Here is a 72,089-nt window from a genome sequence, read left to right as displayed (position 1 = left end):
AAAATACAATTAACATAGTTTTGTAGAGCAGAAAGAGTTCTATCGAATGAATACTTACCCTTTGCCAAACAGCAAATAAAACGTTGCGAAATATAGGAAAATATAAAAACGCTATGAACTTATTCCCCAACCCAATAATACGGCTATAGACTGTTAAATTTAAAAATATTGTATAACTTTTTTTTTTCTTTATATACAGAAATTTAATTTAGTAACAAACTTAAAATTTTAAATAAAATTCATGGAGCTTATTACTAACAAAAAGTTTTAATAAAATAATTAAACAAACTTTGCAGCTATAATTGATACTAATATGTATTAATTTCAATAATTATACGATTGAAATAGGTTTAATTTTTGAGTTGGCTAATTCTGCGAAATATAGCACCAAATCCGACACTTTTGTTGTGCATTTGTTTTCTGGAACATTCAAATACATTCTGTATTGATTTTAGAAAAAAATTGGACACGAAGCAGTTAAGTAAAACCAAATGTCGGGTTTAAAGTGAATTTGTTTGATATTCACTCGGAAGTAAATTACAAAACCTGCATTTATATCTTTCTCCTACATTAGTTTGAAGCTTACGCAAGCAATGTCGAACAATTTGATAGCATCCTTGAACATCGCTTTGTTCACCAGTTCTCCGGTAGTCTTAATTGGCCTTCGTTTGTTGTGGCCTATTTATTTTATCTTCACGCTGCACATAGAAGAAATATTGTTTGAATGAGAATAGAAGTGAGTCTTTTCGTAAATTGCTGTTGACGATGGTTGACATGAACGGATTGTATCTGCAAGATATGAATGCCACATAAAATGTACTTCTTATCCCAAGTCCGCAAAAATTTCATTTTACCTAATCTTCATTTGCATTTGACAGCAATGAACAAAAAGCGCAGCTAGCGCTGAATCCATGCATGCATAGAGTGAAATTCATTAACTAATTCCATTAGTTGAATAACGAATTGATGCAACTAAACTGCCAGGAATACATAGTATTACAATGCACAATTAATTATATAAAATCAAAAACGCCATTATCAACAATCGTGGGTGCTTCTTGCTTATAAGCCAGGCGCTCTTATCAAAATTAAGGTCACTGATTTGCGAAAAGATGTTCTTGGGCATATTTTGTATTTCAAAAAGAACGGTCGTTAACGCTTACCGCTAATAAAGTTTAGGGATTTGTGAAACTATTAGCGAATGTTGTACCACTATTAGCTATTTAATAAACATATCAAAGATGTAATCACCTTTTTATATTTATTTCAAAGTTTTAATTCTTTAAGATTTTTTATTTTAGAATAATTCAACATAAGATCCTTAACTAATCAAGTAGCATGAAAAATAGTAAATTAAAAGAAATTTAGTGTATTTCCATTTATATTTCAGATCTTTTGTATTTTTATCACTACCGCATACTCAAGTCTGTAAATATATATTTATTTATATGTATGTAAAAGTGTGACTCCTTGCCTATAACTTTAATATATATTACATATTTTATTTTTTATATGGTAGATAAATCTAATAAGCAACAGTGGTATTTATAAACTTTATATTATACATATGCCCGTTGCTATTTTTACTTTAAATTTGATTTTAATTTAAATGTTCTTCCCATTTTGGTTTTAAATTAATGCTCTAGTAGTTTGTTAACGCGCATCATAGCGAAGCGTATACGTTTTTGCAATCTTCCAAATACAAAAGCCCTGTAATGATCAGTGATATTTCATTACAATATTTTTAACGCTGCGCTACGATATGCGCCACCGAAACAGATGAGTAAAGGTGTTGCAATGTAAGTATGTTAGTTGTAACCATAAATCAGGCAATTAATTTATCAAGTGCCAAATTTTACTTATTTTGGTTAGGATGTGTTTGCGTCACATACTTAACTAAAATATACACTAAAGCAATAGCGAACTATGGTCTTCGCATTGTTTCGCGATCAGCGTCGCCACGAGCGATCCTCAGATTCCTCATCCTCCTCTTCATCTTCCAGCCGGAGTTCGGGCAATGTTTCTCCAGTGATCTCCAAATCGCTACTTTGTTTGTCACTAGTATTGAGAGTTGTGGCCAATTTGGTAGTATCCGGAGCATTCGACTTTCCATCTTTCTTAGACGACTTATCAGTCATCAAGCCACCAGAAGTTGCTGATGTTGTGTATACAATCGGAGCCCAGGATATCTGTTTAATGAATATAATTTGTTCAAATTAGTTCGCTTAGATCGTAGTCATGTATATTTTTCTAAAATAGATGTTTCTATTGAAGAAACATTAGTTTCAGTAAACATAGTTATAAAAAAATATTTATACATTATATAATATTACAAGTTTTGAACTCAAATCACACACATATCACGGTCTTAAATTTATGAACGATGATGTTTCCCAAATGTCTCCCAATTTTACATATATCGATTATTTCAGTGGGATTTCCTATGACATTCAGGCATGTGTGATTCCGGTTATATCTCGACAATTTCGAGCCGAATTTTTCATTGTATGGTATGTTATATATTGGCATACCATAAACAACCAAACGATTTTGTTAACATATCTCGAAATTGTAATCCGTTCGAAGGTAAGCGCTTTTCCAGGTGCCAAATGACACCGCTAGATCACCAGGCCGAGGCGAACGTAAAGTATTTTTATCTTGCACCGAGCCAGTCAACGAAAATTTTTGAATTAACTTTTTTATTCAGGGCTCGGTTGGATGATTTAAGAGCCAAAAATACCCACAATGTTTTTTAATCGTTTTGACAGGCTTGCAGAAAGTTTGTTTTCCATCCCAGAAATAAGGGTGCAAAATATCATTTGCCTCATCGTGTGTTAAGTCCATAGTAAAGCCCATTAAATTTCGTTCATTTATCAAATACACAGTTTTTACTGATGGCCAATAAAAATAAGTAAATCTCATCTCACTAAAATAATGCTTGAATAACTTCCGCGTCTACTGTGGCTGTGTGGGAATTCTAATTTGGTTAAAGGATCTTTCAAAAGACGCGCCTAAATGCTGTTTTAAAACAAAACATATAAGAATTTAGATTCTTCCATGTTGCACTATTTTTATTCATCATGCGGCTCTTAATAATTGTCGAAAAATTACATAATTTAAATGAGCGATGTTGAAAGTTGTTCAGCAACACTTTGCGCTACAGCAGCAATATTCTCAATAGAACGTCCAGCTTTTGTTTTACCAATTCAGTTTCTTAAAATTGTTTCACCAGCCTTTGAATTCTCGACTCATTCGGACGATTATTTTCCTAAAAAAAAAATCACGAATTTTGCGATATATTGGTCTTAAAGATCGACCATTTTCATAATAAGTTCGAATAATTTTAAAGCGTTGTTCTATCGTTTAAAATTGTACATTTGGCCATTTGACAAATGTCAAAGATGACATTAAAAAAGGTACCCTCTGGGATTTATTTACTACCGACATCTAGGCGTCATTTTTGAAAGACCCTTTACTTTTATATAAATGTGCCTATGTATATATATATATATGTATATGCATGTATAAAATGCATGAAAATATGTATTTAAACACTTGCTTACTTGTAAACGTTTATCTTTAAAAACTTTTCCTCGCAATACGGCTTGCTCTGCATTTATCCGAGTAGCATAAGACAATATGAGTTGGGGTATTTCTTTGTCCATATCGTGTTTGATTATCTCTCCGAAATTCTAAAAAACAAATAGTATATTATTATATAAAAATATAAGCATCCATTCGATAATTATTCTCACAAAATTGTATGATTAAAAATATACACAGTTACTTCCCTTTTGCATATTCTTATGCAAAAATTTAATTAGTCGGCAAATTAGAGGGATTTCTGCGATAAGATAACTCCTGGTGCCATCAATTCATTATCTATGCTCAGCTCACTGTTCCTGCTGGGGTGCTACCGAACGAACAACAATAGGCACTTGCTGGAGACTAAGTTGTATCCTATGCTCGTCAGAAGGTTAACTTTCTGACGAGATCCAGACATACGTATACATACATAAAAACCACTGGATCCCATAGTACGTTCTAGATATTGGGACAGGTTACACTGCTAATTATCTAGAATTGGGCCAACATACTTAAGAAATGCTCGGCATTTAAAGACATCCCGCATGGCATTAAGCAAGTCTTCACTTGTCCACTTAACTCCACTTCCCCTCTGGTCCCACCCTGTCAAAACATCATGATTCCTGGACTTACACAAAATTCAACGAGAGTCATTCGCCAGCTTTTTGAACTATTGCAACCCGAACAATTTTATTGGTGTACAACAGAGAACTGCACCGGCTCAGTGTAAAACATTCATACGCTTCGCTTGAACAAAAAAACAGGCCTTTTCGTTCAAATGATCGAACTTGTTCAAATAAGTTATTGTCATTGTTTATTTCAGCTCAATCAAATCATGTGCTGCGTTTTAGCTCTCCGATGTTATCACCAATCGTCTTCATACAGCCGTTTCGGGTATTTGCTCGTTCGGCTATACATTCATTTTTTGAGCAAGAATAAAAGGGCTATAGAGCCAAATGAGCCGGTTTGAACACGTATGATCCCGCATGAGTTTTTGCTTGTAACTAACGATAGCAAAGTAAAAGCAAAATTTTAAAGCAAAAACACTATATTTTCATATTTGTTTTTTTTTCTTAAAACTTTTAATAAAACACGAAAGAAAATAATGTAAATAAGGAAACATTGCTGAAACCAACTAATCCTTTCAAATATGAAACGCAATTTACAGCGTACATTGTACGCCAACGCTCGTTTGCTCGAACATGTGCTATTTACAATAATGACAATTACTTCTTTGAGCAAGTTTGATCGTTTGAACGCAAAGGCCGATGCTAATTTCATTCAATGCTGCTTTTTGTTCAATGATTAGATTTGAGCCGAAGACATTAGATCATACGTGTTGACTGAGCTGAACTACGCGTTCGCCTGCATGAGCTGACTGCACTTGACCAAATATTTTGGTTCAATTGACTGAATGTGAGCAAGAAATTTAGCGTATGAACAACTCAAGAAAACAGTGAGCCATGCAGGTCTCTGGTGTACAATCACTACCAATAGTAGACGAAGAGCTTCAGTTGCCTCGGGGACCTGCGTTACCCTGGCCCCTTTCCGCTCTGCAATGATTCGGTTCAACTTCTTCATAGCCAGATTTGACCCAGACATACTCCAACATATGCACGACATTTGAAAGTGCCCTGCATGGCACTAACCCAACTTTTGCAAGCCCTCTTAAACCCACCCATCTAAAAGCCCTCTCATTTTGACTCCACCTATTCGAAGTAGCCTACCATTAGATACGACAGACTGCAACAACAACAACGGCAACCAAACGCCGTGCTGCCAAGAACACGCTAAGCACCATTGCCATATCGCCCTATATCTTTGTTTCCCCAGTGACTCTTAAAGCATTACCACTGTTGTTATTGTTCTAACAGCATAAAATTTCTCCTAACATATACGGGAAATGCTACTCAAGTGGCAGTCCTTGGCTGGATATAAATTTGGTTCGTTTCGGTAACGTACTCGTAGAACCGACTGCCGTGGGAACATTACCACTCGCGCCGATTTCTTGGGAAAACCGTTAGATGAGATACTCGACCACTATTGAGGACTTCACCCTACTCAGTTGGGACCTGTTACAACAACAACAGTGTAAGAACAATAACTGCCAAGAACTAGGTGTAATAATAAAATGCCAAAATGGTAAATTGATTAATTGATTAATGAATTTGATCGGCATAACAAAAAAATACTGGAACATAAACATGCCGAAATATAGATGATGACGCGAACACATTAAACACTTAGGGAAATAGCATGGCAGCTACGGAACTAAAAAAAATAATCAATCTAAAAAGACACACCAATGCTAACGCCCTGAGTGACTTAAATAACAGCAAAAAATAAGGGCAAGCAGGAGGTATAGATACAATGTGGTAAAGTACCATACTAATTAAAGATGAAATAAATGTAGATATAAAATGTAACGAAATGTTTAAAACCAAGAAAGCAATTGGATGTGATCAAATTTCCGCCATTCCGCCGACAGTCAGTTCTACGTTATTGGAACTATTTGGGATTAAGGCCGAAAATTTAGGGGAATTGTTTATGCTGTTACAACAATCACAAGCAAATTTTAGTAAAAATCTTGAGACTGCTTGATATCAGTGCTAATGAGGATATTCAACCACAACTTCCGAAGTTAACGCTGAAATTATTAATGTAAATTAATGCAAGCAGTAGTATGCATGATGTATTTACAGCCGGCGACAAACTACAAACATTTTGACCAATCTTAATTTTTTTGTCTATTATTTTTGTGTAAATCTTCAACTCATTGTATAACAAAAACCACATATACAAAGCCAATACAAAAATTTAAAAAATCCCTCTATCCACTTTTCAAGTTAGTTTCACGGGTTTTAACTATCGTTTTTAGAAAGATTTTTTAGGTCGCAGTTTTATATCTCATTATATTTCAGAATAGTGATATGAAGGTTGAGGTTATGATATAATGTGCCAAGTGGGCAACTTTTAATAAACAGAACTGACGCTGTGGGATGAACCAAACTTAATGTTACAGTGCCTAAGGTATGCGCAAAATACACTTACGCAAAAGTAATGATTAAACAAAATTGTTATAAATGGTCAAAATGTTGATGTGCTATTATTGCGCCGCATGGGTGTGTATACGTATGTATATACGACTACGAAAAAGCGTTTGACAAAGTGAAAATTTATTTATATCAAAATATGATATTAAGTGCATGCTAAGGTACTGACATCAAAACTTATGGGTATCAAAAAATTACATATGACATGCAGATAATACAACTTTGACAAATAATCTACGATATCTCCAAAATATAGTACTCAAAGTAAAAACACATCGCAATAGCAGACTTAACATGAACATTGTTGAAAAAAAGTTATGAGACTGGAAGACTATGCGATTCTCACCATTAATAATGTAGCTGTTGAAAGAATAAAACAAATATTAACTATCTAGGGATATCACGGAATGGCGAATGAAATCATGGCCATAATCTACTATTGGCAAATAATCTATTACTAAATGGACTGAAAACTGGAGATTCTGCAAACAAGTTCAGCGAAGGATTCTGATCATAAACTGGACAGAAAAAATAACTTAAAGAATGCGAAATCTGCGAGATACTCAAAGAAACATAGTTCCATTTTGTGTCACATAATTCGAGGCGACAAGTTTCGAAGCACTGCATTCCCGATGTTCTTGGGCTAATTCTGCGCTAGTCTAGAAATTAAGTTTTCCTGCAAGTGAAGGAGTGGAATAAAAGTAAACTTACCTTAAAATGACCTAGCACAAGGTCAGACTCTTCACTTGTAAACCCTGTAACCACTATAGCTTTTGGTCGGCGATCAACACGTGTGGATACTTCAGGAAATGATGGGCGAGTTCGGGGATTTGTTCGGCTAGGCGGAAAGTGCGGCACTTTACCACCGACTGGTTGTGGATGAGCAGGTAATGCACCAACTGCTCCACTTCCAGGAACTATTCCAAGACTACGCTGCAGTTCTTCAAGGCGTTTCTGAATGACTGTTGTGTCATTTCCCTCTTGTTGTTGAGCAATCAACTCCAATTCAATGTCAAGCAATTCTTTCTTTTGCTGCTCTTTAGTCTTCTTTGTTGGAGGTGGATGTTGATTTTGTATTTGTGCTTGCATTTGTTCTTGTTCAGCGGCAATCTCTTTCCGTAATTTATCGATAGTCTCTTGCAATACTTTAATTGTTTCAAGAGTCTTAGTACGTTGAGGATCATTTTGTTCGCAGCGTTCCACCAACTCCAACGCCGATTTCATTTGTTTTACGTAACTCTGCAACAGTTCTTGTTTTCTTTTGCGAAGACCGTTGGCAAGTTGAACAACAGCTTTGGCTTGCTCTTCTTGCTTTTTACGTATAATGGCATTTGAAGCACCCGTAGAGTGACCACGTGTCACATTATTTTTTAACCGCAAAGATGTTGGTGGTACATGTGCAGCTGCTATTGGCGTGTTAACGCTTGTTAAGTTTGCTGTATCACTAACAGGTGAAGGATTCACTCCGTTTCCAGACGAACTTGTACCCTGATTTGAAACATTATCATTCGCAGTTTTAGCTGAATCAGCTGTCGGTGTCGGAACAGCCGGTACATTATTTAAATGGTATTGACTATTTTTTCGGGCATTGCCTAAGGATATAGGGGAGGCATCGTTAATTAATGCACCTACATCTTGACTGTGCCAAAATACTTTTATGAAGCGGTTATTAAGCACAGCCTCAGTACTGCGATAAGCAACGTTTGCTTCCGCATGTGTAGAAAATGTCACAATGGCTGCCTCCGGATCCCCATCATAAGATATCTGTATATTAACGATTTTTCCAAATTTTGCAAAATGATTATTAAGATGAGCGATTGTATTTAGACCTCGCGGTATCTTTCGCAGTTCCAAAGAACAGTTATTTTGAATACTAGGTAAACGCGGTCCAAGACGGCTGTTAAGCGGCAGTTTACGTTTCGTTGGTCCATCGGCTATTGCTACTGAGTCTTCCAAATCAAAACGACGCTTACCCTGTTGTATTTGACTTATATCACCACCTGGTGCGGTATTGCCTGCATCAACTACTGGTATTGGAATTAGTTCCCGCTGAAGTGGAGCTGTAACTGCAGATGTGTTGAAAGGAAAAGGGAGCATTGGCGTACCCACTCTGAAACCAGAGCCTGAATTAGAATTGCGGGTGTAGTCTGCGGTAATTTGTCCGGCGTTATTGCTTTGCTTATCTGCACCAGAGCCAACCTGCGGGAAACCCACCGTGGCAGAAACTCCAGGTACGGGCAATATTCCAGCTCCCCTCGCAACGCCGGTAAACGGATTTATGCCTGGGGCATTAACTCCACCTCCTACACCAGAACCACTTGTCATGAGTGATCCTGGCGAAACACCAACCATTGCTCCAGAGGTAGATCTCATCCATAAATCGGGTGCATCCGGATTGTATTCCGGAAGTGACATGCCTATTAACGCCGAATTATTGATATCTTCAAACACCACTGGATTAATACCGTGATCCCAAGGGCACGTCTCTCCTCTAACACAGTATCCTTTTTCATCGAAGTCACGACATCGTTGCCGCTTTTCGGGTTCATGTTGACCTTGTGAATGAAGATTATGGCGATCAGGGGATACCCGAAGACTTCGCGATATATTTGGAGATCCTTTAATTCTACTTCCACGTTCCAAAGATGGCGAGCGACTTCTGGAATTCGAACGATTTTGTCGATTTTTACGACCACCACCCTCTCCACCACTACCACCAAACCGAGGTGATCGGTCGTCTGTGCCCGTCATACTACCACTATTCCCAATTCGTCTGCGATCGTTACCACTTCCACCCCCACAACGACGTCTGTCATGGGATCCCACATGCCGTATATCAGTCGTAGGCGGAGATTTATTACGGAATTGACGTTGCATTTTTTCACGTTCATTTATTCGACGGTCACGAGAACGAGATCGCCGCGATATCCTTTCATTTGATCGTGATCGGGAACGTGACCGTGAACGAGACCGAAGCGAAGCACGACGTCTTCGACTCTCACGTGGTTGGTTCTCCTTATCAGCATTCGCTCTTAGTGGGGGACTTGCACTTCGAACATGATGACTGTTGGTGCCTGTGTATGAATGTTGTGTTTGCAAAGTGACTGAAGGAGTCTCACTCTTAATTGTCGCAGTATAATGGGCAAGGCGACCTGTAGCATCTGGTGTTTGATTATCGGGATCACAAGTGTTAACCACATCTTTGGTTTTATTCTGAATATTTTGGAAAAAATATATCACAAATGTTTAAAGTTTAATGATTTATATAACTTACGTCATCTATTGGTGGCGTTTGGACTTTTTCGGCAGCACAAATGGCATTCGGCAGGGTGTCTGAAGTTTTCACTGGCGGTTCATTACCATTTGATGTTTCTTGGGATAACCCTTTTGTTTCAAGCACTTCCGATACACCAAATTTTTCAACACAAGTGTCCTCAACCATTTTTGTGGTAGGAAGTAAAATGTTCGTAAAGTATTCCTCCGTGTTTATAGCATCAAATAGCCTCTCAACGAAAGGCTTTGTTTCCTCTCCTAAGAATACGTCAAGTTGCTCTATCATTAGTTTTTTAAGTTCCTTTTCGGGTTTATCCTTCTTCAACAATGCTAGAACGTAACGAGCTAGAGCCGAAGAGTCCGCATCGCATCTGTAAAATAGTTAAATATTATTTCATACTTGTATATTAAATACGCTCTAATACTAACAGAGGCTCCAGAACTACAACCAGCCAACTTTTAAGTGCCTCCTGGTTTTTTATTAGCATCTTTCTTGAATATCCACAATCCGTAATATTAATGAAATCCTTAGTTATCTGTAGCTTAAGGTATTTCGCCAATGAAGTACTTTTTTTAAATAAGTTCTTCCTTACTATTTTTGTAGATTAATTATTACAGTACTCCTTGTTAACGTTGGCTCCTGCAACTTGTGAACCCTTCTGGGTATTCAAAACTCGATATATATTCTGAAATTTAATATAATATAAATAACCACACTTGACAGATAATTTTTTTTAATAATATAAGTCTCAACACAAGATATCTCTGTGGGGTGTATGTTTCACTTCAACTGCCAGTCGCTGTATTCGTAGCTAGTACAAATTTTAGGCACGGAGATCAGCGAGTGAAAATTTTCTGGATTTTACTACTCGCTACTAAGTTATGGGAGAATACGGAAAACAGAATCAGAGCTCAGTCCGAAAGGAAACGGTATTTTGTTGAAAATAACTGGTTTTTTTAATAACTCTATAATCATGCATCTGATAACACAATTCAATTAGACTGCAGTTTATTATTAATAATTCTCCTACCAAATAGTAATCTCCTCGTTGTACACCGACTACACGAACGAATATAACAACGAATAGATATGAGTCGATACCAGCATGAAGAGCGAAATGCTCGATGCTTTTAACTTCGTTCAACATTATCGTCTCTTATAATATGTTTACATGTAAAAATTACTAAAGTCGATTACGTAGTGTCCACTTCGTGGGACGTGTACATGAGCATTAAATACACGTTAATGTCAGTTCATGGTCAAATTAGCGAAAAATTTAGTATAATGTAACCTGTTTTGAAAAAAGGTTTAAAGAGGCGGGTTAGAGGGGTGTATTCCCATCTTAAAACTGAAAACTGCACCCTCCGGAGGTTTATAAGTTGGCGTTGAAATAAAAACGAATTTCGTATGCAGAGATGTTGAGTGGAGGGTTGATTGTAAATCTGTATTATTTTTTGCTGTAATTTAAAATTGAGACACATTTCTGAAAATATAAACATACAAAAAAAAAGCGTTGAGGAGGAAATTTAAAATAAAAACAGTGCAATTGTCTGGATTATGTTATGCACGTATTTAACTCATCGAAGCTTAAAAACAATGCTATTAAAGGTATCGCAAAAGTAGTTAAAAACAAAGTAATTAAAAACCAAAAATTACGGTTTATAAGTATATTGTATTGCTTCGATCAGTTTTACAAACGGATCCTCATGCTTTTTATAAACAGATTTTCTCCACAAAAATTCGATTATCATGTCTGCAAAACAAATAGGGTAGTTGTAGTTGTCTTTATTAAGAAACTCGTTTCCTTTCAAAAACAAACTCCTCATCAGTCCAACTCCGGCTAGGCAATCCACATAATTTTTGCGTACAACTCCTTTCCGTGTTAAAACTATTTAACCCAAAATTAAAACGTCATATGTGTGTGTGTAGTAAGGAGGCACAATAACCCCCATCCCCATCATTAACCCTAAACTGGAATACTTCACTTTTGTTCATATTTTTGTTTTCATTAGCAGGCATCCGGCATTAATAATTCGAGTACAAGTATAAAAATAAGTAAAAAGTAGTAAGTAAGTATATTGTGTAATGTGCCAAACTATAGTGAAATTCCCGAGGGCACTTTGAAGGCAAAAAATTACGAAACTATTATTTCCCGAATAATTAAGAGTTACACAGATTGTTCCTTACAACCTCCCTAATATCTCCACCAAGTTTCATTAATTAAGACATTACAAGTTACATTATTGCTAATCCCAACCTCAAATTAGGATCTAAAACCAAATTTCGAAACCAACTTTTGACTTAAAGCTTACACAGACAGTTTTAGCTTTTTCATCAGCTTTAAAAACGATAAGCATGCTTAACCTCTCGCTCATTTACTCCAAGGCCTCGACGGAAGAGAAGGACTATGCTACCAAAGATTTATTTTATGATCGCATGGAACGTTCCTATGAGCGCTGGGTTTAACAACCGCGCTGTTAGTTCTGCCTTTCCGAAACTGGATAAAGAACCAAAGCGAATGGGTTTGGCGGTGAACGAAGACAAAGACAAGCACCTCCTGTCATCAAACAAACAATCGGCGCATTTAGGCGATTGAGTAATAAAGTCCTCTCTCGAGGAACAAAAGTAACACGCTATAAGGCTCGCATCATGCCCTTCCTAACGTTTGGCGCAGAAGCGGGGACGATGACAATATTCGATGAGGAGTGCCTTGGAGTATTTGAGAGAAAAATTCTGCGGAAGAGTTTTGAACCTTTGAACGCGACTGCTGATGGTAGCAGGGGAAAAGGAAGGCCTCCCCTACGTTGGAAAGATCAGGTGGAGAAGAACTTGACTTCACTTGGTGCGACCAACTGGCGCCGATTAACTCGACTGGCAAAGACAAAGAAACGACTGGTACTCTTTATTAAACTCGACCAAAATCGCGTAACTAATAATCGTGCCAATGAGTGAAAAATTCAAAATATCGTCAGGAGTAAAGCAAGGGTGCCTGCTTTCACCTTTGCTCTTTGCTCTTTACTTGAATGACCTGCACGACTGTTTGGAGTGGGGACTCTTTATAGATGAGTTAAATATCCGTTTGCTATTATATGCTGACGATATCGTCATATTGGCAGATGAGGTTTGTGCTCTTCAAAAAATGATAAGCAACTTAGAAAAATACTGCGAAAAGTGGAATATGCAAGTAAACTTATCTAAGTCAGCCATAATGATCTTTCGGAGAGGCGGTAGAATAGCAGAAAAAGAAAAGTGGTTTTTTCACGGCGAAGTTATACCAATAACGAAAGAATATAATTACTTGGGTGTAAAGCTAACATCAAAACTCAGTTTCAAGCAACATATAGAAAATAGAAATGTTCTAGCGAAAAATAGCATAAATGCAACTTGGTGCACATTCCTTAGTAAAAATAAAATTAAGTTGCAATCCAGAGTTATGCTGCTCAGGTATGGGGAAACTCGTTGTTTGAAGAAGTAGACAAAATTCAACTTTATTTTTTAAAAAGGGTACTTCATCTCCCGAGTAATACGCCATCTTATTGCATTCTCTTGGAGACAAATGTTCCAAGTTTTCATTTGTATACGCTGCAGCTTCACTTAAAATATATATTCAAAACGTTATTTGAATATGATGATAATAGATTGCCTCATATACTATCAAAAAAGATTTTAGAAAAACAGATATTTTGGGTTGAAGAAATTAGTAATCTAGCACAAAAGTTAAATATAACATGTAACTGGGGCACTTCAAATAAAAGAGAGTGCAATAGAAATATAATTTCAATAATAGAAAATCTTCATGATTCGAATATTCGAACTTTATGGGAAAGGGCACACCAAAGCACCCGATTATATAAGGAATTAGACCATAACAACGCCAGAAGCTATTTAAACGATAATACTGGAATCTATAAAATTATGTGGATTATGAAAGCCAGATGTGATTTAATATACTTGGGAAGCCAAAGGGATTTAAACTGCACTTTATGTAACTTAAATGAATTAGAAGACATCACACATTTTTTAGGAAAATGCCCGATACTTAAAAGAATTCGTCAAAGATTTTTTGGAAAATTTAGTTTAAACCGAGATGAAATCATAGACATTTTAAATGGTGTTGGCCCTTCTGGATATAATAATTTATTTAAGTTCATCACTGGTGCTATAGAATATAGAAAATTAATTTTAAGCGAATTCAATATATAGTACCATAGTAACATATGTAAAATGTAAGATTTTTTTTTTTTTCTTTTTTCTTCCGACAAACGACCTAGTGTCACTGTCGTACGTTCTAATGTTAATGATTAAAAATGAAATGTAAAAGTCGAACAATTAATAATAATAATAATAATAATAAATAATAATAATCGTGCCAATCAATAAGAAGAAGTACAAACAGAATAAGGTGACCGGCCGTCGAATTTGTACCGGTCAGCACTTCGCTCAATTACGCCTTGAAATTCGAGAGCCACTTTGGCATTCTAATGGCTGCAGTGATTAATCACTTTGCCAGATGGCTTGGGCTTTCCGTTCCCAGATAGCTCCATCCCGACTGTAGCTAATTAGAAGTTGGATATCAAGATTCAACATCCCACTCCACATCGCGTCAGGCTTGGATCCGGAATTCGAGAGTACACTATCAACATTTATCGCTAACCAGGTTGCATACGTTGCATGAGCTTGCATCCTTTTTTCATTGTAACTCATTTGCCTTAATTAAATAGAAAAATAAAGTCATACTCTAATACGAACTTCACGATTTTGATAGAAGCAAGTGCTTTACGTACTTATATACTCGTATACGACACAGTTTTGCGTTTGCGTTGTATACTGTAAAAGAAACGAATTCTGGTGAGGTCATTGTGGGAAGTCCAAGCTGTTACTGTTTCTAGCGGTTCTGGTTTGTCGTTACTTTTTGATAGAGAAGTCTCAAAGGGATTTTGAAGGGCATTCATTTAGCTCACATTTTTCACCAAAAGTTAACAGCAAGAGACTGAATTGCTTAAATTTAGCAGTTGAGTAGAATTCGTTTGTAGTAAGGAACAAAGAATGGTTTTGCTGTAGGCAAAAAGGTATTTCTTAATGTGATCATTAATAATATATTTAAATTTTTCTATTTACTTTTCATTTCATTTTAGTATAATTGAATTTATTCTATTTACCTTCCATTCATTTTTATATATTTGAGTTTTTTCTATTTACTTTCAATTTAATTTATACATCTTTCTTTTTTCATTTTTTTATGTATTCTTGTCCTACATGATAATCAAATTATTAGTAGAATTAAGCAAACGCAGCGCTAGCAGCAGAGGCTTTCAGCTTTTTTTTTTAATTATTTCACATAAAAGTATCATTGAAATCCAAGCCTTCTACATTCAAAAGTGGCTATTAGTATCGTTATTATCATTTCCTTGTGTAAACGTAAGGTTAGAGAGTGAATTACTTGACGTGGGAACATAGCTTAAAATTTGATTATGATATTGGAGTGCAAGACCTTCTATCGATAATAATGTGATAATTGTTCCAATAGTATCATAGACGGAAGCAGTTTGGAAATGTGCAGCTTAAATGATGAAAATTTTGGTGATGATGGGGATGCTGATTATATGACACCACAAACGGAAAAAGTTTTATCGGAACCGAAAGGCATTTGCCATAAATGTGGGCAAGATGGTGAAATTTATAAATTACATTTCAGAGAAGCGGAATGCAAAATCTGTTTCATCCAATACGTGAATCACAAGTTTCGAGCTACAGTGGGATCTTCTAAATTGCTACCTCGAAATGCGGTCATACTTCTAGTGTTCGATGGCAGTGCAGAGGCCATAGTCCTCTTGGATATGTTGCAGAAGGCACAAATAGAAACGAATTTTAAGAGACTGTGCTGTGAATTTAAAATACTATTTATTGATGATTACGAACTGACGAACAAAAACTTAAATGCGATTGATTATAGCAGCTATATAAAAACTGTGCAAGAATTTCTTTTCAAACAAGAGGGAGTCAAAAGTTATGTTATTAATTTAAGATGTGGTAAGGATCAGGAACCATTCGATATTGATAACATAGATTCGTACTTGGCACGGGAAACGGATAAGGAGAAAATATTTGCAAGCAATTTTTACAGAATCCAGACAACTACAAGTCGTAAAGAATTCCTAAGGATGCATCGAAATAAATTAATAGCTTCAGTGTCACAGTATCTAAATTGTAGATATGTTTTTATACCTTCAATTAACATAAATGTTGCAGCTGACCTGCTTTCAAGCATTGTACTTGGTCACGGGAATAACGCTGCTTTGGACGTTGCGTTCCTCGATGACCGTTTGGGTAATGGCATAAAATTAATGCGTCCGCTTAAGGATCTAAGTCAATCAGAGGTCATACTTTATGTACGCGCAAGAAATTTGAAAACATTAAAAACATCGCCTGATCTATTATCCGGTTGCGGAAACAGTTTGCAAGACATAACGGAATTATTTATACAAGATCTACAAAAAAACTATAAATCAACTGTTTCAACAATATTTCGTACAGGAAGTAAAATAGCACCAAATAATTACCCAAATCCAGAGGGAAAAGAGTGCATCATTCAAAATTCGGAAAATCAGAGTACTAGATATGGTCTTTGCACAATCTGTAATTCTCTATTTTTAGCAGAATCTAAAACTCTATTGGCAGTTGAGTACTCTCGTTATGTATCTAAAGAAGTCGTATCACCAATTGAGTCATTTCCCGATCACAAGGAATATTTGAATTGCAAGAGTAAACAAGGAAAAAGTCTTTGTCACCGCTGTGAAAATATGCAACGTGACTGCGAAGTTAATTTAATGTAGCAATGCTACAGAATTTACAAATATTTTATATATCTACGAACATGCACTATAGATTTGGATATAAATAATTATGTAAAACCGAAATGTTTGTATTTTGTTTTGTTTGATGTTCCATTATCCCAACTAGAAAGGTTATCGATTTACAACAACAGCGTGTCTCTTCCTTTTGATGGTTTTGCCTAATTCAAGTGACAACGTCAACCGGTTCTTAAAAATAAAGTACACTGTGACTTGGCAATTGTCCCGATTACGAAGAATCCGGGTGGAGTGACGTTGTCTGATGAATGCAGCTTGGTCATCCCAACTAGAAAGGTTATCGATTTACAACAACAGCGTGTCTCTTCCTTTTGATGGTTTTGCCTAATTCAAGTGACAACGTCAACCGGTTCTTAAAAATAAAGTACACTGTGACTTGGCAATCGTCCCGATTACGAAGAATCCGGGTGGAGTGACGTTGTCTGATGAATGCAGCTTGGTTTTTTGGACAGCAGCTATTAGGGTACTGTGTCGGCTCTTAAAGTCAACTATCTCGCCGACCTTATTCGTGAGTCCGTGGCATTTGTATTGTAGAAGCTTAAAGCTTCTAGATAAGGCTGTTGTAGCACGGGGGGTGAGGGACTTGTGTGGATGCCTACGTTGGACCTGCTGTGCATTCCGCTGTAGTTCTTGCGGCCTGATGGTGGTGGGCGGCCGCGCCACGGGGGACGCTTGCGGAGCTCTGCAGCAGGGGGCAACGTAGTCAGTTGTCCACTCGCTGCTGGTGCGCAGGCCGGAACATCTCCCAATTTGACTCCAGCCATTGCAAGAATTGCATTTGACTGATGCCAGGTTCCGAGGTATTCTGGTTTGACACACGGAGCAGACTGTGCAGGGGGCCAAGAGCTGCTGGTTTGTCTCCGCACTGGGGTTGGAGATGGAGGGAAGAGGATCGGGTGTATTGGGGGAGTTGTGATGCTCCGATAGGCTCCTTTCCATGGAGAAATTGGTTGTGGTGGCGGTCTTTGAGGGGGGTTGTAGCCGTTGAGGCAAGAGACGCCTGCTGGCGGGAGCAACACGTGGTCACATACCGTGTGGAACACTCCCTATGAGACTTAAGATCAGAACAGGCCTTTAGGTGGTTCCACTTGTTGCACCTAACCGAGGTGGAGTTCGGGTGGAGGCGTTTATGGCACGTAGAATACTTCTGGTCCAGGGCTGGATTCGATACCAGCCCTGAGGGGAAATATTTGGGAAGCTGCTTGCTACCGCGTGCCATCGAAGAAGCAGCTTGCATCTGTCAGGTATAATTTTCTTCAAGCGCGTTTTCAAAAGATGACCAGCTGAGCGCCGGAGGGCTTTATGTAGAGATCATCTCGAATTAGTCTTGACATGAATTTGGTAGATAAATTCATTTCCCTGGACGTAATTTTCTGCTTTCTGAGGGGATTTCTTTCTCGACCGGCTTTTAAGGCTGCACTGGTTCGAACCACGCGAGGGCGACCACTTATTTTTCTTTCTGTTTTTCTCTCCAGACGTTTGGGAAGAAACATTCTCGAAATATTAAATTTTTTCAGCAATTCGTAAATCTCGCTTGCACATTTACCATATTTATGTAATGCAAACACTGCAAAGCGATTGTCCTTTGCTTCCTACTCCATTGTTAACTAGCGAAATTTGCCACGAAATTTAGTATAATTTCTGAGTAGACAATGCATACGAGCAAAATAAAAAATAACGGAACTTTTTTCTGCGAATTTTGTCTCGCCTCATGCATTGTAAAATTTGTCACAGAATTTATGCCAAGACTAAGTACATGTGCTTAATTATTATCGTAACTTTTATATTTTGCAGCTCGTATCTTCTGGCGAGTTCTGTCTCGCCATCTGGCATCAAGGCAAATTCATGTTTCTTTTTTTTATATCTCATTCGCTTGCTATTGTTGCCAGTAGCTTCACGTACTTTCTCGCGACAATATGCTTAATAGTGCAAGACCGATAAATTTGAAATGATTTTCAAGCTTCAATAACAGCAGCTTGTCTTGCTGTTTTCATGGAAGTGTTTTTTCTGTTGTCCATATATATGGTAGGTGAAAATTGTACTCATTTGAGAAATAACAGTTCTTAACGGATTCAGTGAAAATAAAGGAGTGACGCTTTTTTAACATTATATTTTTGTTTTTGAGGTTATATATATTTGTAAAGTTATTCTATTATTTTCTTTTTCTAATTAAAAATCAGTTTTGTTCCAAAAATGCATAATTCATTTTTTTCGAATCTTTTATTTATTTTGTTCCAAAAACGTATAACAAACTTTTTTCTACTCCATCGTATCTGATTCAACATATAGTACATCACCAGACAGCCGAAAGCCTCTGCTGCTAGCGCTGCGTTTGCTTAGTTTACTTTTAATTTTATTATCATGTAAGCTTTAAAAAAAAAAAAAAAACTTTTTTCATTAATATTTTTATTTATAAACATGTTAGTATTAATTTTATAGTAATACTCAGTTTGCTATTGCGGGACCCAATGTCCTTGCTTTTGGATCATTCCCATCGCTTTTAGACGCTTGCAAACGGTTGATTTATCAACGCCCAATGATTCAGCAAGCTCTTCTTGGGTTTGGCACGAGTCCTCGTTTACCAATTCCCCCAATTCCGCGTCCTCGAACTTTTTGGGCTGGCCAAGACGCTCCTTGTCTTCGGTGTGAAAATCACCACTTTTGAATCGTCGAAACCAGTACTCACATGTTGAAATCGACGGAGTATGGTCTGGGTAGGCCTCCTGCAGCAATTCACGGGCTTGGGCTGTATTTTTTTTTAAATTGAAGCAGAAAAGCAAAGCTTCCCACAAATTGCGTTTCGACGGCACGAAAGTTGACATACTCGGAGCACGAAAACACTGCTTTGTTTATACTTCAGCGAAATGACAGATACTGATAAACAAAGCCTGGGGATGAGGCTTTGTCATGAATATATATTCAGTATTGCCAACGGGATAGTGATAAATAGCGCCATCTGTGTGTCACCTTTAAAACTAATTCAACCTCCCAATATATTCACCACAACGCGATAAACTTGATACCCACACCAATAAGTTAATTTTTTATAAAATATCTATATCTATATACTAAAGTTTATTTTTTGTAAAAAAACTTAAATGACCGTCTGTTGCGAAAATATTTTTTTGAACTATTCCGTTATATACGTCGAAAAGAACTAATCGATGGAGCTGTTTTGTCATATTTAATAGCTGTTTACTGCTACAATCAATTACTTTCATTGGTTTATTGGGATTGGTGGGGTACATTTCGTCACCTTAAAGTAAAAAAAAACAAGCAGATTGTACTAAGTAAAGAATTTAAATTTAAAATGTCTTACCAGGCAAAGCTAAAATCACAGCGTCCAAGCACTTGTAATAAACCGGTGTAAGTAGATTTGTACCTTGTTTACTTCTTACGCAAGCGAAATTTGTCAAGTTTTGTAAACTTTTAATATTTGAAAGTCGCAAAAGTTCATATACTTGAGGAGGGGGTAACCATATTTTGTGCTGTTTATAGAGTTCCAAGAATTCTGATGCCGTTTGCCACTACAAATAAAATAAAAAACGAATATAATTCAACCATAAATGTAATTGCCATATGAGGTTTTGAGACTTTGTTCACTTTGACATTGAAAACATCGTAAGAAACACCGTAGCGTAAGAAAAAAATCACCCATTCTACTGCTATCACCTTGTATAGGTAGATACGTCTTAGGTTTATTCGTGTATCCAACAGTTTGACGTTTACCTAGTAGTTCCCATACACAACCAATAATGATAGAAGACAAGACTGCACCTTCCTAATTCGCTGTGACGTCAACGACGAGAATATACAAAAAAAAAGGAATCGAAATCACTTGTTTGTGAAGGGGAAGAGTAAGCGAACGTAATTGAAACTGCCAAACACGGTTCCACGACAGTCGGTTCTACGTTACTACTGTCACTCCAGCAGCACTCCCTGTATGTAAATATAGGGCATGTTTATGCTACTACAACAACAACGAAACTGCCAAACACAAAAATTATACTCGCACACTTTCTTGTCACGGGATTATCGGAAAACAAAATTTCTTTTAAAAGTATTTTTATAGTTCGTGATTTCACCTTTACATATATATTACATATATAATTGGCGCTTACATCCTTTTTGGAGGTTCGGCCGAGCTCCTCCTATTTGTGGCGTGCTTTTTCCATAAATGGGAGAATCTGCAGTTTTAAGCCGACGCAGATATTTTTTATGAGGAGCTTTTTCATGACAGAAATACACTCGGCGGTATGCCAATGCCTGCCGAGAGGTGACCGCTATTAGAAAAACTTGTTCTTCATTTTCTTTTTTCACAGAGATTCAAACCTAAATGGCCAAAAGTGTAAACTCTACTGAGGTTTTTGTGCAGAACTGAGTGACTCAAGGATTTATTGAGTTGCATCCAGACCAAGGAAGAAACTTCGAATCGGCAGTATTTAAAGAGAAGCGTTGCTAGATGGGGATTTAAAAAACACGTACAACACCCTTGCACTCGAAATCGGATGGAATGGTCGAAAGATTAAATCGCACTCTGGAGGAGCACTTGCGAAAGGTAGTTGAAAAGTGCCAACGAAATTGGGACAAACAAAATCTCTTTACAAGTAATTTAAGACTTCTGAATGATTTATCGTTCGACAGAGGTGTCATTTCTGCAATGGACCAAGATACTCATTGGGAAACACTGTAGGGTGACATCAGGGCCGTAGAGAGCATATCCGGGCCCGGGGGAAAATCCCGGCCCTCGGGGGAAAATTGCAAATGCGGGCCCTTTCCAATAATGTCTAATTCATATAAATACGTATAATCTCGAGTCCGGGTCCCTCTGAGAACTCCGGGCCCGGGGGAAAAAGTACCCGATCCCCCCCTCCCCCCCTCTCGTCGGGCCTGGGTGACATATGTAGATGAATTGCACCATTTTGTGATGCAACATGCCAAATTAATTAATGAGGATAAATTTGTCGTGCAGTGACCTCCAAAGGATTAGGCGAAAGGCAACTTGGTATGTAATTTGATGTTCCATCTCCTATGCTGAAGGCTGTCACGATTGCAATCCTCAATTTTCACCTTGGAGTAACCTCTTTAAATCAAGTGTGGAAATTCACTTCATGATAAAGGGTAGCTGCCCTTTTTCGTGGTTGCTAAAATCTTTCTCTATAACCAACATAACTGGTGACCACTCGAAGACACAATTACTCCACTTCTCTGCATATGTTGGATTATCTGATTTGCTCCTTCGCCTTTGCATCTCATGTGACTCGATGTTTTACGATCGCATTTCTTCCAAACTTTCCACAATCAGCCTTAAGCATGAAACGATATTACTCCTGTTATCTCTCAGCTTTCGCCCTCTTACTTCATGGAACTAAGTTTCCTTCCATATTAGCCCATAGACTACTGTAGATTTTGGCGGGATCTGTTGGCGGTGATTTAGAGGTATCTCCATACTTTGCCGCGTCGGAGCCCTGTTTCACAAATCCGAAGTAAATCCGTACAGCGAAGTAAAATCCACACCAATTATTTATTTATTCATGATTTGAGCCAGTATAAATATGTGACAACTGACAAAGCTCCAAAAACAACCCCGTAAACTTCTTCCTAATTGGCGCGATAACCGCTTACGCGATTTTGTCCGAGTTTAACAAAGCGCGCCAGTCGTTTCTTTCTCGTGCTAACCGGCGCCAATCGGACACACCAAGTGAAGCCAAGTCCTTCTCCACCTGATCTTTCCAACGCAGAGGAGGCCGCCCTCTTCCTCTGCTACCACCAGCTGGTACCGCATCGTATACTTTCAAAGCCAGAGCGTTTGTATCCATTCGGACGACATGACCCAGCCTACGTAGCCACTGGATCTTTATTCGCTGCGCTATGTCTATGTCGTCGTAAAGCTCATACAGGTCATCGTTACATCACCTGCGATATTCGCCGTTGCCAATGTGCAAGGGTCCAAAAATCTTACGCAGAATCTTTCTCTCGAACACTCCAAGCGTTGCTTTATCGGATGTTGTCATCGTCCAAGCGCCATGGCATACGCCAGCAATTGTAAGCTCTTATAAAATATTGTGCCTGAGCGATTAAGTTCTGCGGCTCGTACGATGCTCTCCAACATCAGGTTAAAGAAGTCACAAGACAGCGAGTCACCCTGTCTGAAACCTCGTTTGGTATCAAACGGCTCGGAGAGGCCCTTTCCAATTCTGTCGGCGCTGCTGGTATTTAGCAACGTCATCTTACATAGCCGTATTAGTTTTGCGGGGATACCAAATTCAGACATCGCGGCATACAAGTAACTCCTTTCCGTACTGTCGAATGCAGTTTTGAAATCGACGAAAAGATGGTCTGTGTCGGTTCTCCTTTCATGGGTCTTTTCCAGGATTTGGCGTATTGTGTATATATATATCCAGGTCTAAAGCCACACTGATAAGGTCCAATCAGTTGGTTGACGGTGGGTTTCAGCCTTTCACACAATACGCTCGCTAGAACCTTATAGGCGATATTTAGAAGACTTATCCCGCGGTAATTGGCACAGATTGCAGGATCGCCCTTCTTATGGATTGGGCAGAGCACACTTAAATTCCAATCGGCAGGCATGCTTTCATTCGACCATATTTTGCATAGGAGCTGATGCATGCGCCTTACCAGCTCCTCGCCGCCATGTTTGAATAGCTCAGCCGGCAGTCCGTCGGCGCCCGCGGCTTTGTTGTTCTTTAGCCGCATTATCGTTATTCTCACCTCGTCATGGTCGGGTAGCGGAACGTCAATTCCGTCGTCGACGATTGGGGTATCGGGATCTTCACATTCTCTGTGACATGCGCAGCTACCACTGTTTAACAGGTTCGAGAAGTGTTCCCTCCATAATTTAAGATTGCTCTGGATTTCAGTCACCAGTTCGCCGTCTTTGTTCTTACAGGAACAAACTACCTTTCCTGAAATCGCCGCTCTCTCCCCTGTAGTTGTCTGAAGCTTGTAGCCAACCACTGGTTCCACATAACCATTTACCAAGTCTGACGAGATATTATGGGTCGGCATTTTGGTTATTTGCGAGACGGAGACCGTGGGGCATTCAGTTGTGGGAACTAGTTCTCGCCCTTTAAAACTAGTTCGTTTTAATGCATATTGCTTATGAATAAATTGGTGCCATGACATATATTTGGTTCTGTTTTATGTTACGTTTACCAGTCCACCTCAATTCTGTTTCCTTTGGAGTGGAATGGTCGACTGACGAAACTCGCGAGCCTATGATACGACAAGCTTTATTCCAATCTAAATTGATTGTAATTCTTTTGAATTAGCGGAGCAGTCCGGCAACAGCATTTTCTTGTCTTTACATATTCCTCGACACTAATTATGTATTTAATATCATTGAACAAGAAATAATAGCAAAATAATTACAAATTTTGATAGATACTGACCATAGCCACTTTGACTTCAGTGCGTTCCGGTAATAATTTTGGTCTCTGTGCAAGACTTGCGAAGTAAAATACGGTATCATATCTGCAAGTATAAAAGTAAGCATAAATGGAAGAACATACATACACATATAATTTTTGAATAATTAGATTTATTTTTCTGCGATCGTCTTGATTTCGATTATTATTGATTAGTAGTGGATATGCTATGGCCCAATGCTTGTTGTTGGAATGTAAAAGCTGAGTTAGTTATAATTAGGTAAAGTTCCACTGGAGCCGCGTGGATTTGTGCGTGACTATCGTTCGGTTGGTATGGGTTGGAAACTACTGCAACTTGAAACATCAAATTATAGAAATTTTTGTTTCTAAATGCTGTCAGCCATTTGTAGGACATTCTCCGATGCATTCATATCAACAAAAAGCTGCTTACAAAAACTATTTGCCATTAAAATACGGCATACAACTGCATTCGTATCCAGGCTTACGTGCTTCTTCTATTTACCTTAGAAACAATGCCTCTACAGACGTTTTGAGGGAGTGACTTCATTCAATCGTGCTGAGCCTTGAAATAAGAAAAATTTCGACGGTTACACCGTTAAAAAATTTCTCATGGCCTAACACTTTGTAATCAAATAAGATTAGGAAATATTTAGTTTACAGGCTGGATTCCAAAATTTAAAAATATTTAAGATAGGTACCAATCGATGAGATTCGGTACCAATATTACTGTTTCAGAAACGAAGCACCACTATGTTCAACCGTTTAAAAGTTATTAACAAGAAACATTTCCACAAATGTGGTATTTGGATTATTAATTACTCATTTCAAACCAAGTTGGGTAATTCAACTTGAAAAGTTGAGCTAACACCAACTTGAAGTTGGGTAAAGTTGGATAATTTTCATCTTTTCGCGTGCGCTGGCAATCATCAGATGCATACAAAATGCTGTTATTATTGCAAGAAATAAATTTTACTAACTTTCTTGTGCATGATTTACCCATTTTTCACCTTGAAGCTTTCGCTGGCAAAGCGTTTATTGTAGCCAACACTCGGGTTTCTCGCGTTGCGTTCAAGCGAAGAGAGTGCGAAAGTTATACATATGTGGCACAATCGGCAATTCAATCAAATATAAAATTTCTTGACCAAAAATCTCTTTAGCTTTCATAGGATTGCTTCACTATCACTTTTAATCAACAAACAAAAATTACACATCACTTAAAATTTGAAAATATTTACATATTATACATATGAAGTACAATCCAAACCAACCTTTTTGTTGCTTCCAGTGGTGAGCGCCATAATGACCATTCGTACAGGCACCATAAGTCCGGAACTATTTGAAGAGACTGACATAAGTACAGGAACTGTTTTGCATCATTATGGACTGCATTCTGCCACTTAGCACGATCAAAGTTCAGACTATTGTAATCTTCCCCAAAAGCAGGCGTCGAAGTAAGCTTCTTGAGAGTTTCATGATCTCGAAATAATAAAATTCCAACTTCTTCAAATGTCTCGCGCAAGGCGGTTATTCGCAATGAAATATCGCGTGACAAATTTTTTCCGCTCGTTAGAAGAGGATTTGATCTTTTAATGCAGGAATATTGAACAATTAAACTATCCAGTAGATTTGGGTTTATGCCATAATTTTTAAAATAATCCAACCATTCTTGGCTTTCATCTGATGCTTCTTCGAAAGTGCCTCCAGGAAAAACGCAGTGCCCAGGCGTAAAAGCCGTATGCGTAGTGCGTTCAAAAAGTAGAATCTTAAAAAAAGTTTTTGAATTAGATAGTTTACAGTTTTACATAGACGAGTATATATGTATGTACATATGCACAACTTTCGGTAAAAAACGCCAACGGCTATTTTTTTCCTCTTAGAGTGCTTTTCCTGCTATTTTAAATTTGTAATGGGTACCTTTTCATTTTCTTAATAGTGTTGTTTTAATTTGACCTTAATTGGTGAAATTTGGAGCCAGTGAGTATACTAAGTGTGCGGCAATTGGTGTGAAAAGAACGAAGTTTAAAAAACAATGTTTTTATCCGAGAAGCAAAAAATTTATATAATTACCTATAAGCAGCAAAACCTATCAAATGTCGAAATTTCGCGAATAGTGCAAATTCTGGGTAAAATATTCGGAAAGGGAAAGTTTATTAGGCCCTTTAGAAAGTGGGCGTCCACGATAAACTGATTGTGATGATAGAGATCGATTTAGAATTGTTCCAACATTGCTGAAGGATTAAAGCATAGCCACAACATGGAAATCAGAGCCTCGTATCTTGAGAGAAGCAAAGTCAATGAATGACAGATCCGCTAAAAACCTCTTCTTACAACAAAAATGCTTTCCGCCCGATTAAACTAGTTTCAGCAAAGGCGAAATCGGACACATAACATCCAGTTATTTGCAGAATGCGGCGCAGACAAAATGAAAGGTATAGCCACAACTGCATTCAGAGTACTGTGAAACAAGCTACGGTGTTGAAAGGGTTGCTCCCAATGTCGTTGTTGAATGCAAGATAAAAACTAAAACAATTGCACGAAACAGAAGTTGAAGCAACAAAAGTTTTCTTGTACTCGTATGAATGTGGTCTAATGAAATTTACTTAATATTAGAAACGAGAGTTGACAGCACTGTGGTATAAGACCTTTTCTTTTCGCCCAGCGTTAGAAAGTGGCTATTTGATCCTGCTAGAAATCTGGTTCAAATTATGATCTGTTCAATGGGTGTATTATTTACAGATCCTTCATTTTCAATTGTTATATTCCAAAGAGCAAATGTTGAGAAGAATACATCCATATATAATTACATATATTGTTACGATGTTGTGCAATACAAAGCCTCTCAATATTTCGTCTGAGTTCGATCACTGGATTGCTAAATAAAAGTTACAGGCTAATGGCAACAAAACTTGCTCACTTTATTAAATCACTGTAATTTGTGCGCATGCACCTCTGCTTATATACATGTTTTTTTTTCGGGATGACGCCTGTGAAGAGGAAACTCTTATGAGTACTGTCATATCGGCATATCAGCATGGACGATTTGCAGCCTATTCATAATCTACCAGTCTCCGCGCACAACTGCCGAAAAGGTAATACCTCTTGAGGTTGGTTAGCTTAAAGGATTCTAGTTATTGTTGACGCCTACGAGACGCCGCGTGTCATAGATCGTCTTGAATATGTTTTACATGCGCGCGAATTTCCTCGCCCCATAAAATCCACAATATTATCCCCGTCTAAGATTTTAAAGGCTTTGGGAGCATAGCATGGGAATTGGAGCAAGACGTATTTTACATCTTCATCCCTCTCCGTGTAGATTGCGCACTACGGAGTCATGGTCAAATCTATGTAGGTATTTCCGAAATACTCTGTGTCCTGAAAAGGATTGAGTTAGGTGGTAGTTTGTTCCCCCCTGGTTCTTTTCTAATCACGCCGTATTCACTTATTCGTCGAACGTCTAAATGGCTAAGTGGACTGTAGAGTGGACTCGTCGGGCCTCGTAGTGATTTCTGTAGCTGAATCAAATGTTCTTGTTCTGAAAACTCGCTGCTGGAGAAGAGTAACAAATTTTTAATTATTACTGGTTGTGCAGCCACGTGTGATGGGGACAGAATGACGTTTCAGCTAAACCGAGGCTGCGTATATAAATAACCCTTTCCAAGCACTGCTTCTGGACTGGTGTAACAGTTTTAGTTTATTTGATACACGCCATAGTTACACGTATTGTCGTTAATACGTTCGCAGTGCAGAAAGGCCTTAGGTTAAAGGTATGTTCACATATGCAGTAAATAGCAATAAAGCCACAAAATTAATCTACCCGTTCACATATGGCAGATTACATGCAAAATTGACAATAAGCTGTTTTATAAGGTTTTTCTTCATAGAAATTGATTTGGTGGAATATTTTGGAGTTTTTGGTTTGTTTAATTATTATTAATTATAGGGATTAAAGATAAGGAGAAATAATAACTAATTTAATTGTGCAATTGGCTGATATGGCAGCAATGCGCATGCGAAATTCGATATTACATTTTATAATAAGCAGGAACAGGTGAAAGCGTCTACGGAGAGTATACCAGCTTTTTCTATTAGTGCGTATAATAATCAACGCGTGTCTGTGTATTGTAGGGGAGGCACGGAAAGTTCTGTTAGCTAGACATCCCTACCAGCATCGACCAGTTTTTTAAGAAGTGCTTAAGTATGAGCCGGGATTCCTTTGCCTTTTTCTGTAACGAAGTCACGTCCATTGCAAAAACTCCTACACTATATAGGAAAAATTCATCCCTTTAGACAAAGGTCACGCTTTACATGCCCTTGATTCCTAAGCTGAAAGCAGGACGATCGGACGATGAAATACTTTTGACTTATGTTGATGGGGCACCCGGCCGCTGCAATTATTCTCAATTTTTCGAGCAGTCGTTTTTAAACCAAATTTCTCAAAGCCCTTTTCTCAGCGTTTTCCAGTCGTTGTGCTGAGAGGCTCAGCATTTCGCGTTACACAGTCTCTAATGAAGCCTCACCATTACAACCCAATGGCTAGACGCAGCGAAAATGTTTTTAATTACCAACTTTCCAAGTCTAGGAGAGTAGGAGAGAACGCTTTCAGTCACTTGAAAGTAAGGTTAAGAAAAATTTGGTAAAACCACACAAATTTCGAATTCGCAAATCAACGAGAACCGACATATAAGAAAACCAATCACTTCGTTTTTATGTTCGTTTGAAATTTAATTTATTTCATATTCCTCATTTCAATTCTATTTTTTATTATTAAATTAATTGAACTTAATTAAAGTACTAACAACAAATACATGGACACTCTTTGTTTGACTTGTTTTAAATTAAACGTTTTAATTCAATTTATCTGCAAGTTTTAAATATAAATTATTCATTTATTACATGTACATATTTTTTAATTTTTCTAAATTGAAAGATTTATTGTGTGCTTTACTTTAGTACTTTCCCGCAGATAGGATACCGCCTGTAGGCCCAACAGTCTTTCTCGCATCTCTGTAAAACAAGAACACTAGTTTTAGAAGTTTATACTAACATTTTGCTATTGAACAAAGTTGCCTAAAAGTACGTTCACATATGCATTAATTACCAATAAATCTACAAAATTAATCTACCTGTTCACATATGGCAGATTACCTGCAAAACTGACAATCAGCTGTCAATACTGTTGTGAAAGGTTCTTCTTCATAGAAATTATTTTGGTGGAGTATTTCGGTGTTTTTGGTTTGTTTAATTATTATTAACGATATGAAGAAAAAACAAGAAGAAGGAATAGCTAATTTAATTGCGCAATTGGCTGCTAATAATAAACAGTTGGAGGAAATCCGTAAGCGACGTTTACTGAAATTTAAAAAAATTATGGCAGCAATACGCATTCGAAATTCGATATTACATTTTATAATAAGTAATAAGAGAACACACGTTTATGAACATAGGTATGATTTATTTCTGTTATATGAATGCATTGTTAATAATACCTAACAAGCATTTTATTAGAATTATGTCTACAAACCTGTTTTCTTTGCTGGCATCCATTTTATTTAGTTTTTACTTTGACGTTTTTCTTTACACGCTCAAAAATTATGATCTATAACACAGAAAAAACAGGGTTGTATGTCAAAAAGATAATAACCATACTTTTAAGATAATAATCATTATTTTATAATCTCAGATTTGTTTGGGAAATCTCGCTTTTTAATTACGGATTGGGAGTTAAGCACGAAAAAGTAGATCATCTATTTATATGTGAACGTATTATAACCCGTACAACCATTAACAATAATACATTAGATAGATTTTTAGCAAGATATTTTGCTAAATCTTGTTAATTAGTTCAATATTTCACTAACAAAAGTGTAAGCACAAAATTAGTGATGAAAATAAGCTTTTGAAAATAGTGCCCGGTATTGCCCAGCATGTGAATATATTTTGTCTAAACAATTCCAGCTCGCTGTCTCACGAGTACAACTATATGGGAGTACTCTACTGTGCTTCCGGCAGCCTGCGATGTGAATTATGTCTGTTGACATTAATGCTTATAGTTCCCAAAACGATGGTAGAACTCGAGTTTCGAACAGCGTTTATGCAATGGACAGCAGAATCTTCCGAAGAACGAAGTGCTTCCCGGCACAAATAACAGTTGCCCACACTATTTCGTTTGGGAGTCTGTCTTCCTATTGAAACAATTACAACGTTAAAACTTATCGCGGTTCGTATGAGATTTTAGACCACCGATATCATATTACGGAACAAACGTTTCATCCCTCATTTACGAAATGTTGACCATTTAACAAAGACCAAAGTAATCACCATTAAAAAATGCTTCTCGATACTGTTTCTATTAAGGGGGAAGTCTACTGTGACAAGGGAAAAAACAGGCTTATTTTCCGGATTTTATTTCTAACAAAATATTGCTCGTACATAAAATCTATTTAAACTCTTATCTTTATTATATATTTAAGTTTTTGAAAAAAAAATTTTAAGTCAAAATATTCAAAATGGCCGCTGTGGCACTTCTGCAAGCGCAGGTCCGCTTTTCTTAGGTGCCTAAACGGTGTACATGAAATCTTACGTTTCGGTGATCTAAAACAAAAAAACAAAATATTGTTATCATATACATAGTATTGACTCTCGTCTGACGTAGGATTATGTCGATAAAAAATTTTGGCGTTGAAAAAAAAATTCTTGAAATTTTTTTCTTTTTTTTTGCCTAAAATTGATGTTACTATTGTTTATAACAATTTAACAAATAACGATATCAAAAAAATCCTATGTCAGACGAGAGACACTATTACAGAGGATATATAATTAAATTTTTAAGCTGATTCATTTATCAGAACTCGAGATATCGTGTACACCGTATACAAAAACTTAGTTTCGAGAAAAATGCGTTTAAAGTTTCAGTATAGCAGGTACGCGCTTTGGAGCGCTTCGGGAAAAGGTCGAAATTTCAACGAAGAAAAATTTAGCCAGCTGTAACACATATTGTACCTTATTTAAGAGGGTTCAAAGTATTTTTTAAGCTAATAAAAAAAAAATCGATTTTTTGAAAAATTCACAGTAGACTTCCCCCTTAAGAGATGAATGAGCGGCATATGTTGTATTCCACCCAGTTCGAATAAGAACCGAAAAAATTAGAAACTCATACACTGCACATCAATAAAAATAAAAAATACTAAATTCAAATACATATATACATACATTCACTTTCCAATGACATGTTAAACAAATCAAAAAGCAAAAACTAAAAAAAAAAAATTAGAATTTGTACTTCAAGGAGGTACGTTACACTATACAGGGCTAGTTTACTAGGGCGGTAGCCCTTGTTCACGAAAAACCCGAGTAATTTCGGTAACGTAGAACCGGCTGTCACAGGAATGGTCTTGGACATCTTATGAATTGATGTTTTTTTCTGCTATAGCAATAACCAGAAACAAGCCCGTAAGAAAAAGGGTCAAGGATCGCCTGTGGTTCAGAATAGATTCAACTTCAGCACCAGTAAGCCGCAACGCTAACTTTTTAAGGCGGTCTTGGACATCTTCTGAATGTTTCATAAGGTGTGTGTAAATAGATGGCCGATAAAGTGAGGCAGTGAGTGCTGCTCTACAGATGGGAGTTTTCATTTGTAGTTAAGATATCTTTTTTTAAAAAGGTGGTACATTAATTAAACATTTTCTACCATGTTTGAATAATTTCACTATATACAAACGTAAATGTACATAAATAACATCTCCCTTTTTACCTCATAATTGTGTTTGGAAAGCAAATCGTTTTTATCAATCGCAAGTATTACAGTGGCCGAAGGTCGATATTTATACTGCGGGCAATCTTCCTCCATACCCTACACTTTTATTCAGAGTTCCAACAGAAGACATGTATACATGCTTAATATATATTCAAACAAACTAAATTATTATTAAATACAGTTTATTTTTCACTTCCGACTATTTAAAATTGTGCTTCTTTTTTTTTTTTTTTGGGGTTTAGGTTAAGTTGTGCTTCAAAAACTAAACAAAACACATTTAAGGTAAATGCAATTATATTTTGTTTGTACGGATGTAAAAAACACGTCGATACAATGAAATCATCGATTCCTGCTATAATATATCTAAAAAAGTGATATATCGGAATCATTAGGTCTGTTCGCGCAATGGAATCAACCGCTTTCTTTGATTTTTTCGTTGAGTTCGTAAGGCACCCAATGAACTTATTCCCCAACCCAATATATTGAAACAATTCAGTCATTTCCTCCTATATAAAATTGTGCGTCAAAAATTAAACGAAATACATTTCGAGTAAATGCAGTTATATTTTGTTTGTACGTATGTAAAAAACATGTCGATACAACGGAAACATTGATTTGTGCTATAAATATATTCTTGGTTGTTTCCTACTCTGCTTCTCTATGATTCTTGATAAAATACAATATTGCTCCTTCCGGATTCGCTGTGTCGTCATCATGAATAAGCAAACAAAAGGAAGCGGAATTGCTTGTCGTATTTGTGCGTTTATAGTCTTATGGTGCTAACACTCATCAAGATAAACTTACGTTTTGTGTGTGTCAGCTGACATGAAAACCTTATGAGAGCCCCATGTAAATGAAAAATCACCACCCTTCCGTTCGGTAATATTGTAGATGGTTGACGTGGGTAAATAAAAAATTTTAGATTTTTCTGTAGAAACGTGTCAGCTGATTACTCTCTCACCCCATAGTTTTGCCAAACAGTATTTTTCAAAATCATTTACAAAATAAACTTAGAGTAATTTTAATTTTTATTAAAATAACTTAAAACAAAAGTTGAATAATTTTAATTATAGATGAATAAACTATTTACATTTGTTGGTTTTTGGATTTGGTTTATTAAAATATGAAAAATTGTAACTGACCATTGTGGTTCTCACACTCACTAACCTATCGTAGTCCGTTTCCGCTGCCCGTAGGACACACAAAATTGAGCAGAGCTTATGGCATAGAAAACAACTGCGTTCTATAAGTTACATATATACACAATACATCGGTTTGTGTTTGGTTGTATCAACGCACTTTTACACACATCCGCGTTATCAGTTACAATTTTTAATTGTATAATAAACCAAAGCCAAAAACCAAAAAATGCAAATGGTTCATTTATCTATAATTAACATTATTCAAAACCTTAAAACTTTTCTAGGTTTATTTTGTAAATGATTTTGAAATGCACTGTTTGGCAACACTGTGTGGTGAGAGAGCAATCAGCTGACAAGATTCTTCGGAAACTATCCCAATTCCTACGATTCCATATGGAACGGAAGGGTTGTAAGATTCATTTACATGGGGCTCTCATTAATTTCATAATGTCAGCTGACACGGGCCTGCGTTTACGTTGATGACTGTGAGCATCATTACACGGTGTACGGAATATAGAATTTGGCGCCTTCCGAAAATGGCTACTTTAGCTTTTCATAAACAAATCAAAGGAAGAGAAGTTATGTGTTTGTGAATATTCAATAAATGACTTGATAATTTGTAAATTTAAGACTTGTGATATTTTAAATAAACCAAAATAATAAAAGATAAAAATCCGTGTATCAAATTATAAAAAAAATAATAATAATATCTCTGGATGCAGGTTTTTTGCCGAAGGTGCCGGGGTAAGAAGGGGTATATGTGTGTATGTAATTCCTTGTGTTTGGCAGTTTCCATTGTTTTGCTTAAATAGAAAGTAATTTCTCTTTCTCGTGCATCAATGACGTCACAGCTAGTTGAGAATAGGCAATCTTGTATATTATATTCCTTGATAATCTCATTGAAATTTAGACAATAAAACCATTAAAGCGCAAAAACAAAGCAAATGCATTGTAGTTGCTTTAGCGAAGTCACCTTTTATGAATTCGCCTTGAATGTCACCTTTGTTTACATATGTAATTCAACAATGGCTAAGCGGTTTACTTCTAAGTGGCGAGAGTCAGCAAGCTTAATTATTTTAGCAAAAGATAAAACCAATCAAGATTTTCTGTGCGATTATAAAGTAAGTTTTATCTGAGTACGATTTTTCAGCTTTTATTGTCAGTTTACCATTAAAGGTGTTGTTATTCAATCGAGCTCAAAAGGCATCATTCTATCCAAACTCGGCGGTCTTTCCTGGAGGTGTCCATGAGAGTAGCGATGCTTCGCCCCTGTGGCTGGACCATATAAATAGTTTCAGGAATACAAAAGATTTAAATTTATTCCATTGTAAAAAACCACGGCCAAATATTTTTACAAGTAATATTGATCAGGAGATTCCAAGGTATGTTAGTATTTGTGCTCACAGTTGTTTGTCTTTAATTTTGGTTTTAACTCAGGGACATATCGCTACGCATTACTGCCATACGAGAAACATTTGAAGAGACAGGAATCCTCCTATGTCTTGAACGTAATAATAAAACAACTATCAGTTATGGTCAGATTTATGAAAACTTTGATCGACGTTACTGGCAGTATCGTGTTCACAACGATCATACACAGTTCTTGGCACTTTGTAAAGAATTGAATGTGGTTCCGGACTTATGGTCTCTACACGAATGGACTGCATGGCTTACACCCACAACATTTACAAAAAGGTACTATGATATTTATATTTATATATTGAATAAGTCTACTACTTCGAAGGCTTTCATATTTTTCTCGAAATGGTTTTTGTCCTAACAATGATCGCTGAAAGTCAATGAAAAATATGAAAATTGCGCTCGGGTCTTGTTGAAAGAATGAATGAATGGAAATGCGGTTGACACTTCGATTTAATTTTTTTTTTTGTGACTCTACTCATAATATTTTGTATCTTATCCAAACCCAGATCCCTTAATAAACCCAAGTTGGGTTGGCCCCTGTGTATGTGCCTTTTTCCGGCCGCATCCGGCCGAGATATCTAATATTTCTTGCTACATATCACATTCGAAAAGAAGCTGTTTTGGAGTTTCTGGGAATTGGTCGTAGAATAGATAGCTCTAGTAATTTGGCTTTATTTTTAACGGAGATATAACTTCTTTTCTTTTTTGACCATTACCGTTGTATTGGAGGTGGGCGTGGCTACTGACTGACTTTGCTCACTTTCGATGCCATTATATCATGGAGAAAGATTGATATGTACACCAAGCATCATTAAAATATATAACTTTTTGATCGAGTTATAGCTCGCACGGGCGGACGGTTGGACGGACAGGCATGGGTAAACCGAGTCTGCTCATCATTATGAGCCTTTTGGCACATATTTCGACATCTATCTCGATTCATTTATACTTTGGCATATAACCATTATATGAACAAAATTATAATGCCCTTGTACTCAATTGTGCGGGTATACAAATGAAATTAAAATAAATTTTAAATTTAAGTATTACAATATTATTTCAAAATAGTATGGAAATAAGTAAAAATGAATCCAGACTTTATAAATTTTACTTTTCATTCCGCCCTCTAAAAAGCAGCCGGTTTGAAACAGCAAATTACGAATATCAGAGCAAATACAGTCTATCTAATAGAAGCGTGACCGGTAAAATTCAAGCTTAGAGTTACTGCTCAAAAAAAATTTAAAAACCCCGAAGTTAAAAACCTTGACGACTTTCCTGGACGACGAAGTTTCGGTGGGCTGTTAATTTTTGGAATCAAACAAATTCAAAGACAATAAGAGTTATAGCTCGTAACATCAGTCGAACGGAAAATTAGTATGAACAAAAGTGGGCATGGTTTTTAATCGATCTCAAAAATATTTTAGTATAATTTAAATGAGGCAAGGAACAAGTTTGGGCAAGCTTTATTTAGTCGTTATCAAGATACTCGCATTTACCAAAAAATGGTACCTCCCATTTTTAAAAATTTTTCTTTCGAGGAATTCCTTTTTTTGGGCTCATCACTTTTCCAAATTTGAATACTTTTACTTCATTTATAACGGAGATATAAAGGGTTTTCCAATAACAGGTGTTACAGGTAAATGGATTACGCTATCGGGAGATAATTAACGATTTTTTATGGCCGGAATTGGATGGTATTGATCTGGATAAGGTTTATTTTCAACAAGTCGGCGCTACGTGCCACACAAGCAACGAAACCATTGATCTTTTACGGGAAAGGTTTCCGGACTGTGCTATCTCTCGAAGAGGTGATCACAAATAGCCACCGATATCTTGTGATTTAACACCTTGTGACTATGTTGTTTGGGGCCACGTGAAAGAGAAGGTCTACGCCAACAGCCCAGGGTTGATTCAAGACTTCAAAGATGGAATTCGTGAGGCTATCGAGGACATAGGGCAGCCACTTTGCCACTTTGCAATTCGGTTATGGAAAATTTCACGAAAAGGATATTGTCCTGTAAACGTGGTCGTGGTAGTCATTTGCCTGATGCTATTTTCCACTATTAACGACATACCTTCCTCTTTATAATGAAATAAATATCCGATAATTTATATTACAAAATAGCATTTTTCTTTGAATATCAAAATAACACCTCTTATTAAAAAACCCATTATTACTTTTGCCTTTTTGGAAATTACCATTATGTGGGCGTAGTTGTTGAGTTCCGCTCATTTTCAATACCACTCTACCTTGGGTAAAGGGTAATAGTGCACCCAGTTTCATAGAAACATTTTAATTTTTGCTTGAGTTATCGTGCGTCTGTTTTTGTCTGTCAAACAGACCTAGCTAAATTGGCTTCTGCCCTTGTTCTGAGCATATTGGTAAATATAAGTATATGTCTATATCTATCTCGATTATAAAACCGTTATGTGAACAATTGTTTTTTGAAATAAGGGGGCGTCCATAAATTACGTGACGTGTTTTTTTCAATTTTCTGACCCTCCCTCCCCCCCCTGGTGAGATGTCGTGAGATTTTATTCAACCCCCTCCCCCATCCCCCAATCTCACGTGAGATATTTCAAAATGTGGGTTTCTTATGTAAACGCGTTGGATTGTTATTGTAAAAAGAAAAAAAATTTGCTTCGTGCTTTTATTTACGACTAGTTAAGACTAGTAATCAATATTGCTGAGAGTTATAAGTGTAATAAAAATTTAACAATAGAAGACTTAAATCGTAACTACTGCGATTAAAAAAAGAATATCTACTCTAATTCAGTCCGTGGAGAATCATGCGCGGTTTCAAGAGAGACTATTGGGACCAACATGTCCATATGATTTTCAGTAAAATTATGTGCTCCTTCAACTTCGTTCTAATCTAGCCACTCTAAGCCGTTGACGCTTGCGCACAGTAACTCATTAGCTCGTCTTGTGACAATCCGTGAGGGTCGCACTTTGCGGAACATACGCGCTTGCTTAGCTGGTACAATGTGAGCTGCTCTCCTGTGCTCTGCAGCTCTTGTGATAGATGCGAAGTAAATACCGCATGTATACTTGGGCAATAGAGATCAATAGGCGTGCTGATGAAGGCATTCAGCGGTTGAATCGGTACGCGTATTAGAAATGGAGCAAATGATTTTCCGTCATGTTCTTTAAAGTCCGGAATTGTCAAATGTCAACCTGAGTGATAGGGCGTTCGGCTCATAGTGGCGCGAAAACAACCGACGGGCTACACTGTACCGCAAATTCAGATTAAATTGAGCTATTTGGTATAAAACAAATATGGTGGTTTGACAGTAGTAATGTATAACGTCGAAGTATAAATGAAATTATTTTCTTTCGAACGAATTAGTGAATGATCTTAATCATACTACGATCGATTACGCTTGAGATTAAATCTTAAGCATGTACAATTTTTTTGTTTCAATCAGAAAAAAAATTGCGTGATATTTGCCGAGACCCCCCCTCCCTCCAACGTAAGATTAGATGAGATTTGACTCGACCCCCTCCCCCCCTTAAACATCTCACGTAATTTATGGACGCCCCCTAAGCTCCGTGATGATCAATACACTTTGCATTCCTTTGAATCAATTTTCGAAGCACTTTTTCTAGTTGTGTTTCCAGATATTTTTTAAGTTGTGTGACATTCAACGCGAATACACTTCTTTTCCCACAAGGTGATCATGCAAAATCTTATTGATGCTCGTCATGCTAATAGTCAAAGATGCGTCACTCTCCCGGTATGTGACATGACGATCTTGCTCAAATATTTTGCTTATAACATCGATATGCAAGGTGAAGTCCAAAATAAATAAGACTGGTGTCATAAAAATGTTTTTGATGGCGCCATCTTTTTAGTGAGTCAGTGCGTTGGAAGTTACATCCCTAGCTGACTTCCAGTGAAAACTTGGTGACATTCGGTTCAGTGGAAGCGAAGTTATTGCGTCTAAAGTGTCAGTATGTTTGTGTCATCGGTGCGAAAATGAGTTTCGAACAAAGAGCGAATATCAAATTTTGTTTTAAAATCGGTAAAACGTTTAGCGAAACATTTGAATTGATAATGATTGTCTATCTCGTACCAGAATTCAAACGTTTACACGTTTCAGAGATGGTTGTGAGGATATAAATGACAATGAACATACGGGCCGCCCAAAATCAGTAATCACCGAAAACTCCATGGAAATTGTCCGAAAATTTACCAACAATGAACCGAAATCATTGTTGAAATTCATGGAATCGGAGTTGAATACCTCCAAAACATCGATTTATCGCATTTTAACTAATCATTGGGGCTTACGAAAGGTTTGTGCACGTTTCATTCCGCAACAGTTAACTGATAAGCAAAAATTGTTCAGAATGCAACATTCGAAAGACCTCATTAAAGAGGCGAGAAAAGACGAAAACTTCTTTTACACCATCGCAAATGGTGATGAAACGTGGTGTTTCAAACATGAACCTGAAAATAAGCGTCAAAGTGCCGAATGGAAGGCCCCAGACAAGCCCCCACCCAAAACATCGCGTTTGGAGAAGTCAAAAATCAAGTCAATACTTACTTGTTTCTACGATTCCACAAAGAGTTCGTGACAACAGGTCAAACCGTCAATGCAATTTTCTATCTTGGCGTTTTGAAGCGTTTGTAGCATCGCACTCGTCGAATTCGCCCTGAATACCGCGAAGGAGGAAGCTCGCGCTTATTGCATGACAATGCACCATCTCATCGAACCACTTTTGTGACTGATTTTTTGACTAGAAATCGCATTTTAACCATCAATCACTCACCGTATTCGCCTGATATGGCTCCCTGTGACATCTACCTATTGGGAAAATTGCGTTTGGTCATGAAAGGAAAACGTTTTGCATTAAAAGGCTTGTACCGACATCCTGAAAGACATTCCGGTCAATGACCTGAAACACTCTTTCGAAAAGCTTTTAGATCGTGTATCGAGGTGAGAGGACTATTTTGAATAAATAAACTCGAAGTTATCAGAACAAAGCTCCTGTCGTTTCTATTTTAGCTCAGCCTTGTTTATTTTGGACTTCTCCTTGTATTCTGGCATAACAACTGATTTTGGACGATCTTGCCGGATCCGCCGGTGAGCGAACAGAAACAGAAAGAAACTCATCGTGCTAAAGGATGGTGCTTACTCTCGTATAATGATTTTAGTTCATCGATGCATTCTTGTCTCGTTAATCGCCGTCGAAAATAGTGAAAAACTATCGCAGTTCGCGCTTTAATTCCAGTTTTTTGCCGACATGAATTTTTAAAGACACTTTAACACGGCTGCCAATGTATCACTGGTGATCATTTCAAAAACTACCCCCAGGTGCCAATGTATCACCAGTGATACACGCTTAGGCCCCTAGATTTTAGGTGATGGGACCCTAACGGAAGGAGTTTTGGGAAAATTGAAAGTTTATTTTAAAAGAATAAATATTTTATTTCATAGTAAAATACAAAGTTTTGAAATAATACGAAATTAAAAATGAGAAAATTCAATTCAATTCTGGAAACAGAAAAAACTATATTTTTTGTTTTTAATTTTAATGTAGTTGTTGAAAATGTTTAAGACATAGGACATAGACCTCCGACATTGGGCGCAGTATGTTGCCACTAGTTTGGCCTTCTTCCTGGCGACTGACGACGAGTTTGTTGTCTTTAATTCTGAATAGCACATGCCGCAACGATGTCTCTTGCGCCAACCATCCTTTGTTGCTTCTGTCGACGTTATTAAAAAGTGTTTTCCCTGCGGAGGTGAGCGCGCTATTGAAGCGCTATCTTTTCCACTCATGAAAAGGATAATGCTTTGACGAAAGTCAGATATTTGCATTTTATAAGTTTTTGACACTGTTTCAGAGGACTGGGCATTATCTGCGAAGTGAATGAATTTGAGCAAGATCTGGAACCGGTTACGAGCCATAACTTGTGGGACGAATGCGTTTTTGAACAATGTGCTTGGTTTCCAATAGTCGGTTATTGCAGGGTATTTTACCATTCCCATATACATGACTATGGCCAGAAACTCCATGATCTCCTGGCGATCAGTATCTTTCCACATATTCATCCTACTGCTGCTGCGAGTACCGATGCCAGTTACTTGAGAGTTTGCATTCCTATTTGTCTCTTCAACAATAATATCCAATATCTCATCGGTCAAAAACTTTCTGTAATATTGAAATGGCGTACCGGCATCATATTGCAACACCTGGGGTGGATTGGTAAATTCTCCGAAATTCTTCAAAGTCTCTCCGGTAGCAGGCGAGGTCCATGCTGTCGTAGTTTCCGTCTGTTCTTCATCAGCAATATTATTAACATTTGTAGCACTAACATCGAGGTCTTCATCAATACTGTCATCACTCCTTGTATCACTTCCTGAATCTGGGATGTACTCATCTTCATCTGGACTAAAATCCTCACCACTAACACTGGAATTTTCCATTGAATTCAACGCGTCACGTATTTCCTCGGAATTCATAACTTCACTTCACTACATTTCACTGTAATTTGCAACCAACTGCTCGCTATGAACTCAAGTTTGATACTGATTTATTTTGATTTACTTCTTCGAAATGTGATCACCGGTGATCACATTTCAAAAAAAATATGAATAGTTTTAAAAAAACGGCAAGTGGTCACCGGTGAACACAGCACAAAAACGTGCTCATACGCGTCAGGAGCGTGACTTTTATTCCTGGTAAAAATATCTCGTTAAAATTCAAACGGGAACATGACTTTTTTTGCTTGGCACCTGGGGGTAGATTTTTTTTTGTGATCACCGGTGATACTTGGCACCTGGGGTAGGTTTTTTTTTTGTGATCACCGGTGATACGTGGCAGCCAACGTGTTAAACAATACTAGTCTGGATCACACTTCAAAACATTCTGAGAGCGTTTGTGGTAAAATATATCCAAATTTCCAATAGAAATATCAGATGGCGTCTAATAGCTCTAGAAGTGCCCAGGACCAGAAATATAAATAGCAACGCTCTTAATACCTTAGGGCACAAGTACGCGAGCATAAAAATACGTGCTCTTAGTACTTAGACTTTTAATTATTTTTGTGTTTCTGATTAGTGCGATAACTGTTTAAGCGATCTTGCTCGTGTTAACCAGCGCAAATTAGACACATCACGTGAAGGCAAGTTCTTCACTAAGGAGACATTTATTTATTTCATAAAGGGTGTTTTTTTTAGGGGTTAGGTTTTCAAGTTGGCACTACTTTTTTCGTAGATGGTCTTTCTGACAGCTGTCGCTTGATTTATGCTCAGTTTGGTTTGCCATTTCATAATGAATAGACTTACACCTGAACAACGTTTGCAAATCGTGCAATTTTGGGCCCAAAACGAGATGGCCACCGATCCCGATTTTTACAAGAAAATTTTGTTCAGCGATGAAGCTCACTTTTGGTTGAATGGGTATGTCAATAAGCAAAATTGTCGCATTTGGAGTGAACATAATCCACAAGCCATTGCTGAGACGCCGTTACATCCTCAAAAAGTCACTGTTTGGTGTGCTCTATGGGCAGAGGGAATCATTGGTCCATATTTCTTTAAAAATGAAGCCGGCCAATAATGTTACAGTCAATGGAGAGCGCTATAGAGCCATGATTAATGACTTTTTCGTGCCTGAATTGGACGATGTTGATGTGGACGACCTTTGGTTCCAACAAGGCGGCGCTACATGCCATACAGTCAACGCAACAATCGATTTATTGAAGGAAACTTTTGGTGAGCGCATTATCTCGCGCCGTGGACTTGTGGCGTGGCCTCCAAGATCGTGCGATATGACACCGCTGGACTATTTCTTGTGGGGCTATGTGAAGTCGCTTGTCTACGCAGATAAACCCGAGACGATTGACGTCTTGGAAGAGAATATTCGGCGCGTTATTGCTGACATACGGCCCCAATTGCTGCAAAAAGTGGTCGAAAATTGGGCCTCTCGGCTGGAATTTATTCGAGCCAGCCGCGGCGGCCACTTGCCCGAAATCATTTTTAAAACATAATGGCAAACCCTTATCTTTATAATAAAGCTAAATTCTTGGCCATAACATTAAATTATATACTTTTTATTTCATCTTGAAAACCTAACCTCTAAAAAAAACACCCTTTATAATCAAATAATACCTATCTATGTAGATGAACTTAAGAAGTAAACGATTATGTAATATGACATTTAACGTAATACGATTTTTAAAAGTAAAGCCACCGAAATTAAAAAAAGGCACATCTTAATAAACGCAAATTATTATATTTTTAAGGTTCGAAACCGCTTTTTATGTCGTGGCGATGGAACATATGCCCGAAGTACTTTTGGAAAGTAATGAAGCTGCGAGTTTTATGGTGGGCATTTGCTTTCTGGGTTAAAATCTTAATACAACTAATATTTTTTTCGTTTTACAGTGGAAGACTCCTGTGGAATTCGTTACTTTATACTTCAGCAAATATTTGTTTCTTCCTCCACCACAATTGTATGAACTATCGCGACTATGGCATTTCACTCGATTGAATGAATTACTTGAGTTTGCGCAAGTACGCTCCCAAAAAGGCATTACACTTATGTTACCTGTTGTACAGCAGTGTATTGACGGCAGAGTGAATTTGATGCCGGGTGATGATCTTTATCCTAGTGATCCTACACAGGGTTCAAGCCCAGTTGAACCTATCAATATCTCAATAAAGCAATATAGAGAAATGGCAAAGAATCTGCACCGCATGGAGTTCTTCGATAACAATAAAGTAATCATACAATTGAATTGTTCCCTTGCTGATGGCCATTTACCACCTGTCAACATAAAACAATGAATTATGAAATTGCTCCATACATTGCTTGAAATTGAAAAAAGGAAAGGTGCTATTGTTATATATTTGTTTTGTATAAGATGCAGATAGAGGACCATTTTTTGAAGAAATATATAATATATGTGATGGTTTGGTATACAATTTAATTTTTTTTTGTTTGTTTTTAAGGGTCGTTTTTTCCGTCCGATAAATATTAGAAGTATTCGTTTAAATGTTTAAGTTTACGAATCGCGTTCTCGAGTCAAACATACTTTTACTTTTGAAACTTTTAGGAGGTGGTAAATTTACGATGTATACACGATATACGAGTCATTTAAGCGTTTAAACGAATACCCCTATTATTTCTAACCGGTAGTAACTTAACTGAATGATGGATTGAAATGACAGAGTTATTTTCGGTAATGCCCGATGTCGGGTTAGTTCGATCGTTGTGAATATTTTAAAACCTGTTGCGAATACCGAAAGCACTACTTCAGCTATTCCTCCGGTTTACGTGTTTAAATGTGACATCTGTGTTTTTGCTTCTTTGTCCTTAAAATGAGTAGAAGATAAAATAAGACATCGCACTGGCCGATTGAATAAAATCTTTAGAATGTCTTGCAATAACATTTTATCCGAGGCAAATCTATAGCTGACTTTTGAGGAACCAAAACGGCAAGTGTGTTAGTATTAACTTAAAATTTCATGATACTCGTATTCTATTCATTACTACGGGAGTTATTGTGCTAAGAGGGATGCCGAAATGGAAATTTGAAATTCGAATAGGTCGAGCCAAGGAGCACCAAGAGATTTGGTGGCTCTGGAAAGAGGACAGATAGTCAAGAAGGGAAGTATCAGAGAAAGAGATAGAAAAAAATAGAGACAGAGATAAGGTAGTTTAGTCCTGTGAGAATTTTCCAGATTCTTTGGCAAATCTGTAAATATCCTCTAGTTTTAGAGAACGAATATTACTAATTTTCACAACATCGGAACTCAAAACTCGTAGCCTTGCTCTAGCAAAGGTGGGACACTCACAGAGTAAGTGTTCAGTGCTATCCACCTCCTCCAAGCAATACATACACATTGGGTCCTCAATGATTCCAATGGTGGTCATATGCTGACCCCATGGGTTGTGTCCTGTAATAATACCGACAATCAACTGAACGTGTTTCCTTCCTAATTTTAGTAGAAAGATTGAAAGTTTTCTGATCGGACTTGTCGCAAAACACTTTGCAGTTCTGTAGCGTTCTAGACCGGACCATCGCTCCTTATGTAAATTGTATACTGATCCAATTCATGATTCCTGCGCAACTGATTCCGATTATTGGTTCTAGCCCTTGAGGGAGAACCGCTGATCCACGGTTGGCCAATTCATCGGCAATTTCGTTTCCTTGAACACCGGAGTGTCCTGCAACCCATATAAGTACAAGTAAAAAAATATCCGTCAAACCTCACTGAATGCATTCTGGATTGCGCTATTGCTCACGCAACGGAAATCTGACATCAAATTTCCTTCCAAATGAAACAATGGGTATTAGGTCGTCTTTAGGTGCCTAAAACAGTGGATACTGCTCAGATAGCAACTTATAGATTTCTCTGTGTCCCGAAGTTCCGTCTTCGTGTCAGAAACCATATTTATGGAGTCTACACATTGCTTTAATTGTTTCCTGTTGTATCTTAAGATCCAAAGGGAGCAAATCAAGCATAGCATTTAGGGCATCGCCAGAGGTTGTACTCATGTAATGCATAAACATACGCTTCTTTGTAGCCTGTATAGTTCCCGGAGTGTGGACTTAACCATGCTCCGTCGCCACCAGACCAAAAGCTCTGCGACATTGCTGAAAAATCCTTAATGCGCAATTTACTTTCAGTGAAACATGTGTCTCCCAAATCAGCTTCTTATCCAAGATTACTCCTACATATTTAACTTCATCGGAAAGACCAAGTGTTGGAAGACTAAGTCCATCCAATTTTCGTTTTCTCGTAAACAAGACTATGGTGGTTTTGTTCAGATAAACGGAAATACCTTGTCTCATGCACCACTCATCGATTTTGTCCAGAATCCAGATTTTTCCGATGTTAGCGCACAGACATCGTCCGCATATGCGTGAAGATGAAAACCGAGTTTCTGCATCTCCGCCAGTAGAGATTCTACGAGCAAGCACCACAGCACCCCCCCTTCGGGAAATCCTTAGTTGGCCCTTACGGTGATTAGTTCGTCACTGTTCTCACCAGCGGTTATCAGCCTCTCAGAGAGCATGGAATATATCCACTTTACAATGGTTTGATTCCATCTCGTTCAGCAGAAGAACATATTGAGCCAAAAGTGGCATTATCAAAAGCCCCCTCAATGTCCACGAACACGCCCGCTTCAGCCCAGGTTCAATCTTGCTAACAAGGTCGTGTAAGGCTGATTCACATGATTTTACATTCTGGTAAGTGTGTTGATTTCTACTAAGTGAATTTCTCGGCAATACCCCCACTCGAATATGTATCAAATTGATTGGTCTAAAACTTTTTGCTAGGGAATAATCATCTTTTCCTGCTTTTGGAATAAATACTACTCTTACGCGTCGCCATTGGGATGGTATATGACCAAGTGCAAGACAGGCTGTGAAGATCCTTTTCAGGGTCTCAATCAGCCAGTCTCCTCCTTCTTAAGCATTGCTGGACATATTCCGTCAGGTCCAGGGGACTTTCAAAGTTTTCAAAGGAAGACAAGGAAAAGCTTATTGATTTTTTTGTTACTATTCGACTAGCAATATACCAGCTGTACCTAGAAGTTCCATCCTCGCTACCGTTATTGTTCATGCCACTCTCTATTTCAGAGAGTGTTTTACTACCCGGAAAATGAGTTTCGAGTGGAGCATTAATGGTTTTGGAAATGGTCTATAAACCGTCAGGTTTTCGAATGGAACCGAGCCTTACTGAGTGGTCTAGATGAAGGACCTTACAAAGTCTAGCTGTTTCCCTCATTTCTACGACGTTACTGCAGAAATTTTTATAGGAATCAAGTTTGGCTTTCCGTATTTTTTTCTTATATTCTCTCTGTGTAAGTCGATGGTTGGTCCATTCCTCTTCTGTTTAGGTTTTTAAGGCCGTATTAAGAAGTTTTCTGGACCATACATGAAGCTTCGACAGTTCAGGGTTCCACCAAGGAACCGCTTTCCCTTGTCTACTTTGCCTGAGTGGGCACAGCTCCTCAAAGCAATTGTTTAAAGTACCTTCTAATTTCTTCACATTTCGAGGACTCCTACCGGAAGGTATGGATATTGTATCAATTCCCAGTCGGAATTCGATAAGACGATGATCAGAAAGAGAGTCCTCTTCCAAAACTCGCCATCGGTATATTGTTGGTTTGTTATCAGTGTTTTGAATGACTAAATGAGATGACAGGGTAAAATCCAGTAACTTGAGACCTCTGGGGTTGCATTTGCTTCTTTCCCATACAATGTTCTGTGAATTAGCCTCAGATTATTGGATTCTGCATACCTGACTTCTTCTCTTAGCTCCCTCGAAAGAGGTGTCTGTAAGGAGTCGTAGGGTAGGCTGGCCGAAACTATGATTACTTCGACACTGTTCCCACTCTTCCAGTACTTTATTTTTGCCAAAACGACATCTCTGAAGCATAGCTCTTTTAACATCGTGTGTTCGATCAACATTGGCATGATAATACATGCTCGCGGTCTCACACTCCCGTCACAATGAAGTATTTGTCCCAACGCCATAGCACCTAGACCACAAATACGCTTGTGACATACAAATGGCTCTTGTATTAGTATTATGTGTGGGTTTATTTACAGTTTTGCATGATTACGGTACAGGCGTAGACGCTTTTCTATGCTACAGATTTACCTGGGTAAATATTACGTCAGTCATGAGACTGAGTATATTTACGCTATATCCTCCACCTTACCTTGGTCACGAAAATGGATTCGTCCCAGATATAGGTGAGGACGGCATCCGTACTTCGACTTCAGCGCCTTGAGAGCCCCATATCGGTACCCAGTACCAGGTGGCAACCCGCCTCCGAGGTGGTAGCGGATTTCTGCGTAGTGAACGAGTATACTCTCCAGAGAGTTGTGCCAAGGTCTTTGTTTTGAACACGGATGCGAGTGAGGAGTTCTGCTGAACTACAGGAAGGACCCGAAATCCAGACACTCGCTCGTACCTGCCTTTCTTTGCTACTCTCAACTATAATAGAATGAACTTGCTGTATTCGTAGGCTGGAATTTTTGCTATCTCCTTTTCCAGCCATTCTCGGGAAAAAGCATTGGAACAGTGCACCTTTACGATGCCGTCTACCACGCTTTTGCCCTCGAAAGTCGACGCGTCTTTCGGCTGACCGATAGCTGTCAAGATAGTTTTGTTGTCCTTTGGGCAGTTGACCGTCTTGTTTGTCGGTATGTATGATATCTCTACCGTCATTGCCTTTGCTGCCTTTCTCGCGAGTGACTCGCCAGGCGCTGACGGAAGAGTGTCATTCGACATTCGAGGTCTCTTAGTATTTGCCTTGTCAGGTAAAGATTTATTTGCCTTGGATTGGGTCGAGGATGCAGACATTTCCGTCTTCCGTCTCTCGACTTTCCTCTTCTGTGCCTTTCTCCTCTTCCCGGTCGTTGGCACAGACCCCCGTTTCGTTTCCGGGAATCCTCTGTTCTGCCGCGCTTTCCCGTTCCCATTACAGGTGTCGAAGTTGACAGAGCTTGAGTACTTGCCTTAGCTAATCCTTAGGCTTTCTTCGCCTTCTGTTTTCTTCGTTTGATTTGCCTTGCGGATAAACCAGCACCTGCGTTCGAATCTCCAATAACTTCAGTCTTTTTACCGGTACTTACCTGATTCTCCACCACAACTTGTTCAGTTTGTTAAGCGCGTATGTTGAAATATGTTCTCGACGCTTTACCGTATATGTATCTAGCAATGTAATATAGATAATATATATATATATAATTGGCGCGTACACCCTTTTTGGGTGATTGGCCGAGCTCCTCCTTCTATTTGTGGTGTGCGTCTTGATGTTGTTCCACAAATGGAGGAACCTACAATTTCAAGCCGACTCCGAACGGCAGATATTTTTATGAGGAGCTTTTTCATGGCAGAAATACACTCGGAGGTTTGTCATTGCCTGCCGACGGGCGCCCGCTATTAGAAAAATGTTTTTCTTAATTTTGGTGTTACCCCAAAACTCGAACCAACGTTCTCCCTGTGAATCCGAATGGTAGTCACGCACCAACCCACTCGGCTACGGCGGCCGCATAGATAATACGTGTGTTAAAAAAATAATGTAAATTTTCAAATTTCGCGGTCTACGTACATTCGCTCTGGACGCCCCAGCACATTAACAACCGATGAAAATGTTGAGAAAGTGAAGAAAATTGTTATGGAGAATCGTGGCATGCCGCATGAGCATCGCTCAGGAATTGTTGAATGACGTCAACGATGATTCAGATTTGCTTAAAAGGGTTCATAACTGGTGACGAATCATGGGTATATGGTTATGACCAAAGCCCAATCATCTCAGGACAAGAGTGCAGGAGAGTCAAGACCAAAACAAGCACGCCATTTTCGATTAAATGTCAAGGTTTTGCTCACTGTATGGCTGTGTTCATGACGCGCAAACTACAATTGCATAACAAACAGAACGTTCAGAAATGCCAATATGGCAGCAATAATCAAGCGTTCAAAAAGACAACAATTCTATCAGTTGTCACTCATAATTTCTATCAAAAAATTGTTTACTGCATTTAACTACGATGTCTGATGAAATGTAAGTGCAAAACTGTTTTAATCTAATTTTTGTATTGAAATTTAGTTAAATTATGTTAATAATAATTGTATAAATTATTATTTTTAAATTTTTAGTGAAAATCTCAGTAATGCGGAGACACAGTTATTGCTGAGAGTACGATTGAATATGGAGGACGAGTTTAAATCGGGTAGAAGGAAAAAAATGTATTGTGAAAGAAAGTTGTGACCGAAGTTAAAAATGTAAATCCCAATATAAGACTGGACAGCACCACAGCGCAGAGAAAATTCTTAAATCTCTTGGTAACGTACAAGCGCATTAAGAAAAGAAATAATTCTTCCGGTAGAGAAGCTACATCCTGGAGGTATTTTGAGGTCGTCGACGAAGTTTATGGTGCAAGGCACTCAATGATGATGATGTTCCTTTTGCAATGTTGAAGCGATCCGAAAGCTGTCGGAACGTCACCATGCTATTGCATAGCTTCCTTAATGTCATGTACAGACAGTTCTCTAACGAATGACCATTACGGCCAAGCCTTGCAGTTACCCAGTGTGGAGTCACAGCCTGTACCAAAGCCTAATTAAAGTGAAACCATAAATTATTAATTTTCATAAAACTTATAAAACCTTACCTTAAAAGTGGCCCAATTCATTCGGAAATGGGAATAGAAAATGTCCTCGGGAAACGACTTTATTGTTTTAATAAACGATTTGTTTTTAGGTATTTTTCTTTTTAAAGACAAACATTTGTACCTACACATTTTTCTCTTTGACTTCAATAGCCTTCTTTTTCTTAAATTTAAAGGAAATATATCTTTTCTTTGCTCACAAATTTCGTCTAGTGTTAGATTCAGCAAAATTTCCATTTTAGTATTATACGCGTTCAAAAATGCAAACAAACGTATTTGCAAATTGTTAAAAATTGTATAAGAAGTATCAAATGTCAAACTTGGAGTGGCAACCCACTGATGCTTATGCTGCAAGTCATGTCGCATTTACGAACACAGCCTATTCTTCGATTACCATGGCGTAGTGCAACAGGAGTTCTTATCAAAAGGTCGTACGTTAAAAAAGGAGTATTACCTTGAAGTTATGCGCTTTTTGCATCATAAAAATTCACCTAATCATTCAGCTTTGCTTGTGAGATTATTTGGCCAAAAACAACACCGTTGTCATTCCTCAGCCACCGTTTTCACCAGATTTGACCTCCTGCGCCTTTTTCCTGTTCCCAAGATTGAAGAGCCCCATGAACGGATATTGAATATACCAAAGGGATCGAAGCATACCATGTGCATTACAATGTGATTGTTCCATGTAAGAGTTCGATTAAATATAGGGTATTTCAATAGTGACGCCTAGATATCAGTAGCGAATAATTCCTAGATGGTATCTGTATTTTATGTCATTTTTGACTTTTGTCAAATTGTACAAAGAACAACAAATCGCAAAATTCGTGATTTTTTGGTGGAAATAATCGTCCGAATGAGTCGACAATTCAAAGGTTGGTGAAAAACCTGGTTCGGTAGAGGATAGAAAAATGACTGGCAGACCAATAACTGGACATTCTGTTGGGAATATTGCTGATGCAGAGCAAAGTTTGTTGACCAACCTTCAACATCGATATCTCGACATTTCCAACAATTTGGCACTCATGAATCGACGGTTTGGCGGATTTTACCTGTAGACGCGCGCATGGTGGGCAATCAAATGATGTCACTTTTCAAACAAATTGTTAACAGCCCTATTTTGAACAAAAATATTTATTAAAAACTAAAAGAATTAATGTTTCATTTTAAAACAACATTTACGTGCGTTCTTACAGAGAACATAAGCAAAGAATTTTGCGAGCATTTGAAGACGAGGATTAAAAATTTCTCAGCTTTAAATATATTAAAACATGGTTAAGATGACCATATACTTTTGAATGGTCAAGAAGGGTTAGAAGTCAAAAGATCTTTTTATCCATATTATGCCTAACCTCATCAGTAACTTTGAATGGTGCAGTTATACAACTTCTATTGGATCTGAAGACAATAACGAATTTTTCTTCAAAAAGGAGATGATCTGCAACGTAGTTGATGCGCATGAAATCGGGGTACAGGGTGAAAATTTGGTACAGGGAGCAGAATGAATTTAGTAGGCACCGAAGAGTTGACCATGAATAGCCCAAGATTTTGCATAGAATGTGAAAACTTTTTATCACGAAGAAATTAAATTGCTTATTGCTTAAATTATTATGCTCTTATAACATTAACTTTTAATTCTTAAGCAAACATACATTTAAATAGCCTTAGCCTTCGGTGAAGCAGAAGGTAGTGAAGTTCGTTTAAATTTTCTTTTTTCTAAATAGAAATAATTAAAGCATACATATTTAAGTTAATTTAGTAAAATAGTGTATGCCTTATTTCCTGAGCTTAATTAATTATTTTGTTAATAGGATAAATAGCTAAGAATAATTGACTTGAAACTTTTCGTTGTCGATGATAGATAAGAATGGGAGGGTTGGACGACCAACATTATTTTTTATGACTTTATGGGCACTTAGGCATTTAATGTACGCATGCATTTCGCGTCACTTTAAATTAAAATTTGTTGCTATGTTTGGTGTGTCGTCCACTTGGCGGTGAACCTTCCGCCAATGCAAATGCTTTAATCTGACAATTTTATGGAATTAACACAATTCTCGTTTAATTTTATTTTAGCGTGAGATGAGTAAAAAAATAAAAGGTAAATGGGACACTTTCAATTTGTGAATATTGCTATGATTTGACTTTAATTTGATGTTAGAATTAATATTAAATATTAGGTGATTAATTTTCTTGAAGTTGTTAGTACTACAGTAGACTAAACTAAATTACAGTAGACTAAATTAAATGGGTTTCTAAACACTTTTTTGGGTTTATTTTTAGGTGCCAATGTTTTGTATATTTTTCGACCTGATTGAAGATTTGTTGGAGATTTGAGTTTATGGCACAGATATTGTTGCCTGCGTAATAGATGTCGAGTTCGTCAGCATATAAGATGATATTTTTAAAATTATCTACTATGTCCTGAATAAATATATTAAAAAGTATTGGTGAGTTGACTGTTCCTTGCTGTAAACCGTTTTCCATTATGAAGCTTTGAGAGCTTTCAGCTTTACCATTAGACACGATAAATTCTTTATTGTAGATCATATTGTAAATTAACATCAATAGATGCAGACGAGATTTGCATTTAATTAGTTTAAATGTTAAACCTTTTGTCCATAGTTCATCAAAGACAGTTTCTAAATCAATGTACATATGAGACGAGCCCGTGAATTGCTTGAGTGGTAGAATGTTTGTATTTAAAACAAACCAAAATTTGTTTATATTATTATTTATGAGAGCTTCATATATAGTACCTTGCTGATATTAGGGAGAAGGCTTATGGGGCGTAAGTTATTTATAACACTAAGATCTTTGTTTTTTTTTGGTATAACGATGTTTTTCGCCTTTTTCCAATTTAGGGGAAAATAACTGTTATTCAATATTATTCAACAAGGAGCAATATTTTAACATCATTTTAAATGGTAAATTTTTTAGAACAATATTAGGTATGTTATCCAGGCTAGATGACAGTTTTGCTGGAAGGTTCGTGAAAACATCGATTATTGTGCCCGGTCTGTCTGATTGTCTTCTAGCATATTTGATTTCTTATTTTCGTTAAATGTAGTTTTTCTGTAATGCAAAGTATTAAATTTGTTTTCAATTTCTAAAAACTGATTGAAACCCTTTATTACTATGTTGTGAGTATAATTATCAGGATAATTCTGCTGTGCGGAGTGAACAGATTGCATATATGAACCTATGGAGTTAAGTATGAGGTCTTGTTCTCTTACTATAAGATAGTCCGATGTGGTTTCGATTTTGGTTTCGTCTATGTTAGCCTCTTTAAGTAAAGGGTTCTCCAATAAGAGGTGTTATTTTGATATTCAAAGAAAAATGCTATTTTTAAATATAAATGATCGGATGTTCGTTTCATTATAGAGAGGAAGGTATCCCGGTAATAGTGGAAAATAACATCAGGCAAATGACCACCACGACCACGCTTACAGGACAATATCCTTTTCATGAACTTTTAGATAACCGAATTGCAAAGTGGCTGCCCTATGTCCTCGATAGCCTCACGAATTCCATCTTTGAGGTATTGAATCAACCCTGGACTGTTGGCGTAGACCTTCTCTTTCACGTGGCCCCAAAAAGAAAAAAGTCACAAGTTGTTAAATCACAAGATCTCGGTGGCCAATTGTGATCACCTCTTCGAGAGATAACACGGTCCGGAAACTTTTCCCGTAAAAGATCAATGGTTTCGTTGCTTGTGTGGCACGTAGCGCCGTCTTGTTGAAAATAAACGTTGTCCAGATCAATGCCAATCAATTCCGGCCATAAAAAATCTCTCGATAGCGTAATCCATTCACCAATAACACTTGGAAAACACTTTATATGTTTAGAGTTAATAAGTATTTTAATATTATTCAACTCGAGTGCATTAGCCTGAAGTTTTTTTTTTAATTTTTTAAAACACGTTCAATGAGTCCCCAATAGACCCTCAACTATTGCAATCAGCTTTCTTTTATAGTAGTCATTCGATAATTTATTGATATTTTCTTTTAGTAAAATCTTAGTTAATTTAAGCCTACCTTTAAGCTGTGATAGTATTTCGTCCCGGAGTATTATTTCCCTTCTTGTGTTTTTTTATTACAGAGAGAATATTAATTTTTTCTCTATGCAATTTTGTGATGATAGTATTGTGGTATATTTTATATGCGTCAATTTTTCATTCTCTTCAATAGTACAATATCTAAAATTACATTAGATAGTGCGTTTAAATGAATGTCTATTTCTGTATTTTCTAGATTTCTTTCTTTGGGTACCGGAAACTCATATGACAATTTCTGTATGATTTTGCGTTTGAATTTATCCCAATTTGTTCTCCTATAATCATGGTTTCTGAGAGAATTAACTATAAATATCTGAAAAGGGTTTAGGGTTGAGTCACTTGAGATTTCCATTTGGAACGCTATGATCGCTGTCAGAATCTAGGTCATTTATTCAGTTCGTAGTATTATTTACTTTTTTAAAAGATAGTCTGGAATCCATTGTACATACGTCAAGAAAAGAGTTGGTTCTGGGAAAAGATGGCGTTACTGAAGCGTAAAGCTCACAGCGGCACTTAAATTGGTGTTTTTCAATCCATTTATGAAGAATTTTTCCTTTTTGGTTGCTAGTTGCATTCCCCCAGTTACCATGTTTACTATTTAGGTCTCCCGCGATTAGAAAGAAATTGTCTGGGTTTTCTAGCTTCAAGTTTTGAAATAAAATATTGAAATCCATCTCGAAAGGGTCATTGTTATTATCACTTGGGTAGCAAGCAGCTACGACATATAAAGATTTTTTTCTGCAGTAGACATTTTTATAATACAAGATTCTAAACATGACATTTTTGCGATGCTTGTAACGTTAATGTTGTTTCGACTGAGTACACCTGAACCGCCTCCTTGTCTTTAAGTTAGCTCTGTCCTTTTAGAACATAGTTACTGAACCAAAGTTTGTGTCTATTATTTAGTTTAGTTTCGTTCAACAGATGTCTAGTTTATGCTTTATTAAGAACTTATCAAGATTATATCTTCTAGGCTTTGTGATAAAAGAGTTAACATTAATGAAAATAATATTAAGTGTGTTTTTAGTTGTATTATTCATGTTGAACCTCGAGTAAAGAAAGAAGAGTATTTATGCGAGAAGCTTGATCTTGCTATTGTTTTTAGGGGTTTAACAATTGGTTTCTTAGATTATCCATCGCCTTTTTAAGCTCTAATAATAAGTGGGTGTAGACTTAGCAAAGAGATCCGTATATTTTATATTGGGTTAATAAAGTTTCGTTGATTAATAGGTTTTTTTGTGATGTTATTTTTCTTTTCAATAAGCTTCAATTTAAGGTTATTATAGTTTTCACATCCCTTGTATGAAGCAGAATGCTCTACTTCTTACATAAAACACAATATAGTTTGGTTTGATCGTTATCGCTAGATTTTTCCACTTATCCATTTTGCAATCTTTGCTGTTGTGAGGTTGATCACATTTAACACATTTTGGCTGCGCTTTGAAAAAACCTTTACAATTGCGGCATTGTGCAATAATTTCTTTTTTCAGGGGTTCCCAATTTATGCATCTTCAGAAAATAGTTTTTATTGTTTTGAGTGCCTTTATGCTACTTTCAGGTATTATTTGTACCATGAATGTTCGCAATGCAGGCAAAAGTTTTTTTGTAGAAAACTATGTCACACTCTAATGAATTTTAAATTGTCAGTTTGGTGTTCTTCTAATTCTTTTAGAATTTGCTCGGGATCTATAGTACATTTGCATTTAGCCCTTTTAATAAATATGTTTTATTTTTCAAGGACTTTGGGGAATATGTGAAAAATTGAACTTTACATTTTGTAAGGAAATCTTTAACCAGTAAAAAAGGTTTTTAAATCTTTAAGTACAGAGTTGGTTTTTGTTCTTTGGTTTTAAAGTTTTTAATTTTTATGCCTTTAGTTAACACCTCAATTAGTTTGTCTGACTCAATATCGTAAATTATAATAGGTGGCACTTTGTTTTTAGACTTGTTGTGACTTTTGGAGTTGTTCAATGGCTTGTTTGTTTCTCTGCACTTGTCATTTACACTTCTATTTTAGATCAGTGGGGCTTTGTTGTTGGAGCTTTTTTGCTAGTCAGTTAATTTACTTTGCTTTTGTGTCACATATTTTTTGAAATTTATTACACATTCGTCGCTATCGAGATCGATAGCCACGTAATACTTATTGTTATTGATTTGTTTGGCAGCTGATGGTCCTTACATACTGTTGCTTTTTCTTTTATTTCTATTTTGCACTTTTACAGAAAACATGTGGTGAGTGACCATTAAGTTACTTGAGTTTTAAGCATAATGCTCATTCATATTATTAGTAACTTTTGACCAATTACTGTTTTTTTTTTCTTATAAACTGTGTTTTAAATGTTTATGTAATAATTTTTTTAATTGATTCTGTGGCGTCTTAAATGAACACAAATATAATATCCTGTCGTGAACCGTAGAACATCTTTCACTCGTCACAGTCGAGAGAGAACTCTCTGGGTACTTAGCGTTCACATTCAAATTTTGAGTTTTGGGTTACATATCTATCAAAAACAAAATAGTGAAAGGTCTAACATTATTTCTTACTTCTGTGCCATTTTACGTATTCCTTGCACATTGATTGTATAACAGCCAGTTAAACGCCGTCTTATTATCACGGTAAGCTTTGCTCCTGGATATCCACTACAATATTACAATGCTCAACGTTCCACTACATCCCACAGACGCCGGTATTCACTAACACCATAGCGGAAGTCAGCAGCATCGCGTACAAATTTTGGGCACTTCTTTGTATAGCGTAATAGCTTTTATATTGCCTGTTTGACGTCTGCTTGGTAGCTAGAAGAAATAACAGTACAGAAGAAGAGTACTATACACACAAATATTTTCGGATGCATTTCCGATTAACATTTTGCGCAATTATTATTTGTGGGATACGGTACACTAGACAGGGCTGGTTTACTGGGGCGTTAGCCCTTGGTCGGGATAAACCCGAGTCATTCCGGTAACGTAGGATTTGTCTTTATTGGAAGTTATATCACACTACTATTATTATCTATATATATAAAAATGAAATGATGTTCGTTTTACCCAATTTTTTGGGCCGAAACGAGCCCAATTTTATTCGTTCTTTTTTTCATATTACAGGGATCCACTAGCGGAAGGTTTTTAGCAAAAAAAAATTTTTTTTAAATATTTTCTTCATATAAAAAAAGAAAAAATCAAAAAAATGTACAAAACAAAACTTGCTCGATTCTTAGATTATAGTAAGTTTCGAATCGACATTCATTTTATGTGTACAACTTTTTTTGAATTTTTCGTTATTGTGAAACGATTTGTGTCGTGTTGTAATTAAAGAGTCGAATACAGGGGCCGAATCGTAACAGTCGTGAACGAGCAAGTCGTCACGTAAAAGAACGCAAATCGGATTATAACTATCGTGAACGTGTTATCGCTATCGTAATTCGGTATGATGACAAACGTCATCGAGTAATCGAACAACTCGTTCGTTCGAATTGTCATTCGATCGGTTATTTATAAACGTCATTGCGCAGAATTTCAAAGTATTAACGAAAAATATAAGAATAACTAAAATATATGTAAATTGTGTAACTTTAAATGAAGTTTTATAATTTCAGGACAAACTGTAATAAATTAAACAACAAGCAGAAGGATATAATGGCACATTTCATGAGTGAGCACACACATTTGCCCAAAAATTCCTTGCCGAATTGTGCACAAGGAAGGTCGACTGCCAACCGACTTTGGGAAGAGCTCAGCAAGCAGTTAAATGCGCCAGGACCGCCAATAAAAAATGCGAAGTTATGGAAAAAAGTTAGTAATATACATATATTATAATCATGTTATTAAAATGAAACTTATTAGTTTCTTTCTAGGTATACGCAGATCAGAAGTACAATGCGAAAAGAAAGTTGTCCTTCAACAAAATTTCAAAAAGGCAAACAGGCGGAGGACCTTACCAGCAGAGGGCTTTAACTCCAGCTGAGGAGGTAATAGTTGAAGCTGCTGGTCTTGAAGCATCTGTTTCAGGAAACAGCATGGTGCAAACATATGGTAGTTCACAACCTGCACCAGTCGCAGTTGCTTCAAGACCAGCATCAAGTGCTTCGGCCTCAAGCAGGAGCAGTGGACGTAATTCGAACCATTCAACTAGTAGTGTTCCAAGTCGTTCCTCCTCCAACAGCCCTGCTTCCTGTACGCCTTCTCGTCCAGTCGCTCCAACTCCACGAAGAAGAACAATAAATAAAGCTTCGCTGCTGGAAGAAAACATAAAACTGACAGCAGATCACCATAAAGCTATGGGGCAAAAAATCGATAGGCTGCTTCAAATTAAGGAGAGGCAACTAGAGATTGACGAGAGGCAGCTTGAAATAAGTGAACGACAGCTAGCTGTCTCTAGGAGGATTTTGGCGATTAAGGAGGAGAAGCACCGAGCTATAATAGCTGTAAAAGAACTTAATTTGAAAATAAAGAGTATTGAATTAAACCAATTGAAGGTCAATGAAAAAGAAAAAAAATAGTGCCCCTCCTTCTGAATTAAAATCCTCTTTGTAAATATGTATATATTCCAAACTTTTATTCAAGTTTTATGTAAATATGTATATATGTAATTGAAGTTTTGTTTAAGTTTTTGTAAATATGTATATATTCTAGGTTGTACTTAAGTTTTATGTATATATATATTTGAAGTTTTATTTAAGTTTTTGTAAGTATGTATATATTTAAGTTTTATTTAAGGTTTTTGTTAATATGTATATATGCATTTGAATATTTATTTCAGTTCTTTTTAAATAACTATACCTGAAGTTTTGTTCTAGTTTAAATTAACTAAATTTTACGTTTTTAAATGGAGTAAAAAAAAGCATTAAATGCATAGCATAATAGTACAATATGAAAACAAGATGGTTATGTCGAGTTCATCAACGAGATTTTAATTTGATCTCTGATTGTTTGGCCGATTCTAGTATACTGGCCTTCTCCAGACACTATGTCAGATGTGGTTTGACTCTCTGAATTTGTTGCTGTAAAGCTCACATTAAATTGTATACAAATGTTGTGAAGCGCTGCACACACATTCGCAAACCTAGCCATTTTTATAGGATCATATCTTCCTTTTTTGTTGTATTCTAGGATTCTCCACCGACCTTTCAGTACACCATTAGTTCGTTCAATGATGCACCGTGCCTTGGAATGAATTTCATTGAACCTTGCTTCACCTGATCCGTCCGATGGATTTCTGTACGGTGTTATGCACCACGGCTCAAGTGGATATCCAGAGTCCCCTATTGAAAACAAACAACACGTAATTTAGCACAATCTAAATCAATTGTAATTATATATGTATAACACATACCTAGCAGCCAGGCATTGTCACTCCTATTGTGCAAAAAACGATGTTCCATAACCATTCGTTCGTTTGAATGCTTCCATATGAATGAGTCGTGTGCTGCACCCCCATATTGGCAGTTTATTGCGAGAATTTTCGTAGTGTGGTCGCAAATCTAACAGAAACAACCTTAAAGTAACATTCCATCTCTTTATTAAAAAACTCACCAACATCGCATTTATGCTATGAAAACCCTTCCTGTTGAAATACATGTGCTCGTTGACCGTGGGCTTTTGTAGTCCAATGTGGGTGCCATCAATGCATCCAACCACTATTATTAAAAAACGAACATTAAATAAATTTTTCACAGCTAAAACATGGATTGAATTTACCTCCTGGAATTTGATAGTTCTCAACAAACCAATCTTTGCACCTTCTCGAATCATCTGGCTCAAATTTAATATGTTTAGGACACAATTTGGCTTCAATTTCTTCCAAAACATTGCCCGTTAATTTCGAGACAGTGCTCTGGCACATTCCTATCAAATAGTCATTGCCTATTGCATGCTGATAGCCACCACTTGCGAGTAGGCTGAGACACGCAGCCAGTTGGAGCACCGCCGGAACAGCTTTTGTGTCTTGGCAATTTATATTTATGTTATTTAAAACATAATTAAATGCTTCTTTGCTTAAGCGAAACCTTTTGATAAACCTGAGGAACTGATAAAGCGAAGGATATTTTATTACCTATTTTTCGTCATATATAAAGTACTTACGCATTGTTTGATAATGCTAGCGGATTGCTTTTGTCTCGAAGTTCTTTTCGCACAACTCTTTCATTATTTTCTTCATCGCTGGAACTTAAATAAAAGAAAATACTCGGATCCATTTAAACTTTTTATATTTTCGTTACTTTCTGCGGTTTATTTTGACACTTCAAATTCTATTGTGACTTAAAAAAACGAAGAAGATGAGAAAAATAATCGATAAACAAAATTACAATTACGATACGTCTTCTTTCGACTGTTATGATCCCAACTCGTTCATTCGATTATCGACTCACGTAATTTGTGTTCGAACGATTGTCGTTTCGTTAACGACTGTCACGATTCGACCCCAGAAATTTCAAATGATTCGAATGAAAATAATGTTTCAATTCAATTGAGCAATGCTCTCCTTGACCAATTCTATATGGAAATGAATGCGTTTGCAAACGATGTTTTCGGCTATGAACAAATGTTGGAATCGAATGAAAAAGGAAAGAAACGCGAAATCATAAAAGAAATTCTTGGAAAATTTAAAATGAATGGTGCTTCATTGGAAAAATTCAAAGGTAATAAGAACATACACAAGATAAAGTTAGAATTTGAATTTTTAGATTTATTTTGTTTATTTCTCATTTTTTCAGAAGTATACACACAACAACTCATTCCAACTCTGATTTTGAAATCCTGTTGGAATTGGTGATCGATAATTTTGTCACTATAATGGTGAATGGAAATTTGCGTGTATCAGACCCTGCATATTATTTACCATATCAACTTTTTATGGAACATATGGACCAAATGAACACAAAAAAATAATTTAGTTTTGTTTTGATTTTTTGCAACATTTTGGTTTTCAGTTAATACAAAAATTTTAAACAAATAAAATAAAATAAAACTTTTTCAAGGGTATGAAATTTTTTCAAAACAAAATTTTCTGAAAACCAAACAAAATTAAAAAAAAAAGATGGTGTTTTCAAAGCATTTCATATTCCACTATTAATAGAGAATACATTTTTTCGAGGGGGTGTTTTTCAAAGCGGAAAAAAATCTTTTTTAACAAATCAATTTAAACTTTTACAAAAGTATGACATTTTTTCAAGAACAAAATTTTCTCAAAAACGTTAAATTAAAAAAAAATAGTTTTTTCAAAATATTTAATTTTCAGCAATTAACTGAAGAGCGAAGTGTTTTTCAAAACTTACAAAAAACACTTTTTAACCAAAAAAATAAAGTTCGAATGAAATTGTATCAAAGAATTTGCTTTGTTTCGTATTAATTTTATTCTCTTTCAGCAAATCATTGAATTTTTCGCCTAGCGAAGCGGGCGAGGGTACGCTGCTAAAAAATAAAATAAAATACATAAAAAATAAAGTCAAATTTAAAAAACAAATGAAATTAAATGGAACAAAAAATAAATTAAATAAAAAAATGTATTTAAAGAAAAAAATGAAAAGTCTAACTAAAAACATGCAACAAAACAATTAAGATTATATTTATTCAAATAAAATTAAAAATAAAAATAAAATACAAATAAATAATTCATCAAATAAAATCAAATTGTACAAAATTAAAAATAAAAATAAAAAATAAAGGCTAAAGGCTAAATTTAAAAACAAATAAAATTAAATAAAAAATGCTTATAGATTATAAATAAATTGAACCATATTAAATTTTATAAAAAGTAAAATTGAAACATAAATTAAATGAAAATAAAATAAAATACATAAGAAAACAAAAAAATAAAATAGATAAAAAATGCATGAAATGAAATTGAATTGACTAAATTAAATAAAAGTAATATAAATTTAAAATTAAACATAATTTAAAATACAAATGAAAATTTTAAATATAAAAAGACATAACGCAATATAAATTAAAATTGATAAAAAATGTTTTAAAAATAAATAATAGTTTACATTTCCATAAAAATTTCCATAAAATTAAATAAAAAATAATATACAAGTAAAAATTACATAAAATTAAATTAAATTGAACAAAATTAAACTAAATTGAATAAAAATTAAAATAAAACACATAAAGTAAACTAAAGTAAAAATCTAAAATGTGAAACTAAATATAAAATACAAATAAAATTAAATTAAATTTAAAATTAAATAGAACAGAATTTAATTAAAATAAATTAAAACACAAATAAAAATTTAAATATAAAAAATATAACAAAAAATTAATTAAAAAATAAACTAAAGTATATAAGGAATAAAATTAAACTTAAAAACAAATAAAATTAATATTTCTAAAAAATAAAATTAAATAAAAAATAATATACCATTAAAAAATTTATAATTAAATTAATTTGAACAAAATTAAATTAAACAGAATTAAATAAAAATTGAAATAAAACACATACATTAAATTTAAGTACAAGTACAAAATATGAAGTTACTCTTATGTATATACATATAAATATTATATGTATATATATAGGTATATATATAATTGGCGAGTACACCCTTTTCGGGTGTTTTGGAAGGGGAGGCTTTTATTTAAACAAAAAAACAATACTTATATCAATAAGTTAATCAATTATATTTTCGCCGTTACTGTTTGCAACCTCTTCCCACATATCGACCAATTTGTTGATGACGTTCCGCCAAAAATCGCCTGGTCTGGTGTCGAAGAAGTTGTTTAAAGACCTCTTTGTTATCGAAGGTGACGCCTTTCATATGGCTTGACAGAGAGAGAAAAAGATGGTAGTCCGTCGATGCAAGGTACCTCCCATTCGAGCTTTTGGAGTACAGCTTTGACGATTTGTGCAACATGGGGCCTGGCATTGTCGTGAAGGAGTGTGGTTTGACTATGTAGATTAGGTCTCTTCAGTCGAATAGCTTTTCATGTGGTGTAGCTGGGTAATGTAGAGTTCCTTGTAGACAGTGGCATTCTTTTCAAGCATTTCCCAGTGCACCATGACTGGGAGGGCAGTCCCACCACCATGATCTTCTTTGTCTCCTGGCCACCCACTCCTTTCTTTGCTTCAATTTTATGTATAGACACCATTTCTCATCTGCTGCGATGATTTGGTACAAAGAGCTCTGTATATGATCGCGTGATGCTTGATGGCAGACGACTTTCATTGTTGTTTTCGTTTACCTTCTCCATATACGCCGCAAATGTCTCGGGCTGCTTCGACAGCCTTTTGACCTCAATAAAAAGCAAAGAAGGTGTCGAAAATTTTGATTTTTACCTCCTGGATATTCCATTTCTAAGCCTCAAAACTAATCAAAAATATAACTCAAAAATACAATTAACATAGTTTTGTAGAACAGAAAGAGTTCTATCAAATGAATACCTACCCTTTGCCAAACAGCAATCAAATCATCTATACTATAAAGGTGAATATCTATACGTCGGCCGCGCATCACTACGAAACTACAACACTAAATGACGTAAAATATTTATACATTCATATTTTCACCCAATGAAGGTTATAGGCATGTTTTTATGATGGAACTCCCTTCCCACAGTCCCCAGGCCGCACCACCACTCTCATTCGTCACTAATAATCGAATATTTACTTAAATTTAATCTAAAAAATGTTAGTTTTTCCTATAGTACAATCTAGACTTCATAATCCGCAAAAGCTGTTCAATTATGACCCAAATGCATAGTTCAAAAACGGTTTGAGATAGAAAATTAATAAAAATAAATTTGCTTGATATTTTTCTGATTGGTTGTTTTGATTTTATTCAACGAGGCATAGCAACGGATGCTGGATATTGTAATATTATGGTTATTAATAAAAAATTATTTTCTATGAAATTATTGTTTGTAATTCTTTTATATACATATCCTAAATCCCTCAAAACTACTCCTACGCGAGCGGGGCCGCGGGTTAAAGCTAGTATCATACTAAATAAAACCAAATAAATCGCATTTACAGTCTTTTGAAATTTTATTTACTATATTGAGATATGAATAACTAATTGGAAAAGGAAGGAAGTACTTCTACTGAGCTTCACAGAGTGGTCAACGAAATGTTAATATGTATGTATACATACACGTGCAAAAAGTATTTCCGCCACTTCATTCAGCAAATCGAACGTGAGGGCAACACTTAATAAATTTAAAATCACTTTTCACATCTGCAATACATATTCTTCAAATTTGTAGATAAACTCATTTTCGTATGCTCCACCCTTGTGAATGCACAATTCAATACAGAGCACACGCGCTTCCGTCTAACTTTACGTAACAGATTTGGTGCAAATGAATACACTTTGTCACACAAAGGAATAGCGGCAGAATCAGATATTAAAACGTTTACGAAACCACAAATCAGACAACATTTTATCCCATTAAGGACGCATTTAAATCACTTCACCGCAAAATGCTCATTCACGGCTGGGTACGAAAAGGAGCAGTACCACTCAGCAGTTAGGAAGTTCAGAAGCCCCATGCTGTTACCACCACCAATGTCGCCCTTGCCAAATATCACCAGTAATTGAAGGCCAATATACGAGTGTAAGGACGGGGAGCAACACCTGCTCATTGCTTCAAAATAAATGCTTTAGTCACCCTCGTGACCGTCCATCGTTTTGTTCTTTTCATTTTTTACTGATTTCAATGAAGTTAAATTTACAGAGGAGCGTATAACCGATAGAGTTTTTAAATCAGGTTGGTGTTGTTCGTGCTGTTGAAGTTATTTTGCCTCTTATTGTTCCTATATACATATGTATGTATATTCAAGTATACATACTCGTACACACGTATGAATGCTCATATAGTGAAATGACCATATATGGTATATGCATATGTACATACGTAACGGAACATGTATAAAAAAGCAGGAGCGACTATGAGGGGATATTTGTGGTTCAAACAACGTCTAGAGGACTGATTGTTTTTTGTGATAATATGTCTATTGCGCACCAATATTACGATGCAAAGCTTCGATATACAATGGTGGTTTCAAGAATTCCTTGGAAGTAATTAGATAATTTGTGTGCTACATGCACTTTATTGTCTACCGAAAACCGTACTCCATTTTTGAACGGCATGCATTTTCAACAATACCGTCGAGTTTATTTCCTTGGGTTCATCATTCGTACCACATTCGACTAATTTTGCTGCTTTTTTAGCAGATATATATGGTGTGTAACGTTTAAAGCTGTTTTGAAAATTAGCGCTATTTGGCAGATGGGCGTGGTTGTTGACGGATCGACTTCTCTCATCATTCTGAGTATTTTGGTATACAGTAGGTTCTGTTTTTATGCGGTAGATACGTTCCGCAAGAAACAGCATAAAAAAAACAGCATAAAAAAAGCTACCAGTTCTATAGTAAAACTATAGATACGTTTCAAATGCTAAAACCGCATAAATCTGAAATAATGTAATAAAATCGCATAAAAAAGGGCACTAGTCCCATATTATAACTATAGATACGTTCCATAGACCGCATGAATCTGAAATAATTAAATAAAATCGCATAAACAAAATATTGTATCTTTGAAAATTATATCTTTATATATCTTCCATACTTGTAGGGTTAGCATTTCTGATGTAATCTGTGATGAGTTTTTGCTTAGCTGGTTTAGAATCTTGTTTATATGTACAATTCCCGATAGGTCGACATGCATTTTGTAATTTAAAAAAAAAAAAACGCACTATTTCAAAACCGCATAAAAAAAAGCCGCATAAAAACAGAACCTACTGTATAGTAAATAAAAATACATATGTCTATATTTATCTCGATTCCTTTATGCTGTTACATACAACCGTTAAGTGAACAAAATTATAATACCCTGGGCACAAGTGTGCTTGTGTGGACTTGGACAGGTGGGTTCTGTGGCCCGTGGGTTCCGCAATGTTGGCCGACTTGATGAAGAGCATGTTTGAGAATAATGAAGTGCCCACATATTGGGAAGAAGTGATGGACTTAAGATTAGTTCCCCTCCAGTCAGCTCATTCGCGCTGCTGTTTGCATGAATATCTCCGTTTCCAAGAACCCTTAGAGTTTGTGCTTAAGTTCAGCGTGCTGCAGCTGAGCGGATGCCACTCACGACACTATTATTTAGTCTTTAGCTGTCAGTTAGGAGCGCCCCTCACTGCGTATTTATAAATAGTCACTGATATGGGCATTTAAAAATGTCTCCAAGATTTTGAGGAGAAAGGAGGTGAGGCTTATTGGTCTAAAATCATTTGCTTCACATACGAGGCCCTGGCTCTTTTGGTGAAGAAAAGTATTCTTGCCATGGGCCATCTTTTCAGTATGTGGCAAAGGTTGAATCTTGATGTTTTTGAGAGGGGGGATTAGATGTTCACAGACCGTTTGAAATTCAGCGAGAAAGTTACCATCTAGTCCTCAAGATTTGCATTTTAGGAAGAATGTAATTGATCATTCAACCTTTCATTCCTTATGATGTTCCCGAGACATTTCGGGTCCTTAAGTTAAGAGTGTTTGAGCCACCCGGGGAAATGGGCGCTCATTAGGACGTCTAGTATTTCGCAGCATGAAGAGCTTCAGTCGCCTTTGGCTTTTGGATGCATATCGAGAAAGTCGGATTTTTTTATGATATTATATTTTCCGTAATCGATTTCATAGAAGTCTTTCCAGGATTATCATTAAGCCCTTTTGACGGATTTTATGAAGATTTTGAGGGAATACTTATCGGTACTTTTTGGTAAATTGAACATCTTTCTGGTATGTCTCTTGAAAGCACCAATCTCCGGACTCCACCAGGGTGTTCTCCTCTTGCCCTTAGGACGGATTTAAGTACAAAAGTTTGGCAACAAAAAATAACTTTCTCATCTATTTCATACGATAAGTCAAGATTACCGAGAAAAACAGTCTTTGTCCCAAAAGAGTGTACGTCATAAGTTTTTAACGGTAAGCTGCTCGTATCGAGAGAAGAGTGTTTTTGGAGATAGGCTAACTGTGGCACGTTGAATTTCTTCCAGTTTGCCTCCTTCTTATTTCTGTAGCCTGAAGAGGGTTCAAAAGAAATTGTAATATTGTCAGAAAGGAGGGCTTTCTGGAAACATACCAGTAATTGATACTATCTGAGAGAGAGCTCTGAACGGTTAGCGATGTCAACATTATTTGTGCTCTCGTCCTTCTTAATGTTGTTTTTGACTTTAGACCAAAAACTAAACAATTCAAAGCAACGAAGTTGCCGTAAGTGAAAACGACGGGAACATCCGAGGAAAATTCGCAAAGTTGAAGCAACAAAAGTTTTCTTGCATGAACGCTGTCTAATGAAACTTGCCTAATATCTCAAAAGAGAGCATTAAAAATAACGGGTTAAAGCAAGTTGATGAAGGCCTCTTCTTTTCGCCAAGCGTTAGCAAGTGGCGAATAGATGAGGCAACTGGTATAAATGAACATATCTTGGCAACGCGGGAACACAGCTGGCTTAAATTGCATGTGTTTGTAAGGTAGCGAGTTATACTAGTTTAATGAGATATACCCATACTCGTTAGCAGAGAATCTTACTCGATAACTTTGTAGTTGCTTTCGCAATGAAAAGTCAATCGAGCATAAATATAGCGAGCAGAGAAGTGGCGAACCGAAAGGACCTATTGAAAAAACGCCTCTAAAGCTTCTTAAAGTTCTAATACACATCCAAACATAGCGAGCAGAGAAGAGGCGAACCGAAAAGACCTATTGAAAAAACGGCCCTAAAGCTTCTTAAAGTTCTAATAGCGAGTATATTACTTACCTTTCCTCATTCGCACGTAATTTTACAATTTCAACAATTGCTTTGCCTAATCAATTATGCTGATTCTGTCACATAGTTTTTTCAATCTTTTGCAACGCAGTTACAAACAAATAACAGCATACATATGTATGCATAAGTGCATATGTACGTGTAAACATATACAGTTAATAGCTTGACAGCCACAGTCATTTAACCTTCCATTATGTTAACATTCAAGTTGATTGTTGCAATTTGTTGAACATCTTCTTTGACAGGATCAAATCAGCAAAGTGTCATTGCAAGAAAATAAACTATAAATACATAAGAACTCTTTGTAGATATAAAATACTAGGAAAAATAAGCATGAACATCTTAGCGTATTTTGAAGGGTATATTTATATATGTTTGCATTCATACTTGTGTAAACATGTGTACATATATGAACAAGTAAATGCATCCTATGTGAGCATTAGGGTGGTATACTCAATATATTATATAACTATATAAAGATTTCAAATTTAATGTTTATGTTAATTTTATTCGCAAATTTTGTTTATTAAGGGCGGGCATCTCCTCCAGAAAACGAGGAGGAAAAAAAATTACACTTTTTTATAAACAAATTGATCAAAGCAATATTTTTAGTGATAAGGTACATGCAAAGGCCAATATGTTAAAGAATATCCTTGTAAAATTTTTAGTGATATCTTGATTACTTTTTGAGTTATATTCGACAGCGCGGACAAAATGTGTTTCGAGAAAAACGCGATTAAAGTTTTCGTTTTTACTCGTCTTTCGTTCGAGGCTCATCACTTCACTGAGTTTATGAGACTTTTTAGACTTTCTATTAAGTTTAAAACATTCAAAAGATATTTTCTGGACTATTCTGGTAAATTAATTTTTAAAGCAAAAAAGAAAAAAAAAGAAAATTTGAAAGTGCTGGAGGAGGTGCTCCCGCTTAAATTCTAATGGACTGGGAATAGTGTGAATTAACCGAACATTGAAGTCTAGCCACCACAACCACTTCGATAGCAATACGTAGATTAACAGGTTTGGTCATCCGAAACAAAATTGTGAGAATAACTTCGGCTGCCACGTCACAGGGGACTCAGCAGCAGAATTCTGAACGCTCATGTTATTCGTGTTTTCATGTTTCTCGTGAGAGTACTGTTAAAATATAAATTTTTATAACTTTAATTAGTGATGCCACACTGGAAGAAACATTTATTGGATATTTTCGAAACAAAAATTGGCTGCTTTGCAGTTTCCACATACAGACAAAGAGCATAATTATAAAGGACAACAAAAACAAATTTGCGAAACTTCAAAAATAATAAAAATAAAAGCATAAAATAAAAGCAAATAACTTCTAATTTTATATCGTAAAAAGAGTTAACAAAACTAAAGAGATTACAACTCAAAATCAATTGAATTGTCTACGCTTTTAAAGGAAAGTATAAAATATTTATTATAAATATTCAAATCGCGATACTTCTCCATTAATGTCAAAACGAACCGTTTTTGTCAGCCAGTTTTGGCGCCTTATTTCGGGCCGCACGCAATTGAGTCTATCAGCTGTTCATGAGCCCATGGTTTGCTGCTAGCTAAGTCTTCAAACGAATTCTCGGGCGCGCTCCCACATAAAATGAAAGAGTTTCGTATCCAATCATCTATGTTTCAAACGGCAACAAAGTAACATTAGTGGTGGCTGTGGTATTTTTTTCGTATATCACTAATCAATTTTGCAACTACTCATAGCTACTTCATAACAAGCGTGCAAGTTTATTACGGACTGGACCAAAAATGCTACTATCAGTAGATATCATAAGTCAGTTTCTATGTCAGATATGTCCAGCCTATCCGTCGGATTTTTTTCATATTATTAACGACTTCCGTTGGTTTTTTTCTTGTAAAGAGTCTGTTATTAGCCATGGTTTTTGACTTTATCGAGTTGTTTGTACTACAAGAAGGCACAAAATCAATTACCTTATCGGAAAATTTATAATTTTTGCAAATGGCGTCGGACGTCAGTCGTATTTGACTCTTGTGAAATAGGCAGCTGCAGGAGCACGTAAAAGACAAATAAAGCTTTCTGACACTCAAAATTATTATTTTTTATTCAGTAAAAAAATGATTCCAAAACAAAATTGGATGAGTAATTTTGAACCACCTTCCACAATACTTTTTAACCAGCTAGACGCGATCTAAAATTTAATTTTTTAATTTTAATGCACAGAAGGACTTGGTTAGTTCTAAAGTGTACTTATTGCTCTGACATGAACATTTTTTATTTAATTAGACATTCTTATAGGAATTATGTTTTGTTTAGAAAAACATTTTTTGTTCTCGTATTCGTGGAAGAACGAAAATTTCGTGTAAAAATGTATTAGTGAACCGTGTAATTTCAAAAAATCCATTATTTTTGCGTACAATTTTTGCGCAAACGGTTTTAAACCTTTTTAATGGTCGATTTTTCTGAGCGATGCTACGACTACTAACATGCCGGTCAATTTCGATTATTTCTGTGATTTTATCGAGACTTTCGGCATTATCAACATTTTCTTTAACATCAAAAATGTCTATTCGGAATCGACGAAACCAAAATTGCGCGTAATTAGCTTTTACCATTCACCATTCACAATTTCAGCGAGCCGGCTTGCATTTTCGAATTTATTAAAACCCTGTAACTCACAACTGATTATAACAAACAAAAACAGCTAAACATTTTTTTTGTGTGAAATGCCACCTTGTCGTTGGGCGATATTAGAAGTGGTGCGAGGTGGAGCGAGGTGTGCAATAATATCATTAATCTTCGGGTGGTCCTTCAAAATAATCAGACGCACACCGCGCTTTAGAAGTGAACTGTAAGACTGAATTGTAAGAGCTACCATCTTTAATGAAATTGATTATCCTTTAAAGACAGCCAAACGCAGCCTACAGAGTCGTGACCATTGTAACAGCGACTCATTTAGCTCTACAACTCAATTTTAGAGAACAGCATTATACCTTAAAGCTTCAAAACAGCCGTGGATATTAAAATCACAGAACAACTTTTCAGAAGTATATAGCTATCGGCCTATCCCCTTAATACCGTGCATTATCAAGTTAGTGGAAACAATCATATCCAAAAGATGAATTTGGCTTTTAACGTTCGAAAAACACCATGATTCCATTTCAGGTTGTATTCAAGAACGAGACCTACGTTCAGACCAACCATTATCTAAAATTTCTTCTACAAAAAACACCATTACTATCTTATTCTTGCTATTGATCTCACCTCAGCTTTTGACAAAATTGGTTTTACATAGCTTTGAAAGAACTTCATGGAGGGTTGGTGCGGCAAAAAATATTTAATAAGTTAAACAATTGTCTCTCGTCTACCTTTTTCCTTTTCATCGAAATCCCTCAATGATCCCCTATTACTGTATCACTACTTTGTGTTTGCTTGCGTCAGCGCAATTACCTGTATGAGTCTATAAAAAAACATGAAGCATTGTCTAAAGGCTGATGAGTTATTCTTAGAATGTAGTAATAAAAGAATTTCGAAACCGTGAAATCGTTTGAAAAAGCTATACAGGCTTGCCAACTCTTTACTTAATATACTAAACTAAATAAATCACATAAGGTAAAATCGATTATGGTCTACAGATATATGGTAAATCAGCAAATCAGCACTATGTGAAGTAAAAGATCTAGCGAACCTTTTAAACCTGGAGAAAAGGGGGCCACGAAATGTCCTCATACCAAATTTCCCTCATAGGCCATATACAAAAGAAGATTCATTGATGAGAAGACTTTTCTTGGAAAATAAAACACAAGTAATGAAGTAATAATACCAAATTTTTTTTTAAATATAATTAACCTTCTAAAGCAAAGAGGGTGGAACCTTTCCTTGGTACCAAACCGAATAATGGAATTGCATTCGCTACTACAAATGACACTTGACAAACCATATCTGGTACCACAGTACGCAAAAATCTCTGAAGCTGAATTACAGGACATCACTTCGGCCTTAATTCTAGCAGAAAGTGGAAACAAAAAAGCTATTATAAGCACTGACTGTCAGTCTTCAAACTGAGCTACTCCAAACATTAAATTTGGAACAGGTTCTTTATACTATCTGCAAAAATGATCACCAAACACAAAGTTAATGTGAGTTCTAGTCACTCAGTTCTACTTGGTAATCACCATGCTGGGAAAGCCGCAAAACGCGCTCTTAACTCTTGTTTACATACTCGTACCTACAACCCATTAAGGAATACAATACAACGCTTTGCAGCCTCACCTGCATCTGAACTAGCAACATCTTCAAAATGAATAAAAAAAGTGAATCCTTGTGGCATCGCAGTAACAATACCATGGTCAGAAGAATTCAGAAGTGTGGCCAACATCAGATCGTTAGCCGGCTCTTAGCGATTTTGAAGACAACGATGCCAAAAATTATACAAACAAGATTGCGCCCATCAGAGAGTGTGTGATGTCACATTGGTGCAGTTGCATGAGAGAGATGTGAAAATGGGAGCAAGAATGCAATAAGAAGCAGAAATAACACACACAACACACGAATACATCGCACAAATGCGACGTCACACACAGGGATTCTATCAAATTCGCTGAGAGCAAAGTATCGGTAACACGATCGACGACCTTATTATTCT

At 36.5% G+C, this 72,089-nt stretch overlaps 6 protein-coding genes across 6 annotated transcripts; 3 read left to right on the top strand and 3 right to left on the bottom strand.

The window, feature by feature from the left end:
- Nucleotides 1-1,422: 1,422 nt before the first annotated feature.
- On the bottom strand, nt 1,423-11,050 carry LOC128862870 (zinc finger protein swm). The gene is made up of 6 exons (XM_054101652.1): nt 10,943-11,050; nt 10,341-10,597; nt 9,913-10,282; nt 7,350-9,851; nt 3,564-3,692; nt 1,423-2,189 (listed from the first exon to the last, which is right to left on the bottom strand). Exons 2-6 carry the CDS (start codon nt 10,397-10,399, stop codon nt 1,950-1,952), a joined length of 3,300 nt encoding a protein of 1,099 aa, XP_053957627.1. The 5' UTR covers nt 10,400-10,597; nt 10,943-11,050; the 3' UTR covers nt 1,423-1,949.
- Nucleotides 11,051-15,391: 4,341 nt separating this feature from the next.
- Nucleotides 15,392-16,837, top strand: LOC128862834 (cytoplasmic tRNA 2-thiolation protein 2). The gene has a single exon (XM_054101601.1). The coding sequence runs from the start codon at nt 15,465-15,467 to the stop codon at nt 16,743-16,745; it is 1,281 nt and encodes a 426-aa protein (XP_053957576.1). The 5' UTR covers nt 15,392-15,464; the 3' UTR covers nt 16,746-16,837.
- Nucleotides 16,838-19,837: 3,000 nt separating this feature from the next.
- LOC128863883 (acyl-coenzyme A diphosphatase NUDT19-like) lies at nt 19,838-32,251 on the bottom strand. The gene is made up of 5 exons (XM_054103286.1): nt 31,941-32,251; nt 25,459-25,952; nt 24,194-24,275; nt 20,101-20,308; nt 19,838-20,037 (listed from the first exon to the last, which is right to left on the bottom strand). The coding sequence occupies exons 1-5, from the start codon at nt 32,034-32,036 to the stop codon at nt 19,850-19,852; spliced, it is 1,068 nt and encodes a 355-aa protein (XP_053959261.1). The 5' UTR covers nt 32,037-32,251; the 3' UTR covers nt 19,838-19,849.
- A 1,829-nt stretch (nt 32,252-34,080) lies between these two features.
- Nucleotides 34,081-43,446, top strand: LOC128864238 (acyl-coenzyme A diphosphatase NUDT19). The gene is made up of 5 exons (XM_054103804.1): nt 34,081-34,206; nt 34,262-34,467; nt 34,523-34,780; nt 42,760-42,841; nt 42,902-43,446. Exons 1-5 carry the CDS (start codon nt 34,111-34,113, stop codon nt 43,301-43,303), a joined length of 1,044 nt encoding a protein of 347 aa, XP_053959779.1. The 5' UTR covers nt 34,081-34,110; the 3' UTR covers nt 43,304-43,446.
- Nucleotides 43,447-57,235: 13,789 nt separating this feature from the next.
- LOC128864993 (uncharacterized) lies at nt 57,236-58,413 on the top strand. The gene is made up of 2 exons (XM_054104828.1): nt 57,236-57,499; nt 57,562-58,413. The coding sequence occupies exons 1-2, from the start codon at nt 57,284-57,286 to the stop codon at nt 58,204-58,206; spliced, it is 861 nt and encodes a 286-aa protein (XP_053960803.1). The 5' UTR covers nt 57,236-57,283; the 3' UTR covers nt 58,207-58,413.
- An 84-nt stretch (nt 58,414-58,497) lies between these two features.
- Nucleotides 58,498-59,124, bottom strand: LOC128864242 (putative nuclease HARBI1). Its single transcript, XM_054103807.1, has 2 exons — nt 59,040-59,124; nt 58,498-58,968 (listed from the first exon to the last, which is right to left on the bottom strand). Exons 1-2 carry the CDS (start codon nt 59,092-59,094, stop codon nt 58,592-58,594), a joined length of 432 nt encoding a protein of 143 aa, XP_053959782.1. The 5' UTR covers nt 59,095-59,124; the 3' UTR covers nt 58,498-58,591.
- Between the last annotated feature and the right edge of the window lie 12,965 nt (nt 59,125-72,089).

The sequence above is a fragment of the Anastrepha ludens genome, chromosome 5 (genome assembly GCF_028408465.1).
Source record: "Anastrepha ludens isolate Willacy chromosome 5, idAnaLude1.1, whole genome shotgun sequence".
Lineage (NCBI taxonomy): Eukaryota > Metazoa > Arthropoda > Insecta > Diptera > Tephritidae > Anastrepha > Anastrepha ludens.
This window is presented reverse-complemented; position numbering and strand designations above follow the sequence as displayed.

Bases quoted from the DNA above. Each gene is read 5' to 3' on its own strand.
- LOC128864993 (XM_054104828.1), top strand. From the start codon at position 57,284: ATGAAGTTTTATAATTTCAGGACAAACTGTAATAAATTAAACAACAAG. The intron at 57,500-57,561 runs GTTAGTAATATA...GTTTCTTTCTAG, and splicing joins ATGCGAAGTTATGGAAAAAA to GTATACGCAGATCAGAAGTA.
- LOC128863883 (XM_054103286.1), bottom strand. From the start codon at position 32,036: ATGGAGGAAGATTGCCCGCAGTATAAATATCGACCTTCGGCCACTGTA. The intron at 24,276-25,458 runs GTTGGTTTGGAT...TTATACTTGCAG, and splicing joins CCACTGGAAGCAACAAAAAG to ATATGATACCGTATTTTACT. The intron at 20,038-20,100 runs GTAAGACATTTT...TTTTACTTTAAG, and splicing joins TGTGATTTTAGCTTTGCCTG to GTGACGAAATGTACCCCACC.
- LOC128864238 (XM_054103804.1), top strand. From the start codon at position 34,111: ATGGCTAAGCGGTTTACTTCTAAGTGGCGAGAGTCAGCAAGCTTAATT. The intron at 34,207-34,261 runs GTAAGTTTTATC...TTACCATTAAAG, and splicing joins ATTTTCTGTGCGATTATAAA to GTGTTGTTATTCAATCGAGC. The intron at 34,468-34,522 runs GTATGTTAGTAT...GTTTTAACTCAG, and splicing joins ATTGATCAGGAGATTCCAAG to GGACATATCGCTACGCATTA.
- LOC128862870 (XM_054101652.1), bottom strand. From the start codon at position 10,399: ATGCTAATAAAAAACCAGGAGGCACTTAAAAGTTGGCTGGTTGTAGTT. The intron at 10,283-10,340 runs GTTAGTATTAGA...ACTATTTTACAG, and splicing joins GTTGTAGTTCTGGAGCCTCT to ATGCGATGCGGACTCTTCGG. The intron at 2,190-3,563 runs GTAAGCAAGTGT...TTCATTAAACAG, and splicing joins TTAAAGATAAACGTTTACAA to ATATCCTGGGCTCCGATTGT.
- LOC128864242 (XM_054103807.1), bottom strand. From the start codon at position 59,094: ATGGTTATGGAACATCGTTTTTTGCACAATAGGAGTGACAATGCCTGG. The intron at 58,969-59,039 runs GTATGTGTTATA...TGTTTTCAATAG, and splicing joins TGACAATGCCTGGCTGCTAG to GGGACTCTGGATATCCACTT.
- LOC128862834 (XM_054101601.1), top strand. From the start codon at position 15,465: ATGTGCAGCTTAAATGATGAAAATTTTGGTGATGATGGGGATGCTGAT.